Below are 72089 nucleotides of genomic sequence, written 5' to 3'. Positions count from 1 at the left end.
TTTATCACTTGTGCCGTGGGCTTGATTTTATTTATTGATTTTTTATTTTTCAGATGCCCTGCAGAGAGCCTTTATTTCAGGCCTCCCTGACATAATAGTTGTTGAACTGTAAATGTTCCAGTGTATCCCCTGTTTGCCTAGTCGGTAACAATACTTCTACTGAACGGGTAAGCTACAATGTTGCCCCTATTTTTATCATAAGGGACAATGTAGCCGTATTCCTGCATTCATTCAGTTCTTTGGCGTTCCTCTCCCTGCTATGCAGGATGTCTGCCACTAGAGGTTGTTTATCACACGTATCACTACCTCACTAGACCTCGCTATGTTTCCCTAACATCTCACTATCACTACACTAAATGTCCTCTCAATACAAACTGCCTAAAAACAGGATCGCATTCTCTACACCCCTCCCGACATGTTACGCCGCTGTTGCGGCTTCGTCAGGGGATGCGGGGTATATGCACGCGCGCGCTCATTTTGACCTCCCTTTATACATTCCATAGACCCGCCCATCTAGGTAAATCAGCCAATGGGATTCATGCACGTGACTTCTGGCCCGATGTCAGTTTGGTGACGTCTATTCCCAGCGCTTGTTCTTCACAGTCTTATGTTAATGACGTCTGTTGCAAACGCTTGTCCTTCACAGTCTCATGTTGATGACGTCCGGTTTCACCTCACTGACGTCAGGCAATGTTTACATGGTTCAGCTGGCCTAGTATGAATGAGGATTTAACCATTACCTCACTCAGCTATCAGGATGGTAGGCTTCTTTTATGCAAACAAGATCTATAATTTCCACTATATATACTAGTGTAGGTACAGACGTTAGTTGATTATTCTAGTTAGTGATTCCAAATTAAATGATTCTAGCCCACATAATCTATCTGATTATTTTAAAGTGAGACAAAATACCATTGATCATCTTTTGTTTATTATTTCACTATGTTCAATCTATCTTTTATGGGTATAATGTCATTCCCTCTTATACTAATTTCATTAGTTTTATTTATTTTTTAAATTATAATTGGTATTAATTATTTGTTTACACTCATATATGTGGGTTAGGTAGATATTTCATTAGAGCAATAATAAAAAAAAAAAAAATAAATAATAAAATTAAATGGGCCATGTAAACCATTGGTGGCTACTGGGGGTGGGTTCATATTCTGGAGTTCTCAGGGGGGGGGGGGGTCATTATTCTTTGTTTCTTCTTCTATTTAGTTATTATTTTATGTTTAATAGATATTATTTATTATTATTTCATGTGCTGATCGCATCAGATGAAGGCTGTGTACGAAAAACCTTCATTCAGGCCTCCTGGACTCAGGGTCTGTAATCTTTGAATCCACCTGGCTTCTTCTTGTAGAAGTTTAGTATCCAGGTTTCCCCACCTGGGTCCCAGGGTCTTTTTTGTCAGTCCCCAAAATTTAAGTACTTCAGTGTTTCCCCCATGGGCGTATGTAATGTGCCTATATAGGGACGTATCCTTTCCTGTATTTATTGCACTCATGTGTCCAGATATTCTTCGCCTTAGTTCCTGTGTGGTTTTACCAACATACAGTTTGGGGCAATTACACGATGCAATATAGATAATTCCACTACTACGGCAATTAAAATGTTCTCTAATTGTATATTCACGTCCATCTGAGGGGTTTCTGAATTTTTTTACTCTAGGTAAATATTTACAAAATGTACAATTCCCACATGGGAAGGAGCCGACAATACTGGATTTTAACCAGGTTTTGTTTGTTATTTCATTTGCAGGTAGGAAACTATGAACCAATTTGTCCTTTAGATTTGGCCCCCTTCTGTATGTAACACTGGGATATGATGATAAAACTGGTCTTAATTCATCATCGCTGGTAAGTATCCTCCAGTGTTTCTTCAAGATTTTCATTATTTGTTGATTATTACAGTCATATGTGCCAATACATCTTATCTTCTTTTCCTCATTTTTCTTCTTATGATCCTGGACTAGAAGATCTTCCCTCTTGATATTCTTTACACGATTAAAAGCTCTTTTCAGGCATTTCCCCGGATAGCCCCTATTTCTAAATCGGTTATAGAGTTCATTGGCCTCCTTATTGAAGGATTCCTCAGTTGTGCAATTTCTTTTAGCTCTTAAATATTGCCCTACTGGTATTCCTCTCTTTAAGGCTGGTGGATGCCAACTCGTCCAATGAAGAAGGCTATTAGTCGAAGTAGGTTTTCTAAAGATATCAGTGAGGATTTGGCCTTCCGGATTTTTTTGGATTTTTAAGTCCAGGAAACATATTTGACTCGGATGTATTTCAAAGGTAAAATGCATACCTATTTTATTATGGTTCAAAATTCCAACAAATGTGTGGAATAATTCTTCTTCTCCCTCCCAGAATAACAGAACATCATCGATGAATCTCCCCCAAAATAAAATGTGATCAGTGAATTTTTCCATTTTGTCTGTGAATACTATAGTGTCCTCCCACCACCCTAAAAACAAATTGGCGAAAGTCGGTGCACACGGCGTCCCCATAGCGGTACCCTTCATCTGCTGATAGAAGGTACCACTACAGAGAAAATAATTGTGACTTAAAATGAATTTAAGTAGGCTTAATATAAATTCATTGTGTTCATGAAAATTAATACTTTTTGTGTCTAAGAAATGTTTTATAGCCTCTAGGCCCAAGATGTGATCAATATTACTGTAGAGAGCTTCTACATCCAAGCTCGCCAGGTATGTGGACGAAGATAGAGAGATGCCCCTAATTTTGGCTAACACATCAGTCGTATCTTTTATGTATGACGGTAGAGATGATACAAATGGTCTCAATATTTCGTCCACATACTCGCTAGCAGGTTGACTGAGAGAGTCATTACCGGACACTATAGGGCGCCCTGGTATTGGATTTTTTCCTTTGTGCACCTTGGGTAGTGCATAAAAGGTCGGGATTGTGGGATTCTTGTTATATAGGAAATCAAATTCATCTTTTGATATGAGACCATTATCTTTAGCTGATTTTAAAATCTCTTTAAGATCTTCCAAGTATTTCCTAGTAGGGTTTTCATGTAGGACTTGATAAATGTCCTTATCCCCTAACAACCTATCAACCATTTCTTGATATTCCTTTCTATTCTGAATTACTATATTCCCTCCCTTGTCACTAGGTTTAATAACTAGGTCTTTATTAGTTCTCAGTTCATTCAATGCATTGATTTCCTCCTCTGATAAATTATCAGGGTTTGCATCTTTATTTATTTTTAACCTATTTATATCCTGTGATACTAGATGTACAAAAGTCTCAATTTTTTGGAATTGTGAGAAGGGAGGTGTCCATTTTGATCTTGGTTTAAGATCTGTTAATGGAAGAGTAATATCAACATTATAACCCTCACTTTCCAGGTGTAGACTCTCCAATATTTCTAAGGCTTGTTGTTCTTTTTGAATGAGTTTTCCAGTCTCGTTATTTTTACTAGAGAACTGCTTGTGTAGTGCCATTTTTCGTGCGAAAAGGTTTATATCTTTAATCCAATTGAATTTATTAAATTCAGGTACTGGTGTGAATGTTAGACCTTTTTTCAATAAAGTGACTTGTGCTATTGTCAAAGACTGTGTTGAGAGATTCACGATTTGAGTGGAATTATCATTTTCCTTCCAAATTATTTGTTGCTGTATCCCCACTTCTCCCTGTCCCTCGGTTGGGCACTGTTGTGTCCTAAAAAAAGAGGGGCTATAGGTGGAACAGCAAAAATATTGGGTTGTGTTGTCGCAATTTGGCCCTGATTTTGCTGTATTCCGGGATTTACACCACTTATAGTCATTTGTCCAGATGTTGTGGATGCTATATCCTGCGGGATCGAGGTGTCCAAAGATGTTTTGGGCCTTACTGAAGTTCCCATGGTCATCTTGTTCTGGCTTCCCATGTTTGTATTTGAGAAGGCAAAGCCACCCAAAAAGGATGATGCTCCATTTGATTGTAATTGTTGGCATTCTGATGTTTTTTCTTTGGGATTACCAGTTTTTTTCTGATCTCTAAACCTATTGTATCTCACCTTTCTTTTTGTGCCGCCCCTGCTTCTTGGGTCCAGATTATTTACACTTTCAGTACCAGATGCATCAGATTCAGAAAAATCTGTGTATCTCGTATTTCTTAGCGGGTAATTCTGTTTGGTTTTCCAGTTATATATACGATTATTATCGAAATCCAACTTATCACGGATATATTTTCTATGTTTTCTTTCTTTTATTTCCTCTTTCAGGATTTCAAGGCTCTTCTGTAATCTGGATTCCTGATTTTTAAAGTCTGGATGTTGTTCAAAGGTAAGTATCTCTCTCACTTCCTGATTAAGTTGTTCCACTGTCCGTTCAAAGCTGCGCTTCTCATATTCAACCATATATCTCATGAGTCTCAAAGAACTCTCAGTCTGTATCTCATCCCAACCTTTAACATATTCCAAATCTTCAGTATGGATGTTTGGTCTCAAGGTGTTTCTCAGACCCCTATATACAATTTTTTGGGATAAATATGTTTCAAGACTGGCTATTTCCCACCAGGATCGGTAATACTGTTTATAAGTTCTACTGAGGTTTTTGAAGCCCGTCAATATGTCCGTACTGTTTAGGGGAATCGCCTGCTGCGAAAAAACCTGATTAGCTTCCAGATTGAATGTATCTTTACTTATGCCCTGTGCCAGAAAGCCTGCCATAGCACATATAGTGTATATATGGAATATAATTTTCCACGTAGGGCTCACAAGTTGGGGGGTAACCCCTCTCGTATAAATAATTTTCCACAGTCCCTTTAGAGATCCTCGGGATATAAATTCAAAATACTTGCTTGGTCACTGAGACCAAGAAAAAAATCCCTTTAGGGGTCCCTATTAGCAGTTAAAATATAACTTTTATTGTCAATAGGTAAAGACTCACAACATAAATTGAAAAAAGAACAAAGAAATTTAAAACTCTCAGTTGTAAAGAGGTATAAGGTACAGTTGGATAGACTAGGTTGCCTACTTTTTGCAACCTTTTATTACTATGTCTATTTTATGTAGATAGATAGAATGATGTCTATTTAATCATAGCATAGAGGCTATTTATATACAGCAAACAGACCTTGATGATGCACTTGGAGTTTATTTTAATCACTTGTGCTGTGGGCTTGATTTTATTTATTGATTTTTATTATTTTTCAGGATGCCCTGCAGAGAGCCTTTATTTCAGGCCTCCCTGACATAATAGTTGTTGAGCTATAAATGTTCCAGTGTATCCCCTGTTTGCCTAGTCGGTAACAATACTTCTACTGAACGGATAAGCTACAATGTTGCCCCTATTTTTGTCATAAGGGTCAATGTAGCCATATTCCTGCATTCATTCAGTTCTTTGGCGTTCCTCTCCCTGCTATGCAGGATGTCTGCCACTAGAGGTTGCTTATCACACGTGTCACTACCTAACTAGACCTCGCTATGTTTCCCTAACATCTCAATATCACTACACTAAATGTCCTCTCAATACAAACTGCCTAAAAACAGGATCGCATTCTCTACACCCCTCCCGACATGTTTCGCCGCTGTTGCGGCTTCGTCAGGGGATGCGGGGTATATGTACGCGCGCGCTCATTATGACCTCCCTTTATACATTCCATAGACCCGCCCATCTAGGTAAATCAGCCAATGGGATTCATGCACGTGACTTCTGGCCCGATGTCAGTTTGGTGACGTCTAATCCCAGCGCTTGTTCTTCGCAGTCTCATGTTAATGACGTCTATTGCAAACGCTTGTCCTTCACAGTCTCATGTTGATGACGTCCAGTTTCACCTCACTGACGTCAGGCAATGTTTACATGGTTCAGCTGGCATAGTATGAATGAGGATTTAACAATTACCTCACTCAGCTATCAGGATGGTAGGTTTCTTTTATGCAAACAAGATCTATAATTTCCACTATATATACTAGTGTAGGTACAGACGTGAGTTGATTATTCTAGTTAGTGATTCCAAATTAAATGATTCTAGCCCACATAATCTATCTGATTATTTTAAAGTGAAACAAAATACCATAGATCATCTTTTGTTTATTATTTCACTATGTTCAATCTATCTTTTATGGGTATAATATCATTCCCTCTTATACTAATTTCATTAGTTTTATTTATTTTTTAAATTATAATTGGTATTAATTATTTGTTTACACTCATATATGTGGGTTAGGTAGATATTTCATTAGAGCAATAATAAAAAAAAAAAAAAAATAATAAAATTAAATGGGCCATGTAAACCATTGGTGGCTACTGGGGGTGGGTTCATATTCTGGAGTTCTCAGGGGGGGGGGGTCATTATTCTTAGTTTCTTCTTCTATTTAGTTATTATTTTATGTTTAATAGATATTATTTATTATTATTTCATGTGCTGATCGCATCAGATGAAGGCTGTGTACGAAAAACCTTCATTCAGGCCTCCTGGACTCAGGGTCTGTAATCTTTGAATCCACCTGGCTTCTTCTTGTAGAAGTTTAGTATCCAGGTTTCCCCACCTGGGTCCCAGGGTCTTTTTTGTCAGTCCCCAAAATTTAAGTACTTCAGTGTTTCCCCCATGGGCGTATGTAATGTGCCTATATAGGGACGTATCCTTTCCTGTATTTATTGCACTAATGTGTCCAGATATTCTTCGCCTTAATTCCTGTGTGGTTTTACCAACATACAGTTTGGGGCAATTACACGATGCAATATAGATAATTCCGCTACTACGGCAATTAAAATGTTCTCTAATTGTATATTCACGTCCATCTGAGGGGTTTCTGAATTTTTTTTACTCTAGGTAAATACTTACAAAATGTACAATTCCCACATGGGAAGGAGCCGACAATACTGGATTTTAACCAGGTTTTGTTTGTTATTTCATTTGCAGGTAGGAAACTATGAACCAATTTGTCCTTTAGATTTGGCCCCCTTCTGTATGTAACACTGGGATATGATGATAAAACTGGTCTTAATTCATCATCGCTGGCAAGTATCCTCCAGTGTTTCTTCAAGATTTTCATTATTTGTTGATTATTACAGTCATATGTGCCAATACATCTTATCTTCTTTTCCTCATTTTTCTTCTTATGATCCTGGACTAGAAGATCTTCCCTCTTGATATTCTTTACACGATTAAAAGCTCTTTTCAGGCATTTCCCCGGATAGCCCCTATTTCTAAATCGGTTATAGAGTTCATTGGCCTCCTTATTGAAGGATTCCTCAGTTGTGCAATTTCTTTTAGCTCTTAAATATTGCCCTACTGGTATTCCTCTCTTTAAGGCTGGTGGATGCCAACTCGTCCAATGAAGGAAGGCTATTAGTCGAAGTAGGTTTTCTAAAGATATCAGTGAGGATTTGGCCTTCCGGATTTTTTTGGATTTTTAAGTCCAGGAAACATATTTGACTCGGATGTATTTCAAAGGTAAAATGCATACCTATTTTATTATGGTTCAAAATTCCAACAAATGTGTGGAATAATTCTTCTTCTCCCTCCCAGAATAACAGAACATCATCGATGAATCTCCCCCAAAATAAAATGTGATCAGTGAATTTTTCCATTTTGTCTGTGAATACTATAGTGTCCTCCCACCACCCTAAAAACAAATTGGCGAAAGTCGGTGCACACGGCGTCCCCATAGCGGTACCCTTCATCTGCTGATAGAAGGTACCACTACAGAGAAAATAATTGTGACTTAAGATGAATTTAAGTAGGCTTAATATAAATTCATTGTGTTCATGAAAATTAATACTTTTTGTGTCTAAGAAATGTTTTATAGCCTCTAGGCCCAAGATGTGATCAATATTACTGTAGAGAGCTTCTACATCCAAGCTCGCCAAGGTATGTGGACGAAGATAGAGAGATGCCCCTAATTTTGGCTAACACATCAGTCGTATCTTTTATGTATGACGGTAGAGATGATACAAATGGTCTCAATATTTCGTCCACATACTCGCTAGCAGGTTGACTGAGAGAGTCATTACCGGACACTATAGGGCGCCCTGGTATTGGATTTTTTCCTTTGTGCACCTTGGGTAGTGCATAAAAGGTCGGGATTGTGGGATTCTTGTTATATAGGAAATCAAATTCATCTTTTGATATGAGACCATTATCTTTAGCTGATTTTAAAATCTCTTTAAAAACTCTTTAAGATCTTCCAAGTATTTCCTAGTAGGGTTTTCATGTAGGACTTGATAAATGTCCTTATCCCCTAACAACCTATCAACCATTTCTTGATATTCCTTTCTATTCTGAATTACTATATTCCCTCCCTTGTCACTAGGTTTAATAACTAGGTCTTTATTAGTTCTCAGTTCATTCAATGCATTGATTTCCTCCTCTGATAAATTATCAGGGTTTGCATCTTTATTTATTTTTAACCTATTTATATCCTGTGATACTAGATGTACAAAAGTCTCAATTTTTTGGAATTGTGAGAAGGGAGGTGTCCATTTTGATCTTGGTTTAAGATCTGTTAATGGAAGAGTAATATCAACATTATAACCCTCACTTTCCAGGTGTAGACTCTCCAATATTTCTAAGGCTTGTTGTTCTTTTTGAATGAGTTTTCCAGTCTCGTTATTTTTACTAGAGAACTGCTTGTGTAGTGCCATTTTTCGTGCGAAAAGGTTTATATCTTTAATCCAATTGAATTTATTAAATTCAGGTACTGGTGTGAATGTTAGACCTTTTTTCAATAAAGTGACTTGTGCTATTGTCAAAGACTGTGTTGAGAGATTCACGATTTGAGTGGAATTATCATTTTCCTTCCAAATTATTTGTTGCTGTATCCCCACTTCTCCCTGTCCCTCGGTTGGGCACTGTTGTGTCCTAAAAAAAGAAGAGGGGCTATAGGTGGAACAGCAAAAATATTGGGTTGTGTTGTCGCAATTTGGCCCTGATTTTGCTGTATTCCGGGATTTACACCACTTATAGTCATTTGTCCAGATGTTGTGGATGCTATATCCTGCGGGATCGAGGTGTCCAAAGATGTTTTGGGCCTTACTGAAGTTCCCATGGTCATCTTGTTCTGGCTTCCCATGTTTGTATTTGAGAAGGCAAAGCCACCCAAAAAGGATGATGCTCCATTTGATTGTAATTGTTGGCATTCTGATGTTTTTTCTTTGGGATTACCAGTTTTTTTCTGATCTCTAAACCTATTGTATCTCACCTTTCTTTTTGTGCCGCCCCTGCTTCTTGGGTCCAGATTATTTACACTTTCAGTACCAGATGCATCAGATTCAGAAAAATCTGTGTATCTCGTATTTCTTAGCGGGTAATTCTGTTTGGTTTTCCAGTTATATATACGATTATTATCGAAATCCAACTTATCACGGATATATTTTCTATGTTTTCTTTCTTTTATTTACTCTTTCAGGATTTCAAGGCTCTTCTGTAATCTGGATTCCTGATTTTTAAAGTCTGGATGTTGTTCAAAGGTAAGTATCTCTCTCACTTCCTGATTAAGTTGTTCCACTGTCCGTTCAAAGCTGCGCTTCTCATATTCAACCATATATCTCATGAGTCTCAAAGAACTCTCAGTCTGTATCTCATCCCAACCTTTAACATATTCCAAATCTTCAGTATGGATGTTTGGTCTCAAGGTGTTTCTCAGACCCCTATATACAATTTTTTGGGATAAATATGTTTCAAGACTGGCTATTTCCCACCAGGATCGGTAATACTGTTTATATGTTCTACTGAGGTTTTTGAAGCCCGTCAATATGTCCGTACTGTTTAGGGGAATTGCCTGCTGCGAAAAAACCTGATTAGCTTCCAGATTAAATATATCTTTACTTATGCCCTGTGCCAGAAAGCCTGCCATAGCACATATAGTGTATATATGGAATATAATTTTCCACGTAGGGCTCACAAGTTGGGGGGTAACCCCTCTCGTATAAATAATTTTCCACAGTCCCTTTAGGGATCCTCGGGATATAAATTCAAAATACTTACTTGGTCACTGAGACCAAAAAAATCCCTTTAGGGGTCCCTATTAGCAGTTAAAATATAACTTTTATTGTCAATAGTAAAGACTCACAACATAAATTGAAAAAAGAACAAAGAAATTTAAAACTCTCAGTTGTAAAGAGGTATAAGGTACAGTTGGATAGACTAGGTTGCCTACTTTTGGCAACCTTTTATTACTATGTCTGTTTTATGTAGATAGATAGAATGATGTCTATTTAATCATAGCATAGAGGCTGTTTATATGCAGCAAACAGACCTTGTGATGCACTTGGAGTTTATTTTATCACTTGTGCCGTGGGCTTGATTTTATTTATTGATTTTTTATTTTTCAGATGCCCTGCAGAGAGCCTTTATTTCAGGCCTCCCTGACATAATAGTTGTTGAACTGTAAATGTTCCAGTGTATCCCCTGTTTGCCTAGTCGGTAACAATACTTCTACTGAACGGGTAAGCTACAATGTTGCCCCTATTTTTATCATAAGGGACAATGTAGCCGTATTCCTGCATTCATTCAGTTCTTTGGCGTTCCTCTCCCTGCTATGCAGGATGTCTGCCACTAGAGGTTGTTTATCACACGTATCACTACCTCACTAGACCTCGCTATGTTTCCCTAACATCTCACTATCACTACACTAAATGTCCTCTCAATACAAACTGCCTAAAAACAGGATCGCATTCTCTACACCCCTCCCGACATGTTTCGCCGCTGTTGCGGCTTCGTCAGGGGATGCGGGGTATATGCACGCGCGCGCTCATTTTGACCTCCCTTTATACATTCCATAGACCCGCCCATCTAGGTAAATCAGCCAATGGGATTCATGCACGTGACTTCTGGCCCGATGTCAGTTTGGTGACGTCTATTCCCAGCGCTTGTTCTTCACAGTCTTATGTTAATGACGTCTGTTGCAAACGCTTGTCCTTCACAGTCTCATGTTGATGACGTCCGGTTTCACCTCACTGACGTCAGGCAATGTTTACATGGTTCAGCTGGCCTAGTATGAATGAGGATTAGACGTCACCAAACTGACATCGGGCCAGAAGTCACGTGCATGAATCCCATTGGCTGATTTACCTAGATGGGCGGGTCTATGGAATGTATAAAGGGAGGTCAAAATGAGCGCGCGCGTGCATATACCCCGCATCCCCTGACGAAGCCGCAACAGCGGCGAAACATGTCGGGAGGGGTGTAGAGAATGCGATCCTGTTTTTAGGCAGTTTGTATTGAGAGGACATTTAGTGTAGTGATAGTGAGATGTTAGGGAAACATAGCGAGGTCTAGTGAGGTAGTGATACGTGTGATAAACAACCTCTAGTGGCAGACATCCTGCATAGCAGGGAGAGGAACGCCAAAGAACTGAATGAATGCAGGAATACGGCTACATTGTCCCTTATGATAAAAATAGGGGCAACATTGTAGCTTACCCGTTCAGTAGAAGTATTGTTACCGACTAGGCAAACAGGGGATACACTGGAACATTTACAGTTCAACAACTATTATGTCAGGGAGGCCTGAAATAAAGGCTCTCTGCAGGGCATCTGAAAAATAAAAAATCAATAAATAAAATCAAGCCCACGGCACAAGTGATAAAATAAACTCCAAGTGCATCACAAGGTCTGTTTGCTGCATATAAACAGCCTCTATGCTATGATTAAATAGACATCATTCTATCTATCTACATAAAACAGACATAGTAATAAAGTAGGCAACCTAGTCTATCCAACTGTACCTTATACCTCTTTACAACTGAGAGTTTTAAATTTCTTTGTTCTTTTTTCAATTTATGTTGTGAGTCTTTACTATTGACAATAAAAGTTATATTTTAACTGCTAATAGGGACCCCTAAAGGGATTTTTTTGGTCTCAGTGACCAAGTAAGTATTTTGAATTTATATCCCGAGGATCCCTAAAGGGACTGTGGAAAATTATTTATACGAGAGGGGTTACCCCCCAACTTGTGAGCCCTACGTGGAAAATTATATTCCATATATACACTATATGTGCTATGGCAGGCTTTCTGGCACAGGGCATAAGTAAAGATATATTTAATCTGGAAGCTAATCAGGTTTTTTCGCAGCAGGCAATTCCCCTAAACAGTACGGACATATTGACGGGCTTCAAAAACCTCAGTAGAACATATAAACAGTATTACCGATCCTGGTGGGAAATAGCCAGTCTTGAAACATATTTATCCCAAAAAATTGTATATAGGGGTCTGAGAAACACCTTGAGACCAAACATCCATACTGAAGATTTGGAATATGTTAAAGGTTGGGATGAGATACAGACTGAGAGTTCTTTGAGACTCATGAGATATATGGTTGAATATGAGAAGCGCAGCTTTGAACGGACAGTGGAACAACTTAATCAGGAAGTGAGAGAGATACTTACCTTTGAACAACATCCAGACTTTAAAAATCAGGAATCCAGATTACAGAAGAGCCTTGAAATCCTGAAAGAGGAAATAAAAGAAAGAAAACATAGAAAATATATCCGTGATAAGTTGGATTTCGATAATAATCGTATATATAACTGGAAAACCAAACAGAATTACCCGCTAAGAAATACGAGATACACAGATTTTTCTGAATCTGATGCATCTGGTACTGAAAGTGTAAATAATCTGGACCCAAGAAGCAGGGGCGGCACAAAAAGAAAGGTGAGATACAATAGGTTTAGAGATCAGAAAAAAACTGGTAATCCCAAAGAAAAAACATCAGAATGCCAACAATTACAATCAAATGGAGCATCATCCTTTTTGGGTGGCTTTGCCTTCTCAAATACAAACATGGGAAGCCAGAACAAGATGACCATGGGAACTTCAGTAAGGCCCAAAACATCTTTGGACACCTCGATCCCGCAGGATATAGCATCCACAACATCTGGACAAATGACTATAAGTGGTGTAAATCCCGGAATACAGCAAAATCAGGGCCAAATTGCGACAACACAACCCAATATTTTTGCTGTTCCACCTATAGCCCCTCTTTTTTTAGGACACAACAGTGCCCAACCGAGGGACAGGGAGAAGTGGGGATACAGCAACAAATAATTTGGAAGGAAAATGATAATTCCACTCAAATCGTGAATCTCTCAACACAGTCTTTGACAATAGCACAAGTCACTTTATTGAAAAAAGGTCTAACATTCACACCAGTACCTGAATTTAATAAATTCAATTGGATTAAAGATATAAACCTTTTCGCACGAAAAATGGCACTACACAAGCAGTTCTCTAGTAAAAATAACGAGACTGGAAAACTCATTCAAAAAGAACAACAAGCCTTAGAAATATTGGAGAGTCTACACCTGGAAAGTGAGGGTTATAATGTTGATATTACTCTTCCATTAACAGATCTTAAACCAAGATCAAAATGGACACCTCCCTTCTCACAATTCCAAAAAATTGAGACTTTTGTACATCTAGTATCACAGGATATAAATAGGTTAAAAATAAATAAAGATGCAAACCCTGATAATTTATCAGAGGAGGAAATCAATGCATTGAATGAACTGAGAACTAATAAAGACCTAGTTATTAAACCTAGTGACAAGGGAGGGAATATAGTAATTCAGAATAGAAAGGAATATCAAGAAATGGTTGATAGGTTGTTAGGGGATAAGGACATTTATCAAGTCCTACATGAAAACCCTACTAGGAAATACTTGGAAGATCTTAAAGAGATTTTAAAATCAGCTAAAGATAATGGTCTCATATCAAAAGATGAATTTGATTTCCTATATAACAAGAATCCCACAATCCCGACCTTTTATGCACTACCCAAGGTGCACAAAGGAAAAAATCCAATACCAGGGCGCCCTATAGTGTCCGGTAATGACTCTCTCAGTCAACCTGCTAGCGAGTATGTGGACGAAATATTGAGACCATTTGTATCATCTCTACCGTCATACATAAAAGATACGACTGATGTGTTAGCCAAAATTAGGGGCATCTCTCTATCTTCGTCCACATACCTGGCGAGCTTGGATGTAGAAGCTCTCTACAGTAATATTGATCACATCTTGGGCCTAGAGGCTATAAAACATTTCTTAGACACAAAAAGTATTAATTTTCATGAACACAATGAATTTATATTAAGCCTACTTAAATTCATTTTAAGTCACAATTATTTTCTCTGTAGTGGTACCTTCTATCAGCAGATGAAGGGTACCGCTATGGGGACGCCGTGTGCACCGACTTTCGCCAATTTGTTTTTAGGGTGGTGGGAGGACACTATAGTATTCACAGACAAAATGGAAAAATTCACTGATCACATTTTATTTTGGGGGAGATTCATCGATGATGTTCTGTTATTCTGGGAGGGAGAAGAAGAATTATTCCACACATTTGTTGGAATTTTGAACCATAATAAAATAGGTATGCATTTTACCTTTGAAATACATCCGAGTCAAATATGTTTCCTGGACTTAAAAATCCAAAAAAATCCGGAAGGCCAAATCCTCACTGATATCTTTAGAAAACCTACTTCGACTAATAGCCTTCTTCATTGGACGAGTTGGCATCCACCAGCCTTAAAGAGAGGAATACCAGTAGGGCAATATTTAAGAGCTAAAAGAAATTGCACAACTGAGGAATCCTTCAATAAGGAGGCCAATGAACTCTATAACCGATTTAGAAATAGGGGCTATCCGGGGAAATGCCTGAAAAGAGCTTTTAATCGTGTAAAGAATATCAAGAGGGAAGATCTTCTAGTCCAGGATCATAAGAAGAAAAATGAGGAAAAGAAGATAAGATGTATTGGCACATATGACTGTAATAATCAACAAATAATGAAAATCTTGAAGAAACACTGGAGGATACTTACCAGCGATGATGAATTAAGACCAGTTTTATCATCATATCCCAGTGTTACATACAGAAGGGGGCCAAATCTAAAGGACAAATTGGTTCATAGTTTCCTACCTGCAAATGAAATAACAAACAAAACCTGGTTAAAATCCAGTATTGTCGGCTCCTTCCCATGTGGGAATTGTACATTTTGTAAATATTTACCTAGAGTAAAAAAATTCAGAAACCCCTCAGATGGACGTGAATATACAATTAGAGAACATTTTAATTGCCGTAGTAGTGGAATTATCTATATTGCATCGTGTAATTGCCCCAAACTGTATGTTGGTAAAACCACACAGGAACTAAGGCGAAGAATATCTGGACACATGAGTGCAATAAATACAGGAAAGGATACGTCCCTATATAGGCACATTACATACGCCCATGGGGGAAACACTGAAGTACTTAAATTTTGGGGACTGACAAAAAAGACCCTGGGACCCAGGTGGGGAAACCTGGATACTAAACTTCTACAAGAAGAAGCCAGGTGGATTCAAAGATTACAGACCCTGAGTCCAGGAGGCCTGAATGAAGGTTTTTCGTACACAGCCTTCATCTGATGCGATCAGCACATGAAATAATAATAAATAATATCTATTAAACATAAAATAATAACTAAATAGAAGAAGAAACAAAGAATAATGACCCCCCCCCCCCCCTGAGAACTCCAGAATATGAACCCACCCCCAGTAGCCACCAATGGTTTACATGGCCCATTTAATTTTATTATTTTTTTTTTTTTTTTTTTTATTATTGCTCTAATGAAATATCTACCTAACCCACATATATGAGTGTAAACAAATAATTAATACCAATTATAATTTAAAAAATAAATAAAACTAATGAAATTAGTATAAGAGGGAATGACATTATACCCATAAAAGATAGATTGAACATAGTGAAATAATAAACAAAAGATGATCAATGGTATTTTGTCTCACTTTAAAATAATCAGATAGATTATGTGGGCTAGAATCATTTAATTTGGAATCACTAACTAGAATAATCAACTAACGTCTGTACCTACACTAGTATATATAGTGGAAATTATAGATCTTGTTTGCATAAAAGAAGCCTACCATCCTGATAGCTGAGTGAGGTAATGGTTAAATCCTCATTCATACTAGGCCAGCTGAACCATGTAAACATTGCCTGACGTCAGTGAGGTGAAACCGGACGTCATCAACATGAGACTGTGAAGGACAAGCGTTTGCAACAGACGTCATTAACATAAGACTGTGAAGAACAAGCGCTGGGAATAGACGTCACCAAACTGACATCGGGCCAGAAGTCACGTGCATGAATCCCATTGGCTGATTTACCTAGATGGGCGGGTCTATGGAATGTATAAAGGGAGGTCAAAATGAGCGCGCGCGTGCATATACCCCGCATCCCCTGACGAAGCCGCAACAGCGGCGAAACATGTCGGGAGGGGTGTAGAGAATGCGATCCTGTTTTTAGGCAGTTTGTATTGAGAGGACATTTAGTGTAGTGATAGTGAGATGTTAGGGAAACATAGCGAGGTCTAGTGAGGTAGTGATACGTGTGATAAACAACCTCTAGTGGCAGACATCCTGCATAGCAGGGAGAGGAACGCCAAAGAACTGAATGAATGCAGGAATACGGCTACATTGTCCCTTATGATAAAAATAGGGGCAACATTGTAGCTTACCCGTTCAGTAGAAGTATTGTTACCGACTAGGCAAACAGGGGATACACTGGAACATTTACAGTTCAACAACTATTATGTCAGGGAGGCCTGAAATAAAGGCTCTCTGCAGGGCATCTGAAAAATAAAAAATCAATAAATAAAATCAAGCCCACGGCACAAGTGATAAAATAAACTCCAAGTGCATCACAAGGTCTGTTTGCTGCATATAAACAGCCTCTATGCTATGATTAAATAGACATCATTCTATCTATCTACATAAAACAGACATAGTAATAAAGTAGGCAACCTAGTCTATCCAACTGTACCTTATACCTCTTTACAACTGAGAGTTTTAAATTTCTTTGTTCTTTTTTCAATTTATGTTGTGAGTCTTTACTATTGACAATAAAAGTTATATTTTAACTGCTAATAGGGACCCCTAAAGGGATTTTTTTGGTCTCAGTGACCAAGTAAGTATTTTGCCTTTTCACATATCCGCTCATTTATAAGACAATTTAAAAAAAAATAAAAAAAATACACATAATTGGTATCGCTGCCTCCGTAATTACCTGCTCTATAAAATGATTATGGTACTAATCCCGCATGGTAAATGCTGTAAAAATGTAAATAAAAAACTCTGGCGGAATTGCGTTTTTTTTTTTTGAATCACCTCCCCCCCAAAAATGACTAAAAAGTGAACAAAAAGGCATATGCATACAAAAAATGATATTAATAAAAACTACAGCCCATTCCACAAAAAATAAGCCCTCATATAACTATGTTGGTGGAAAAAAAAAAAGTTATGGGTCTTAGATTTTGGTAATGCAAAAAAAAAGTTTAATAAAAAGTGATTTAATTATATAAAAGTCGTAGAACATGAAAAAACCAATACAAATTTGGTGTTTCCATAACCGTATCAACCCACAGAGTAAAATTATCATATCAACTATACTACATGGAGAACCCCATAAAAAGTAAAAATAAAAACCACTGACAGAAACGCAATTTTTGCCTGCTTCACCTTCTAAAAATGGAATAAAAAGCGCTCAAAAAGTCATATTGACCCCAAAATTGTACCAATACAAATTACAGCCTGTCCTGCAAAAAAAATAAAAAATAAATAAAGCTCTCACACAGCTACATTGATGGAAAAATCTACAGTTTATGGGTCTTGGGTCTTATGGATTTGGTGATGCAAAAAAAAAAAAAAAGAAAAGTTTAATAAAATGATATTTTATGATATAAAATTTGTAGAACATAAATAAAACAATATAAATTTGGTATCGCCATAACCGTATCAACCCACAGAATAAAATTATCTTATCAAATATACCACATGGGAAAACTCCATAAAAAATAAAAACAAAAAAAGCACTGGCAGAATTACAATATTAGCCGACCACCTCAGAAAAAAAAAAAGTGATCAAAAAGTCATATGTACCCAAAAATGGTACCATTAAAAACTAAAACCCATCCCACAAGAAAGGAGGCCATACACAGCTCAATCACCCAAAAAATATAAAAGCTATGGCCTTAAAATCTATTTTAGCAAATTTCACATTAGTAAATGCAGATGCCACTCTTATCCTTTTAAAATTCTGCCGTCTGCTCATACAGCAGTTTACGACCACATATGGGGTGTTGCCATATTCAGGAGAAAATGGGTAACAAATTATGGTGTGCTTTTCTCCAGTTATCCCTTGGTAAACTAAAACATTTGAGCTTAAGCAACTTTTTCTTCAAAAAATATAATTTCCATATTCACAGCCAATTGTTTCTAAATATTATGAAACACCTCTGAGGTAAAAATGGTGAGTAAACCCCTTAATCAATTCTTTGAGGTATGTAATTTCCAAAAGGGAGACAGCTTTGTGGGGTTTCTTCTGTTGGGGTGCCTTAGTGTGCCTTCAAATATGATACAACACCCAAAATCCATTCCAGCAAAATCTGCCTTCCAAAAACCATAGTTGCTCCATTCCTTCTAAACCCTGATGTGTGCCCATACAGCTGTTTTACGAACATAAATGGGGTGTTTTTGTAAACTGCAGAATCGGGGTAATAAATATTGAGGTTTGTTTTGCTGTTAACCCTTGCTGTGTTATAGGAAAAATTGGATTAAAATTAAAAATCTGAACAAAAACTGAAAATTTTACATTTTACCTCCATTTTCCTCTAATGGAACACCTCAAGGATTAACATAGTTTGTGAAACCAGTTTTGATTAATTCGAAGGACATAGTTTCTAAAAAGGTAATTTATGGGTGGTTACTATTAGGTAAGGACTTCAAAGTGACTTCAGAACTGAACCAGTCCTTGAAAAAGTTGGTTTTGAAAATTTTATTGAAAATGTAAAAAAATGCTTCTTAAATTCTAAGCCTTCTAATGTCCTAAAAAAATAAAATTTAATTTTTAAAATGATGCCAACAAGTAAACATATAGGTAATCTTAAGTAAAAACTCTCTAATGAGGTATCACTAGCTGCCTTTAAATGCGTAGAAATTTAAATTTTGAAAATTGCATTTTTTTTCCTAATTTTCAGTAAATTTTGGATTTTTTTTATAATATAAAAGGTTAATGTTATCGTCCCAAATTTACCCCGAACATCAAGTACGAGATGTCACAAGAAAACATTCTCAGAATGGCTTGGATAAATAAAAGCATTGCAAAGTTATTAGCACATAAAGTGCACGTCAGATTAGCAAAATTAAGCCTGGTCACAAATGTGAAAAATAGCTTTGTCTTGAAAGGGTTAATGTCAGAAGGCTTAATGCTCCAACTAAACAGAGCCAGATTTGCCATTTTTTACACAAGAAAAAGGTGTATGTTGTTTTTATACAAGAATCTCAATTCCGCGTCAACCATATACCAAAGATGTCTTACCAGCTATACAATCAATAGTTTCACAGCCCCTCTCCTCGCTCTGCATCAAAAGGGGTCAGCATAGCCTTCCATAGAAGGACTCCCTTTGTCCATCATGCGATAATGGTTGACTGGGAAGGCAGATATATCTTTATTAAAGGTACTAGAGGCCCTCAGCTGTTTACATTTGGGAATATATGTGTGCCTTATACTGCTCAAGCGCAATGGCTCAGTGATGCTATTGCTAGATTTGGCGATTTTGCTGAAGGCACAACTATGCTAGGAGGTGAGTTAAATGTGGCTTTGGTCCCTGGTCTAGATTGTTCGACCAGGTCTTCAGCTATGTCTTTGTCACCCCTGCACAAGGTCGAAAATGCTCTCTCATCCCAAGGACGGGTGGATGAGTGGCGAACAATGCATTAAAGTGAGAAAGACTATACCTATTTCTCAGCTGCTCATCACTCATACCAAAGACTGGATTATATTTTTCTACCAGCCCAATACCTTCAACACTGCATCACCTCACAAATTGGAAATATATTTTTATCTGATCATGCACCGGTTTTCTTCACCATTGTAATACCAACTATGCAGAAGTCGGAGTTTAGATAGCGATTAAATGAAACCCTGATTAGTGGCTTTTATATCACTAAAATAGCTGATCCGACAGGTGTATGAAAAGTTTTTTTAAACAGATAATCAGTAATGTAAATGAGGCAGGCAGGTGACCAATCAGTGTGCGTCTCAGTGCATATAAGGTGATGCGAGTATAGAGCCCGCCTCTTTCTTGATGACGACCAGAGAAGAAGTGGAACCGGCTTGGAGTAATCGGAATATGGTAGCAATGGAATAAACGTAGAACTGGGCGATAAAAGACTGGAATAACAGGAACTTCTGAGGATGGATGAAATTATGAGGTATACTAGTATGCTGTGGAAACAAATATATATAGTCAGGGTTGGGTTAATAGGGAGGGAAAATGTTTGCCTCCTGTCTTTAATAAAATCTATATTTTCCGTTACAATAGCTAGGAAAATCTTCAATTTTATTGCAACAGGAGGCTCTCATTGTGCAAGTTTAAAGCTAAACAGTACGAAAAAAACAACATGGTAATAATGATTTACAAAATGGACATAGAGCTATGAGAGTCAGGTTTGAAATAAAATGTTTTGAAAGTGGACTCTGAGGACCAATCTGCGGCCTCCAGAAATATCCAAGAGACAGCTTAATTTTTGGAAGGCTTTGGATATTGTTCCTAGGACTGAATGGGCACCAAATATTGATTTGTTAATCCCGACCAGTCGCATGGTAAGTTTACCCCATCTGGATGGTGTAGGGGAAGATACTGCAAGATGTAGTTTATGGAAGGCAATAAGAAGTTGAGAAGATTGAGGGTTGCGTAGGGGTTGGGTCATAAGTTCATATGTCTTTAGACAACACATAGTTTATCATGAAAAGGGAAAGCTGGATAGAAGACCGTGTGTAGGTTGGTTTTGGTTCATCTAATAATACGGAAGCTTACTCCGTTAGGAATAAATGATCTGCGAGTGATGTATAAAGCTCTGACGTCTGACACTCTCTTAATGGAGATGAGACATAAAAGAGCTGTGAGTTTAAAGGAAAGTAGTTTTAGGGGTAGAAATTTGTTGTCCTCCCAAGACGAGAAGAGGTTTAGGAGGAGGGTAACATCCCAAGTGGAGTGGTACCTAGGTTCAGGAGGTTTCCTAAAACGTATGCCCGTCATAAGTCTGCAGATCATTGGGTGTTTACCAACAGGGATGGAGTTAACGGGGGCATGTTCTGCTGATATTGCAGAACGGTAAAGGTTTATGGTTCTATAGGTCTTCCCAAATTCAAAGAATGCTGATAAGAAGTTTAAAATATGGATAATAGATGCATGAACGGGATCCAAATCCCGTTGAGAGCACCAATGAAGCCAGATTTTCCAGGCTGATCTATAAGCCTTTCTGGGGCCCATGCATCAGAGAGGATGTCAAGAGTAAATTATGAAAGGCCTTGATCGAATCCCGATTTCCTGAGATCAACCAGGCTACTAATGATAGGAATCCCGACGAGATCAGAGGGTGAGAATGTCCTGAAGGATTTCGGAGAAGATCCTGGGAAAGTGGTAGAACCCTTGGGATATCTATGGCCAGGCTGAATAGTGTGGGGAACCATGCTTGAGATGGCCACCAAGGAGTGATGATCACTAACGTTGATCTCTGGGAAATTGTCTGAAGGAGAACTCTGGGAATTAAGGCGAAGGGGGGGAAAAGCGTAAAGGCGTTTCTGTGGCCAGATTTGGTGAAGAGCATCCAGAGCCAGAGCATCCGGATCTGGACGCCAGCTGAAGAAAATGGATAATTGGCTGTTCAATCGTGATGCGAAAATGATCCATGTGGAGGGGGCCCCATAAGCTGTTGCTTTGTTGGAAGATGAGAGGATTCAATTGCTAGTCGCTGGAATCTGATAGGTATCGGGAATTCCAATCGGAAACTGAATTAATCAAACTCGGAAGGTATTCTGCTCTCAGGGTGATATCCCTGTCCAAGCAGAAATGCCAAAATTCCTTGGCAATATCGTTTAAAATTTTGTAAGTGGTACCCCCTAGATCGTTGATGTATTGTACTGCTGCGATATTGCTCATACATAGTAGTATGCAGCAGTGTGATATGTCTTTTGTAAAACTTTTCAGGGCGAAAGAACCTGATAGAAATTCCAAACAGTTGATGTGATTTCTGTTTCTGACCATTTTCCTCCTGTCGAATAAGGGCCGCAACGAGCGCCCCAGCCTGATTGACTGGCGTCTGATTCTAAGACCAGATCTGGTAAGGAATTGAATATCATTTTTCCATTCCAGACCTGGATGTGTTGGAGCCACCAAAGTTCTTCCTTGGCTTCTGGGGAGAGGAGGATTTTGTTTGAATATTGTAGGCCTTCCCATAAATGTTGTGCCTTTAGGCGTTGGAGCGCTCTGTAGTGTAATGGAGCGGGAAGATGGATTAAATGGAGGCCCATAACAACCCCACGATCCGCGCAATAGTGCATTGTGATACCAGATGTTTGTTTAAGACTGATCAGATTTCTTTCCGAATCGGGAAGAGTTTTCTGGTAGGAAGACTCAGGAGAGCTGAAACAGTATTGATATTGAAACCTAGGAATTCTATTTCCTTGGATGGGGAAAGAATAGATTTCTTGGAGTTAATTAGAAAACCAAGATTGGTTAGAAGGGACAAAGTCCATTGTAGATCAAGTTGGATTGGTGGAAGGGATTGTGCTATAATTAGGATGTCATCCAAATAGATGATTAGATGTACATTTCGGGATCTTAGGGATGAAACAACTGGTTTAATTAGTTTGGTGAAGCACCAAGGGGCAGATGATAGGCCAAATGCAAGTAAATTGCCATTTTTGGTTGTTCTAGAAGAATTGTAGGTAAGGTTGATGGTAAGGGTGGATAGGTACAGTAAGGTAGGCGTCCTTGAGGTCTATCTTTATGAGCCAATCTTCGGGAAGTAACAGGTCCCTGAGAAGATGGCTTCCATCCATCTTGAAGTGATGGTAAGTGACAAAATCGTGGAGTGTTCTTAAATTTATGACAGGTCTGTGACCCCCATCTTTCTTTATTACTAGAAAGATGTTGCTGATAAAACCTGGAGATGGGGGGGGGGGACTTGGATGATGGCTCCTTTGTACAAGAGGTATTTTATCTCTGACTCTTAGGTTCTGATCTAGAATAGAGAAGCGTATTGGTTGGGGGGGTGGATTTGTGAAGGAGGGGATAGGAAATCTGATAACCTATGATAGTATTTAGGACCCATAAGTCTGAAGTTAGTGACGCCCAAATCTGGAAAAAATGTTTGTCTTACGACTAGAGGTATGTGGGGATAGTTTAGGGTAGTAAAACTTACCTGACAATGGTCTAGATCTAGGGAAACCTCGAAGGCCTCGAGCTCTCCATGGACATCCTCTGGTAGGGAAGAGTGGTGTAGGTATAGCAGATGATGTAGAGGTAGTAGGTCTGTCTGTCTGGTAGAAGGCCTGCTGAAATTGTCTGAAGTGTGAAGCTCGGCTGGAAAAGCGGTCCCTGCCTTTCCCAGCCCTGCCCAAAAAAAATTGGTTGACCTACCCTTTTCAGATATGTTTTAGCTTTCTCAAGAGAGGTAAACACTCTGACAAACATTCCTATTTCTTTGAGGAGGGTGTCTCCAAAGAGAAGACCCTCAGCAGATGGACCAGGCTCTGAGTTGGCCAGATGCGTTAGTTGTGTGTCTAATTTCATTAATACATTACGTCTTCTTTCCGCACTGAGAGCAGAGTTGATATTTCCAAAGTAACATATGGCTGTTTGGGCCCAGCCACGGAGGACTGATATGTGTATGGGTTGATTTGTAGCGGCAGCTTGTTTGGATAAGTCCAATATTTTTGTGAGAGGCCCTAGAAGGTCTAGGAATTTTATCCTGGCACAATTTGAATGATCTATCCAGTCCTCTTTTTTGGGACTTTTTCCCTGTTTTTATTTAAGTATTTGGAGATAATGGGATCTAGTTCCGGCGTTTGGGATGCTTTCTGAGGTAGGGTAGGCCTTGGACATTCCGCTTTCAATTTGTATCTGGAGGATCTGTCTAAGGATTTATTGACGCATAAAGATAAAAATATTGAGATTTGAGGATGGGGAACCCACTCTCCAGATCTGGGATGTTTTATTTGGTCAGGGCTAAAAAAGGGGATACCTTGACTGTCTAGGACTAGGGAGTCAGAGAGTTGGATAGCTAAGGCTGAATTCTCATTATTATCTGAGGAGTCGTCATTAGAGTAAAATGGTAATTTGTCTTCTGACTCAGACTCAGTGGATGGAGATGTGGAAGATGTTTCTTTGTAAGAGATGTTCTTAGCCCTCTTACTGGCTATCATAGCCCGTATATTGGTAGTCTCTTGGGCGGAGGGTCTTTTGTGGGATTCTTCGCCACGTTTATTTTTACCGCCTAAATTATGCAGGCTTTTATTTGAGTCTGAACCTGTCCCCATAGTGTGGGATTTTGATATATTGGGGACAATAGGGTCATCACAAAATTTTATTTTCTTGACAGATTTGACTGATTTTTTTTTTTTAAGCCTTTGGCTAGGTCTGTAATAGAATCTTCCACTGAGAGGAAGTTATCTGATTGGGTAAAAGGGTAAACCTGAGGTGTTCCATGATTCACTGTTAAAGAAAAGGACTTAGTAATGGAGTCCTGAAGAGACACCATGGCTGATTGTATAGCCACATATACTGATCTAGATACGGATTGATCCACCATCTATTGGATGGAATCCGTACTTTATACCTCATAGCTAACAGACATGGGTTGACTGGTCGGGGGGGGGGTTAGGATGTTCCTCTGAGGGATTCATGTTGCTAAATGTGTGTGTATGGGTAAAAGGGAGAAAGTATAAGAGAAAGAAATGGAAATAGTGTAATTAAGAACAATAGTTGTATGTATGTATATACAGTTGCAAGAAAAAGTATGTGAACCCTTTGGAATGATATGGATTTCTGCAAAAATTGGTCAGAAAATGTGATCTGATCTTCATCTAAGTCACAACAATAGACAATCACAGTCTGCTTAAACTAATAACACACAAAGTATTACATGTTACCATGTTTTTATTGAACACACCGTGTAAACATTCACAGTTTAGGTAGAAAAAGTATGTGAACCCCTAGACTAATGACATCTCCAAGAGCTAATTGGAGTGAGGTGTCAGCCAACTGGAGTCCAATCAATGAGATGAGATTTGAGGTGTTGGTTACAGCTGCCCTGCCCTATGAAAAACACCAGTTCTGGGTTTGATTTTCACAAGCATTGCCTGATGTGAAAGATGCCTCGCACAAAAGAGCTCTCAGAAGACCTACGATTAAGATTTGTTGACTTGCATAAAGCTGGAAAGGGTTATAAAAGTATCTCCCAAAGCCTTGCTGTTCATCAGTCCACGGTAAGACAAATTGTCTATAAATGGAGAAAGTTTAGCACTGCGGCTACTCTCCCTAGGAGAGGCTGTCCTGTAAAGATGACTGCAAGAGCACAGTGCAGACTGCTCATTGAGGTGAAGAAGAATCCTAGAGTGTCAGCTAAAGGCTTACAAAAGTCTCTGGCATATGCTAACATCCCTGTTAGCGAATCTACGATACGTAAAACACTAAACAAGAATGGATTTCATGGGAGAATACCACAGAGGAAGCCACTGCTGTCCAAAAAACCCCACTGCTGCACGTTTACAGTTTGCACAAGAGCACCTGGATGTTCCACAGCAGTACTGGCAAAATATTCTGTGGACAGATGAAACCAAAGTTGAGTTGTTTGGAAGAAACACAGAACACTATGTATGGAAAAAGAGGCACAGCACACCAACATCAAAACCTCATCCAACTTTGACGTATGGTGGTGGTGGCATCATGGTTTGGGGCTGCTTTGCTGCGTCAGGGCCTGGACGGATTGCTATCATCGAAGGAAAAATGAATTCCCAAGTTTATCAAGACATTTTGCAGGAGAACTTAAGGCCATCTGTCCACCAGCTGAAGCTCAACAGAAGATGGGTGTTGCAACAGGACAACGACCCAAAGCATAGAAGTAAATCGACAACAGAATGGCTTAAATAGAAGAAAATACGCCTTCTGGAGTGGCCCAGAGTCCTGACCTCAACCCGATTGAGATGCTGTGGCATGACCTCAAGAAAGCGATTCACACCAGACATTCCAAGAATATTGCTGAACTGAAACAGTTCTGTAAAGAGGAATGGTGAAGAATTACTCCTGACCGTTGTGCACGTCTGATCTGCAATTACAGGAAACGTTTGGTTGAAGTTATTGCTGCCAAAGGAGGTTCAACCAGTTATTAAATCCAAGGGTTCACATACTTTTTCCACCTGCACTGTGAATGTTTACATGGTGTGTTAAATAAAAACATGGTAACATTTAATTCTTTATGTGTTATTAGTTTAAGCAGACCGTGAGTGTCTATTTGTTGTTGTATCTTAGATGAAGATCAGATCACATTTTATGACTATATTGTGCAGAAATCCATATCATTCCAAAGGGTTCACATACTTTTTCTTGCAACTGTAGTACCACCCCCCCCCCTTTGTTTTTCATGCCACTGTAGGTTCTACTGCCCACTTGCTTACTTAGTGGTGCATTTGCCTAAGGGCCATTATACACTTAGCGTCTGAACCTCAACTTTGCTTTACCCTACTAGACCCCGTCCCTGGACAGGGTTATTTAGGATGAGCTGCTCCTGACCTCCATCTACACTACAGCCAATATATTTCAGCATCTTTTCCTTGGATGGTACTTCTACCCACCAAAACCTAGGTGCACCAGTGGCTGAACATGCTAGGGTTAAAATCTGTCCCTGGACATATTGGTGCCCTCGGGGGGGGATACAAATCTGGCTGTCAGCAGAGGTAAATGCCTAGTAGCGCGCTTTAAAAGGCTGCGGTCCGTAAGCTGTATTCCCTGACCCGTCCACCTGATCATGTGACGCTCGTTGCATGGAACGCAGCACAAGGCAACGCCGCATGCGTGGCACACCTAGGGGGCGGGATAATTAAAAATAAAAGGGAGGTGGTCTGGATGCCTAGCAACCAGGACGCTCCGGGCAAAGCACAAGCTCCTTACCAGCTGCTGAGTCCCCTTTTGGGGCGAGTGCTCTGTGTAGGTAGGCAAGGCTTTGCTAGACCCCATCCCTGGACGGGGTTATTTAGGGTGAGCAGCTCCTGACCTCTATCTACACTACAGCCAATATATTTTGGCATCTTTTCATTGGATGGTACTTCTGCCCACCATATCCAGTGGATCTAGACAACCTGTGACCAATCCAGGCTGCCTGTGAAAATCTCCTGGAGCACCTATTCCATCTGCATCTACTGTTTGGTGAGAACATTCCTTTTCATGTGTTGCAAAGCAGGTACCATCCTATTGTTTTGGCCCCAGTCAGGTTGCTGTCTATCAGTCTTTGTTGCATGAGTTCTGGTTTACAGAGTGTGATTGCATTTGTGTTTTTGCGTTTGTATCTGTATTTCGCCATAGCAATGTGCACCTGCATAGGGTTGTGCGGGCTGAACCCCCCCATAATTTTTTCTTTGTAGTATATATTGGAGGCGTGGCAATCTCCAAGCAGTCATGCACACCTGGCCAGTTAGTATGCCCTGGAGGCTGGTTTTAAAGTCAGTATAAAACTGAGTCTGCTTATATAGCACCTACCAGTAGCCATTTGGCTCCAGGAGAAGTATATAGTGGGCTCAGCATGCATGTTGGTACTTGCATCCCTGGATCCGATGAAAGCTGTAATGGCACTGGATGGGGTTAAAAGCAGAGTGTGCTTGGCGTGCATTCTGTACCTGCGCTCCCTGGACTTTGTGTGGCTGTCATGGCCCATAACAGGTAGGAACTAGTGTTAGGGACCACTCATAAAGGCGACCTTGACGTGGCGAGTGGCTTATTACGCTTTGGCCAAAATGTACACCAATGCCTTATTCAACATCCAGCATAGAGGCAGGGCAGAGTACTGGTTTGCAGAGTGCGATTGCATTTGTGTTTTTGCGTTTGGATCTGTATTTCGCCATAGCAATGTGCACCTGCATAGGGTTGTGCGGGCTGAACCCCTCTTTGATGTATAATTCCTTGTTTGATATTTATTAAACGTTAAAGGGGTATTCCCATCTTGCTACTTCATTCTCAATTGCTGCCAGCTAGCTGTTCACTTCCTGGTTTTCTGCTGCTAAGGCTGGGCGGGGCTTAGGCAGTTTGAGTGAAGGACGGCCACACCTCCTTATGACATCACACTGAGAACTCAGTCCTTGCGTGCTAGTTCATGTGAAGAGTATGAGTCATCAGTCTGGCAGTGTCTGTGAGGCCCCTCACCCTGCTCGGGGAATCAGAGCGCCATGTGAAGTGAGCTCAGTGTACAGTAACACGTGGCTGTTCTGCAGTTTTACACACAAAATCTCAGTCTGATCTTTTACAAACCCATTCTGTGCATCAAAAACTATAATTCAATATTATACATTAGCTCAAAAGCTTGACCAACCCCCACCCACCGGCACTGATGCAGATTTGTTTCTATTACAGCTGTACTCCAGTTGTGTATAAACCTTACACTATGTATCTTTATAGATGCTTATACATCTCAGCTACATGTGTCTTCTCCAGTCCCCTAACATCACTTTGGCTGAATGGCTTCCTATACAGCTCTGCTACATCTTTATTCTACTCCCCCACTAGCACTGTGTCTAAAAAGCTTCATATACGGCTCTACTATATCCGTTTCTCTCTTCCACCAGCATTGATGCTGACCCGCCAAATATACAGCCTGCTACATCTGTCTATTCCCTCCCCCATTAGAAATGTGTCTGAACAGCAGCGTATTCAGCTCTGCTACATCAGTTTCTCTCTTCCACCAGCATTAATACTGACCTGCCACATATACAGCTGTGCTACATCTGTCTATTCTCTTCCCGATTAGAACTATGGCTAAACAGCAGCATATTCAGCTCTGCTACATCGATCAGCCCCCCCATATGCCTCAAACAACCCCCAATAGTTGGTGGAATTGGTGGTGCATGTAAAAATAATACTCACCCACCGCTTATGAAGTTGTCTCCTGGTCCTCCTCTCCGACGCTGTCTGGATTCGTCTTTTAGAAGCGGCTCAAAAGAATATGGATCCGCGCATTTTACAGTGTCAGTGAGAGGCCGGCCACAGCATCTAAAGAAAAACTACTGCGCAAGCGTGGCCCATGGATGCGGCCGGCGGGCGGTGGCCGTATCCATGGGCAGCAAAGATAAATAATGAATGATAATTTGATTTTTTTTTTTATTGCAGTTTTTTTTAGAAAAAATTCAATGGGGATAAATAATTTAGATTTATTAAGATGGGAATACCCCTTTAAGTTTTACCTCCGTCTGTTCCCTCCTGGGAATAGTTACGATTGGCTTCATATTTGGGAGTATCCTGTGAAGTGTAATACGTCATATGGTACATAATTTGCTATTTTGTTTCAAGCTGTATGGAGGTTCTCCCTGTACTACAGTCTGGCCACAGATGATGAACCTCCCTGCTAGTCAGTTCAGTAGTCACCAGCTGGAATAGAGGTGCTGTATGGAGGACCACTGTGTATGGCCACAGATGATGGACCTCCCTGCAGTAACTCCAGTCTAGTCAGGTCAGTAGTCACCAGCTGGAATAGAGGTGCTGTATGGAGGACCACCATGTATGGCCACAGATGATGGACTTCCCTGCAGTAACTCCAGTCTAGTCAGTTCAGTAGTCACCAGCTGGAATAGAGGTGCTGTATGGAGGACCACCATGTATGGCCACAGATGATGGACCTCCCTGCAGTAACTCCAGTCTAGTCAGTTCAGTAGTCACCAGCTGGAATAGAGGTGCTGTATGGAGGACCACCATGTATGGCCACAGATGATGGACCTCCCTGCAGTAACTCCAGTCTAGTCAGTTCAGTAGTCACCAGCTAGAATAGAGCTGCTGTGTGGAGGGCATCCATTCTAGGCACCAAAGCACAGACACACTCCGTTGCCCATCAATCCCGGCATCATCTCCACACCTCCCACTGCTAGAACTTTTCACTTCCTGTCCCGGATGACCTTGACAGCAGGGCCCTGTTCAGGACCCACTCTGGACGTCCTCTGTGATGCCTGACTGGACGTTGCTGCTTGAGCTTGTCCCAGCCCAGGCTCCAGGCTTGCTGCTGGTTCCCGGCGCCTCGCAGAACCCGCTTTCTCTCGTCGGCTGCCTTAATACAGCCGTGCTCTTTCGTGATAAGGAGGCTTTAGACTACAGGCGCCTGTGCCTTGCACAAGGCGGAGCCTGAAGGACGTCCCCTGTCTCCTGAACTTTGCGGTCACTCCCACGTGGTTCGGATACTTCTAGAAGTGCGCACTGTAACCGGTGTCTTACTGCACTGTCGCTGCGTCACCGTCACATCTGTACTGCAACATGCTGAGCGCAAGTAGAACCGTCAGCCGCCTCTTGTCCTGTGTGCCGCGGAGCGAAGCCCGCAAGGTACGTGCTCACATGTCATCGTACACATGTGACTGGCCTCTCAGCGTTCGTCCTAGGCTACATTCACTGGGCTTTCAGCGTGGGTCATAGGCTACATTCACACCATGCGTCCGTCACTATTAGAACTATTTCTGACATCTCCATGATAGCCGACTATACTGGTTAGGTAGACCTGATTATGTAAGACCCCCCCCCCTGTAGTGTAATGGACTGGCCTCGTCTCTTCACTGCAAGGTTACAGAGCACGTCATTGGATTGCACCATCCTGATGAGAGGGGGGATGGGTCTGATGGAGCTGGATTTTTCGGTCTTCTGAATCGGTTTACCCGGAGCTGTGTGTGGATGGAGCATGTTATTTCACAGCGCATGAATGATAAGCTAGTGTTAGCGGTATTGTCCTTATGTGAACTATCGACACAGGGCACAAATGACGCGTCCTTGACGGCTCCAATGTGAACACAAGTCAAATGGATTTCTCCTCGTCCGTGCAGTCCAGTCACTGGTCCCTGTGTGAGGGAAAGCCTAGCTATGTCATTGTCATCTGTGGGGATAGGGGTCAGTGTAGTTTTCTGGGTATATATTCTAGGAGTGGTATTCCATTTCCATGAAGTACAATCCTATCTGCTTCATGGTATTTTCCATTAATGTGGAGGTCTTTCCTGCAGTGGGGGCGGCCATCTTGTATTCCCATTCCTCAGCGTTATATCACCCAGTGACGTCATGGTAGAGGATACGGATTGCATGTACATTGCCTCAGCCAACCACCAGGCTGCCGTCTGTGGCGGTGTGGTCTACTACAGCTATACAATGTATTGGGGATCTGGAAAAATTGCTAATGAGGTGGAATCGGGACCTCAATTGCACCATTATGTTTTGGGATTTGTTTTTATTGTGCAATAAAAATGTTTTGTTTATTCTGTGGGTCTGTCCGACGATGACAATATCAAACTAGTATAGATTTATTTATTAATTAAAAAAACTGCAATTTTATTTATTTTTTTCTTCATCTTTGCACTGCTATATTCTGACACTCAACTTTTGTAACAGCCATCTTTGAAGCTGCACGAGGGCTTTTATATTTTATTTTCCTCTGGGCAGTCTGTAGTTTACCGCTCATGCACACGACCATATGTAAAAAAAGGATTTGCAAAAAATACACATTCCGTATTTTGCGGAACGGAACAGCTGGCCCCTAATAGAACAGTACTATCCTTGTCCTTAATGCGGGCAATAATAGAACATGTTCTATTTATTTGCAGAACGGAAATGGGGACATACAAAAAACGGAATGCACATGAGTAACTTTTTTTTTTATTTTTTTTTGCGGACCTATTGAAATGAATGGTTCCATATACGGTCCGCAAAAAAAAAAAAAAACATAACTGACACGGAAAGAAAATACTTTTGTGTGCATGAGCCCTTAAAGGGGTTTTCTGAGATTTCCTCAGGATAGGTCATCAGTATCTGATTGGTGGGGGTCTGACACCCGGGACCCCCACAGATCTGCTGTTTGAGAAGTCATCAGTGCTCCTGTGAGCTCCGCAGCTTACCAAGTACAGCGCTGTACATTGTATAGCGGCTGTGTCTGGTATCGCGCTGTGTGATACCAAGCACTACTGTTATACAATGTACAGCGCTGTACTTGGTAAGCTGCGGAGCTCACAGGAGCACTGATGACTTCTCAAACAGCAGATCTGTGGGGGTGTTGGATCCCAACGATCAGATACTGAGGAAACCTGCAGCATGGTGCATGGGTGACACACCCCTGTTGCTGGCAATCGGTTGCTGCAGTGGCCACATGTCAAACCAAGTGATGACGCAGGGAGACCCTGGACCGGCAGAGCCAGAAGCAGTAGCACCGCGGGTCCAGTCGTGCTGCGGGGTCTGCAGAGAAGGTCCCGGGGGGGGGGGGGGGGGGGTGAACAACCTTTTTGTGTATATAGGGGGTAATTTATCAAACTGGTGTAAAGTAGAACTGGCTTAGTTGCCCATAGCAACCAATCAGATTCCATATTTTATTCTTCACAACTTCTATGGAAGGTGGAATCTGGTTGCTATGGGCATCTAAGCCAGTTCTACTTTACACCAGTTTGATAAATGACCCCCATAGCGTCCTGGAATTAATGGGAATAATACTATAGGCAGAGAGGTATAGGAAAGTTCTAGATGCCAAGTAGCAATGATCTGCTCTGCTGTCCCCACACATCAGGTTATCAGTGGGGGCCAAGTCTGGCTCCCTTGCTCCAGGTGCAGGTGTGCTAGTCTGGAGTCTTTCAAAACTTATGTAAGGACAGCAGGTGAAGGAGGAGAACAGGACTTAAAGGGGTTCTGCAGTTTGTTTAAACTGATGATCTATCCTCTGGATAGATCATCAGCAGCTGATCGGCGGGGGTCTGACACCCGTGACCCCCGCCGATCAGCTGTTTGAGAAGGCCCAGTGACGTCATGACTAGTATAAACTTGCCTGGGTGCGGCTAAGCTCTGTTCACTTGAATGGAGCTTGGCTGCGCCCAGGCTATGGATACTAGTCGTGACGTCACTGGGCCTACGGTAAACAGTGAGAAGGCCGCGCCGCTGCCTTCTCAAACAGCTGATGGGCGGGGGTCCCAGGTGTCTGATAGATCATCAGTTTAAACAAACTCACATTGCTGACCTCCCGATGTACAGATTCCTTGCATCGTAGCAATGGGGCCGCAATGAGCGGGCAGAAGCGCATTTCGCTGTGCCCCCTGGGCTTGGCTAAAGGCTGGCATAGCACAGGGATAATAATGTGCTATGCCAGGATTAGCTGAGTGAAGCGGGCACAGGCTACCCATGTGCTATGCCAGCCTTCAGCCAAGCTGAGGGGGCACAGGCAGGAGCAGCGATGTCTGCCTCTGCCCGTACACCGTCACTGTGGCCCCACTGCTATGATGCAAGGAATGCATACTCCGCTAAGGAATCAGTCATGTGAATTTAAAGCGCAGCAGAAGACAGGACTTTGGATGTCCATTTCTTTATTAGAAGGCAAAATCCATTAATAAGGTATAGGATTTTCTTCAAGAAACATCATCACACCCATCTACAGCTCAACCCCCTTCACATCAGTGTCTGATATGCAATTCCAGACACAACCTGTGTGCAGGGCCAGGGTGGCACTATTTTTGGGAGAAACAGCCATGTTTTTCTAATCCTGAATAGCCCCTTTAATTAATGCTCATGAATAATGTGTGGCTTCTCCTCCTAGGGTTGCTTCAATGGCCTCAGTGAAGAGTTCCTCAGAGCAGCATCTAAGAGGAACTATGCGTAAGTATTATACCATAACTTTACATACTTGTGCTGTTTTTGCAGTAGAGGAAGCCGCTTTTGATAACACATCTTTGCCACCACCCCCAATACTGTTTCCGGTGGATTTTCCTGTTTGTTACCCTTACAGTATAAAGTATTATAGCAAGATGAGTGGGTGTATAATACACAGACCCACCAGGGCTTCCACTGAGCGCCAGTATCGCTGGGGTATGTGGAAACTGCTAGTGTAACATTTTAAAAGGGCATCAGAACATGCAACATTTGTTTGAATAAAGCCGATGTCCTCAGCCTCATCGGATCCCTCCAGAAAAAAAATCATCACTGTTTTGAGGGTAGTGCCCCTCATACCAATCGTTGCGTTTTTCTGGAGTGCTCCCTTAAAGGGAGTCTGTCACCAACCTGATCTGTTTTAAACTGATCACATAGTTCAGTGGGACACAGATGGTACCTTTTTTGTTTCATTTTTTAGATCATCCAAATCGCCCAAAAAGTAGTTTTTATGATATGCTAATGAGCCGTCGCAAGTGCCCAGGGGCGGAGAGTTGGCTGAAAGTGCCAAAGTTCCCCTGCCTCACTTGCGCTTAACTCCGCCCCTCAGTAAAGTCCGGCCAGCCCTGTAGCTCTGTGACATCATATCGCCCCCTAGGCCGTTCGCGCATCACTGCCGAGCTTGGGGATGCGCAGTGTTCTGTCCATTGTGGGCAGAGGCACGAAGATGTGCGGTGCGCACGCGCCAGTTACTGGCGTTAAATCTGCACATGCGCACTGCATATCTCTGTGCCTCTGCCCACAGTGGGCAGAACACTACGCATGCCTGGGCCCGGCAGCGATGGCCTATAGAGAAATATGATATGACAGAGCTACAGGGCTGGCCGGACTTTACTGAGGGGCGGAGTGAGGCGGGGGAACTTGGGCACTTTCAGCAAACTCTCCGCCCCTGGGCACTTGCAAAGGCTCATTAGCATATCATAAAAACTACTTTTTGGGCAATTTTGGATGATCTGAAAAACTAAACAAAGGTACCATCTGTAGAAAGAGTGAAGTGCTTATGCTGCTGTACAGAACACTGGTGAGACCTCACTTGGAGTATTGTGCGCAGTACTGGAGGCCATATCTCCAGAAGGATATAGATACTCTAGAGAGAGTTCAGAGAAGAGCTACTAAACTGGTACATGGATTGCAGGATAAAACTTACCAGGAAAGGTTAAAAGACCTTAATATGTATAGCTTGGAAGAAAGAAGAGACAGAGGGGATATGATAGAAACTTTTAAATACATAAAGGGAATCAACTCTGTAAAGGAGGAGAGCATATTTAAAAGAAGAAAAACTACCACAAGAGGACACAGTTTTAAATTAGAGGGGCAAAGGTTTAAAAGTAATATAAGAAAGTATTACTTTACTGAGAGGGTAGTGGATGCATGGAATAGCCTTCCTGCAGAAGTGGTAGCTGCAAATACAGTGAAGGAGTTTAAGCATGCATGGGATAGGCATAAGGCCATTCTTCATATAAGATAGGGCCGGGGCTATTCATAGGATTCAGATATATTGGGCAGACTAGATGGGCCAAATGGTTCTTATCTGCCGACACATTCTATGTTTCTATCTGTGTCATGTCTTTGTGTCCCATTGAACTATGATCTGTTTAAAGCTGGTCAGGTTGGTGATGGACTATCTTTTAAAGGGCTGTTCTGCTTAGAAAAAGTTATCCCCTGTCCATTACGGGAGATAATTATTAGATCAGTCTGATCATGAGAACAAGGGGTCTGTGTCCCTGTCTGAATGGTGCGATGGTCGAACGTGCGCCTCGCATCTGTAGGAGATGGCAGACATTATGAGACTGCCAGAGGTAGAACAGCTCAGTCTCAGAGTGATAACGGCAATGCACTGCTCTCCCATTCTAATTATGTTGGGGCAGGGGATTCCCAGTGTTTGGACCTCCATCCAATGGATAGGGGATGACCTGTAACTGAAATACCCCCCCCCCCCCCCTAATTCTCATTCTATGGAGTATGTACTGTCTTCATCCATGTAAGAGCTCTAATGGTTATATTTGGATGTACAGCTCTGAGGCAATTAAAGGATCCGTTATTGGAATAGATCTGGGAACGACAAATTCCTGTGTCGCTGTGATGGAAGGCAAGCAAGCAAAGGTTTGTCCATTTTATTTTTATTTTTCTTCTAATGATTAAATTGGCATGATGAATTTAAGGCATGGCTCCATTTTTGGAAACCCTTAACTGAATCTGAGATGACGTTAGTACATGAGTATGTGCAGGATTTGCCCAGATCTGTAACTTCATGATAGCCCTCCTTGTCTTGTGACATCTACTCGCACAATAAAGCACCTTTTGGCGGGCTCTGCCCTCGTGTATACAATGTGGAATATTAAGGGTATGTCAGTTATTTCTAATAGGGTCCTATCTCGCACCGCTGTGAGTGAAGAGATGGCTTCACTTACACAGCTCTCTCCATTCAGTGCTGCAGGACATCTAAAATTGCAGTGTGCGGTTACTCGGCTGTTTTTGGAAGCCCCATAGAAATGAATGGAGGTCTGGCCACCTCTCCATTCCTATGGGTGCTTGATATGGCTCCATTCTTTAGCACTTGCACCTATCGGGCATTTATGGGATATCCTGCTCAAATACCATAAATGCCCAGATGTGGCTAACCCTTTAACCACTTCAACCCCGCTAGCTAAAACCTCCTTAATGACCAGGCCACTTTTTACAATTCTGCACTACACTACTTTCACTGTTTATTGCTCGGTCATGCAACTTACCACCCAAATGAATTTTACCTCCTTTTCTTCTCACTAATAGAGCTTTCATTTGGTGGTATTTCATTGCTGCTGACATTTTTACTTTTTTTTTTTGTTAATCAAAATTTAACGTTTTATTTGCAAAAAATGAAATTTTTCACTAAGTTGTAAAATTTTGCAAAAAAAAGACATCCATATATACATTTTTCGCTAAATTTATTGTTCTACATGTCTTTGATTAAAAAAAAAAAATGTTTCGGTAAAAAAAAAAAAAAAATGGTTTGGGTAAAAGTTATAGCGTTTACAAACTATGGTACAAAAATGTGAATTTCCGCTTTTTGAAACGGCTCTGCCTTTCTGAGCACCTGTCATGTTTCCTGAGGTTCTACAATGCCCAGACAGTACAAACACCCCACAAATGACCCCATTTCGGAAAGTAGACACCCTAAGGTATTCACTGATGGGCATAGTGAGTTCATAGAACTTTTCATTTTTTGTCACAAGTTAGCGGAAAATGATTATTTATTTTTTATTTTATTTTTTTCTTACAAAGTCTCATACCACTAACTTGTGACAAAAAATAAAAAATTCTAGGAACTCGCCATGCCCCTCACGGAATACCCTGAGGTGTCTTCTTTCCAAAATGGGGTCACTTGTGGGGTAGTTACACTGCCCTGGCAATTTAGGGGCCCTAATGTGTGCGAAGTAGTTTGAAATCAAAATGTGTAAAAAAATGACCTGTGAAATCCTAAAGGTGCTCTTTGGAATGTGTGCCCCTTTGCCCACCTAGGCGGCAAAAAAGTGTCACACATCTGGTATCGCCGTACTCAGGAGAAGTTGGGGAATGTGTTTTGGGGTGTCATTTTACATATACCCATGCTGGGTGAGAGAAATATCTTGTCAAAACACAACTTTTCCCTTTGTATATAAAAAAAAAAAAAAGTGGGCATTTGACCAAGATATTTCTCACCCAGCATGGGTATATGTAAAATGACACCCCAAAACACATTGCCCAACTTCTCCTGAGTACGGCGATACCAGATGTGACACTTTTTTTTGCAGCCTAGATGCGCAAAGCGGCCAAAATTCCTTTTAGGAGGGCATTTTTAGACATTTGGATCCCAGACTTCTTCTCACGCTTTCGGGCCCTAAAAAGCCAGGGCAGTATAAATACCCCACATGTGACCCCATTTTGGAAAGAAGACACCCCAAGGTATTCAATGAGGGGCCTGGCAAGTTCATCGAAAATTATTATTTTTTTTGGCACAAGTTAGTGGAAATTGATTTTTATTTTATTTTTTCTCACAAAGTCTCCCTTTCCGCTAACTTGGGACAAAAATTTCAATCTTTCATGGACTCAATATGCCCCTCACGGAATACCTTGGGGTGTCTTCTTACCGAAATGGGGGTCACATGTGGGGTATTTATACTGCCCTGGCATTTTAGGGGCCCAAAAGCGTGAGAAGAAGTCTGGAAAATAAATGTCTAAAAAATTTTATGCATTTGGATTCCGTGAGTTCCGGTGAGTTCCGTGGATTCCGGTGAGTTCATGTGAGATTTTATTTTTTGACACAAGTTAGTGGAATATGAGACTTTGTAAGAAAAATAAAATAAAAATTTAAAATATCTATTTCCGCTAACTTGTGCAAAAAAAAATGTCTAAATGGAGCCTTACAGGGGGTGATCAATGACAGGGGGGTGATCAGGGAGTGTATATGAGGTGATCACCCCCCTGTAAGGCTCCATTCAGACGTCCGTATGTGTTTTATGGATCCTGACAGGGGGGTGATCAGGGAGTCTATATGGGGTGATCAGGGGTTAATAAGTGACAGGGGGGGGGGTGTAGTGTAGTGTTTTGTGGTACTTTACACAGCTACCTGTGTCCTCTGGTGGTCGATCCAAACAAAAGGGACCACCAGAGGACCAGGTAGCAGGTATATTAGACGCTGTTATCAAAACAGCGTCTAATATACCTGTTAGGGGTTAAAAAAATATCACATCTCCAGCCTGCCAGCGAACGATCGCCGCTGGCAGGCTGGAGATCCTGTCTCTTACCTTCCGTTCCTGTGAACGCGCGCGCCTGTGTGCGCGCGCGTTCACAGGAAGTCACGGCTCTCGCGAGATGACGCGTATATGCGTCACTCTGCGCAGAGCTGCCGCCTCCGGACCGCAGATCTGCGTTAGGCGGTCCGGAGGTGGTTAATTATAATGGCAGCAGCTGAGTGAGACCTTGTACTGAATAGAATAGCAGCCTGAAGAAAATACAGAATACAGGCTGCTATAAATGATATTCTAATTGTCTAATTCCATAACTCGCAGGATTGTTTCTGCTTCAGTGATTTGTTATACTTTATGCATGTTCCAGAGTTATATTATAGAGGTTTATTCTGTTGTTAAGGTGACATCTTTTGGAACAATGTCCTTTCCCCTTGTGCAGTGCAGCTGATAAATGCAGCTGATAAATGTATGAGCAGAGTGGGAGATAAATCATGTTACATAATCTATTCTGTATGGGTTACTCCGAATTTCTTGGATATAGATGACCTGTCCTCAGGCACACCTGGAACCCCAAAGAAAGAAATGGGGGGGGGGGGGGGGGGGGGGGGCGGTTAGTCAGCACAGCCCAGTGCACATCTCCATAGCTGAAAGCGCAGATGCAAACATAATGTAACAGCACTCTGCAAACACAAATGAAGTCAGTAGTGCCATACTCATTATAGAGAATGTACTAATTCTACGTTTATAAATGTGAGCTTCTTGGCAAATACATTCTCATACAAAATGATTTGTGCCTGTCCACCAACGACAAGGCGGCGATCTCTTTAGGACAGGAACCTACACTAAATACTACCTCCGCTGGTGCCATACTGGCCTCCATAAGATTCAGGGAATGCAGGTTCCACATGCATGCTGAGCCCACACTATATTATGCCTCTTTTAGTGCAACAATGCCCTCCATTAAATTCAGTGTACATGAGAAATTGTCCATTTTCGTTCACTTTACTGGTATTGTATTATGCTGTGATTTCTCTATATAAAAATAAAAATAAAACAACTGCATGAAAAAAAGTGTGTAATCCACAATGTGCGCAGTTAGCCTTTTATAAAGGCCTCAAGGCCGGTGTTCTGTAAATGCCTATTAGGCTTTTATAGTTTTCTGCTGACAGTATAATAAGTGTACTACGTAAGTAGTGCCATGAACTATGGAAGCAATCAGGTAATCTCTTGTCAAAGTCCCCTTTTGGGACGAAATAAGTGCTAAAAAAAAAAAGATGATTTGGCGTAGCTGCATCTTTAACGACCTGCAGCATGGGTGGCTAGCACTAACACTTTGCTGTGCTGGGGACCTAGGTTCGACTCCAACTAAGGTCAACATCTGCATGGAGTTTGTATCTGCTGTTACTGATGGGGAACTTGGATTGTGAGCTCCATTGGGCACAGTAAGCAATGAGAATGTATGTAAAGCGCTGCAGAATGCTGTATTTTTGGCCCCTAAGGCCTCATGCACACGACCGTTGTGTGCACCCGTGGCCGTTGTGCCGTTTTCCGTTTTTTTCTGCGGCTCCATTGACTTTCAATGGGGCCGTAGAAAACTCGGCTTGTGCACCGTTTTTACACCGCGCCCGTGACCCGTGTTTCGAGGCCGTGAAAAAAATATAACCTGTCCTATTTTTTTCACGGCCAACGGTTCACGGGCCCATTCAAGTCAATGGGTCCGTGAAAATCACGGATGCACACAAGATTGTCATCCGTGTCCGTGATCCGTGTCCGTTTTTTCCTATCATTTCAATGGCAAACTTGACTTAGATTTTTTTTTCATCTTTCATGTCCGTGGATCCTCCAAAAATCACGGCAGACCCACGGAAGAAAAAACGGGCACGGATCACGGTACAACGGAACCACGTTTTGCGGGACGTTAAAAAATATGTTCGTGTGCATGAGGCCTAAGATGCATTTAGGTTTTAGAGGAGGAAAATAAGGAAGAAAAAAAAATTTCATTAGACACTCAATGTTAAAGGGGTTATCCAATTTCTCATCCCTCCTCCCCCCTTCCCACATGTGCTGAGCCCCTTACTGGTAATATACTTACCCTGCTCCTGGTCCCCGCACTGCTGCTGCTGCTTCTTCCAATGGCAGGCAGGGACGGGGATGAGCCTCCCTAGCGTCACCCACCAGGGCTGCTTCTCCCTTCCAGACACCTGATGTTTTCATCTGTGTGCAGGGACCGGGAGCGGGGTAAGTATGTATTACCAGTAAGGGGCCCGGCACATGTGGGGAGGGTTTTAAAAAAAAAAATATATATTGGATAGCCCCTTTTAATAAGACAACCCCCCCAAATAGACCTCATATCGGACTCCCAATGTTAATCAGACCTCCAATGTTAACACTTTTAACTACCAGCGGGAGCGTGCCGGGAGTGTTATCGGTGTCCCCTGCGGTCAATGGGTATCTCGGTAATTGATTTGAATGAGCTCGGCTTCGCTGAAGAGGCTAAGAACATTAACAGTGCAATTCTTATTTTGGCCACCAAATAGCAGGCCAACATAAGAAATTAGCAATTCTCAATACACGATTGTCCAAAATCAAATAGATTTTGTAGGCTAAGAGCTTCAAAATAATGACAAAAATTGTTAAAGATATATAAAAAAATATAGAAGTTTAAATCACCCTCCCGTTTCTGTATAATATAAATCGCTAAATAAGAGTATAAACATCGTAGGTATCACTTTGACTGAAAACGTCCATACTATTAAAATACAGTCCTGATCAAAAGTTTAAGACCACTTGAAAAATGGCTAAAAAAATCATATTTTACATTGTTGGATCTTAACAAGGTTCCAAGTCAAGTAGAGCTTCAACATGCAACAAGAAGAGATGAGTGAGACAAAACGTTTTTTGAGCATTCAATTGAAAAAAACGATTAAACTGAAACAGGCTGTTTTTCAGCTGATCCGAATTTTAGGAACACGTGCCTTTTTTTTAAAAGGCAAAATCTGTGCAAAGATGTGGATTCGTTGTCATTTTCTGTCAGGTAGTCACGCGTTGTGATGGCAAAGGCAAAAAAAACTCCCTTTTTGAACGTGATCGGGTTGTTGAACTGCATAAGCAGGGTGTCTCACAGCGCGCCATCGCTGCTGAGGTGGGATGCAGTAAGACAGTCATTTAGAATTTCTTAAATGATCCTGAGGGTTATGGAACAAAAAAGTTAAGTGGAAGACCCCAATTTTTTTTTTTTTTATCAGCGCTGCATCAGAGGATCCAATTGGCTGTCCGTGAAGACGCTGGACAATCCTCGACCCAAATTAAGTCCCTTACTGGTGCTGACTGCAGCCCCATAACCATCAGATGGCATCTGAGACTTGGGCTAGGTCTACACGACAAATAGGGCACAACTACACTGCAACGTTTGTAGCGCAACATTTTGTTGCACCAGTGTCGCACAACAATTTTTATAATGGCAGTCTATGGTGGTGTCGCACTGCAACATACTGCGACGCAACAGTCGCAGAAAAATCCATCTGGATTTTCTGCAACTGTTGCGTCGCAGTCGCAACATGTTGCAGTTAGACACTATAGACTGCCATTATAAAAAATGTTGTTGTGTAGACCTAGCCTTAAGGGCTTCAAAAACAAAAAACGTCTTCAAAGACCTCGACTCCTTGAACACCACAGAACTGCTCGTTTGGGCTTTGCAAGAGAGCACCAAACATGGGACATTCAAAGGTGGAAGAAAGTTTTATTCTCTGATGAGAAAAAATGTAACCTTGATGGTTTCTAACATTACTGGCATGACAAGTAGATCCCTCCTGAGATGTTTTCTACGCACCACAGTAGAGGGGGCGCCATAATGGTCTGGGGTGCTTTTTCCTTTAGTGGAACAATGGAGCTTCAGGAAGTGCAGGGGCTTCAAACGGCCGCTGACTATGTCCAGATGTTGCAGAGAGCATTCCTCATGACTGAGGGCCCTCGTCTGTGTGGTAACGACTGGGTTTTTCAACAGGAAAACGCTACAGTACACAATGCCCGCAGGACAAAGGACTTCTTCCAGGAGAATAACATCACTCTTTTGGCCCATCCTGCATGTTCCCCTGATCTAAATCCAATTGAGAACCTTTGGGGATGGATGGCAAGGGAAGTTCACAGGATGGCAAGGGAAGTTTACAAAAAATGGACAACATTTCCAGACAGTAGATGGCCTTCATGCGGCCGTCTTCACCACTTGGAGAAATGTTCCCACTCACCTCATTGAAACGCTTGCATCAAGCATGCCGAAACAAATTTTTTAAGTGATAAACAATAACGGCAGAGCTACTCATTACTGAGTTCATGTTTGGAAGTTTAATTTCTGTTTTGGTTCTTAAATTGAATGCTCAAAAAACGTTTTGTCTCACTCTCATTTCTTCTTGTTGCATGTTGAAGCTCTACTTGGAACCTTGTTAAGATCCAGCCATGCTAAATATGTTTTTTTTTTGCCATTTTTCAAGTGGTCTTAAACTTTTGATCAGGATTGTATAAAAATATTTTTCCCCTCACCCATGACGGCACCCTGTGCGACTCGGGACCTCCCATCAGGACAGGAAACCTGAGAAGATAAAAAGGACACACCTCCACCCAACACCAGTTCAGGTTTCCTGTCCTCCGGATGGAAGATCCTGAGAAGCGGCTGATGCTGAAGACGTACCTCCAAGACACCGGTGAAGCTGGGGAAGGTCTGTGGCTGTATGCCGTGGGAAGGCCTATCCCTGGGGAGCGGTAGTTCTGTGGCCGTGCCGGAAGCCGCTCCCCCTAAGTCTGCCTGCGCCTGCCCTCTCTCCGACCCTGCGGGGAGCCACTGTGGCTGTGTTCAGGCGGCTCCCCATGCTGTTCCTCGCTCTCCCTGGTCCCAAGATGGCGTTCGTGCGCTTATGCGCATGGCCGTCTCCTGAGGATGACGTCGGCGGGGAGGCGGAGCTTCAGCCCTGCAGGACCTGGAAGTAGAGGCTGGAGCGTGTTTTTTTAAATAAAAGTCATGGCGGCAGGTTCAGGCAGCCAGCTGGGGCACAAAAGTGGATGTGCCGCATAGCTATCCCGGTTTGCAGCATGTCGGAGCCTACAGAAGGACGCGCTGAACCCCAGGAACCCTTGAGGCCTCCAAGTCCGGTATTGGTCTGAGGATGGGGAAAAAAGGAAAAAGCTTCAATGGATGAGAGCGTTCCTTTTTATTTCTAATGTGGTGTTTCATATGATTGTCTCCCTTTAGATCCCTAAGCCACCTAAAAAATCGTCTTCCAAGACAAAGCACAGGGAATGTGCGGAATGTAAAACGTCCCTATCTGCATCTTATCAGAAGGCGTTATGCTCAACATGTATAGATAAGCTGGTAGCAGAACAATCCCAGACCCTCACTAAGTCCATGAAGTCTATTATCAAAGCATCCTTTAAAGCATTCAGTAAAGGCCGTGCCAGGTCCCCAGATAGACCAGGGAGGGATACGGAGTATGACAGTATTAAATTTGAGTCATCCGACGATGGCGAAGAATCCGGACAACTATCGGACTCTTCGGATGAAGATTATTCAGGGAGATCCTTCTTTTCCCCTGAGGATACACAACCATTACTAAAAGTGGTCAGGGCAACTATGCAGTTGGAAGACGTTAAGCAGACGTTAAGTATTTTTCCAATACTGTGAATGGTGTAACGGAAAAAGGGTCAAAATGGCGAATTAACACAGCTCAGTAGATATAACTATAAAAAAGTCACAGGGGTCAGAATATGGTGATGAGAATTTTTATTTTTTAAAGTTTAAAATTTATTTTTACACCATTTGGACATAAAAACCTATACATATGAGGTATCATCGTAATCGTACTGACCCAGAGAATTAAGGACATGGGTCATTTTTTATCTCTGAACGGCATGCGAACAAAACCCATAAAACAGTGGAGGAATTGCGTTTATTTTCGAATTCCACACCATTTGGAATTTTTTACCCCTTCCCACTACATGGTATGCCATAATTAATGGTGGCATTAGAAAGTACAACTTGTTCCTCCAAAATAAGCCCTCATACAGCTATATGAACGGAAATATATAAAGTTATGGCTCAAGGAAGATGGGGAAGAAATCTTCCTGCCTGAGGCTGTGCTGTGACCCGACACACACAGCATGAGGTCACAGCGCGCGGACGTCCTCGCACTGTGCGCAGTCACAGCGAGCGGCTGAGTACAGAGCCTGGGGAGCTCTGTATTCACTGCGGGGGGGGGGGAATATGGTATTTCAGCACTTTGAGTGAATACATTTATTTTATTCGCTTATGTGCTGCACAGTAAATGGAATAAGAAATAAAAATGTTCCGGGTACCCCAAAATGGTAGCAATGAAAACGTCAAGTCGTAAAACAAAAATCAAGCCTGCACACTGCTCTGTTGAAATAAGTTATGCAACGATTTTCTTATTTTTCATTTGAAAATCTTTTATTTAAGGTTCATCGTAGAACAAAAAGTGTACAAAACCTCAAATATCATAAATAAGTTACTGAAAAGCCTTAAATTCCAGAGGCTGGGCTATGACATGAAAGCAATGGCACAGAGGCCTACTGCATATGGTAAAAAATAACAGGCGGGTCGAGGATGAGCCTGATATAAATGGGGGGGGGGGGGGGGGGTCCGAAACCGAAAATTCAGGATGCCCTTGACCGAAAACCGAAACTGCCTTTTTGCCCAAATACTTAAAATACTTTTTTTTTTAATGATATTTATAACAGTGCCATCCACAGACCCCCACCCACCCCATAATAGTGCCATCCACAGACCCCCCCCCACCCCATAACAGTGCCATCCACAGACCCCCCCCATAACAGTGCCATCCACAGACCCCCCCCCCCATAACAGTGCCATCCACAGACCCCCCCCACCCCATAACAGTGCCATCCACAGACCCCCCCCCACCCCATAACAGTGCCATCCACAGACCCCCCCCCACCCCATAACAGTGCCATCCACAGACCCCCCCCACCCCATAACAGTGCCATCCACAGACCCCCCCCCACCCCATAACAGTGCCATCCACAGCCCCCCCCCACCCCATAACAGTGCCATCCACAGCCCCCCCCCCACCCCATAACAGTGCCATCCACAGACCCCCCCCCCCACCCCATAACAGTGCCATCCACAGACCCCCCCCCCCACCTCATAACAGTGCCATCCACAGACCCCCCCCCCATAACAGTGCCATCCACAGACCCCCCCCCCACCCCATAACAGTGCCATCCACAGACCAGACCCCCCCCCCCATTGCCGCTCCAGTACAGACTAGTTATAAAATGTGTACAATTAATAAGGATTCTATTCATGAGACCCCCTCTGCAGTAGAACATTCAATATAGCCACATCCTACTCACAGGGCTGTTATCTTAATGCTGGCCGGCCGGGCAGACGAGCGGCAGCGCCACGACTGACGTCACATGCCTGCAACGCCTCCTTCATTCAGAAAGTAGGCCGGGCACATGACGTCAGTCGTGACGCTGCCGCTCGTCTGCCCGGCCGGCCAGCATTAAGATAACAGCCCTGTGAGTAGGATGTGGCTATATTGAATGTTCTACTGCAGAGGGGGCCTCATGAATAGAATCCTTATTAATTGTACACATTTTATAACTACTGGAGCTGGGGGCCGGAGCACAGTGAACGCACCGGCCCCCAGCTCCTCCTCCCAGTCCCTCCCCGCTATTTTCTGCCGATATGTACCAATATCGGCCGAAATGGATTAGGCCCATTTTCGGCCGATATTTTCGGCCGCCGGAATTTCGGTGCACCCCTAGTCTGTATACTGTTTGGGAGGGGGTGCCTGTATACTGTGTGTGGGGGAGGGGCCTGTATAGTGTGGGGGGCTGTACTGTATACTGTGGGGGTCTGTATAGTGTGGAGTGCTATACTGCTGTACTGTATAGTGTGGGGTTCTATACTGCATACTGTGTGGTGCTGTATACTATAGGGTGCTATACTGCATACTGTGGGGTGCTGGGGTGCACTGTTACACTAGGGTGAGCAGATTCCTGGTCTCCTTCCTGCAGAGCGGTGCCCACTTCCAGCCTGAGCCCAGCTGCCCAGAGCACTGATCCTCAGCCGCTGGGGACTTCAGAACTGGAAGTATTTACAGTCATTCACTGTACTCTACCAGATGTGTGGATTTTTTGTGTGTGTGTTGTGGTGGAGGGTGTGATTGCCTGCTAAGGTGTGGGAAAGCGGGATCCAGGGGGCCCAAGTAAATTTTTTCCCAGGGTCCAATCAATATTAAAGACGGCCTTGGCTACCATACACAAGGCATGAGAAATACGAATCCCTGAAGTAGAGAAAATCCAAGTTTCTTGACCTAAGGGAGCGCGTGTAACTGTCCCGAGAATGCAATTATGTCTAGCACTTAGGGAAGGGGTTATTGTCCCTATCCCTCGAGCCAAATTTTTTTTAAGGGGCCCAAAGGTTTTCCTGTATGCTTGGTCATGCTGAGTTAGCTGTCAATCACTGAATAGGACCACCTAAGTGACTCCTATGCATAAAAGGAGGTATAAATTACAAGGTTTCCTGAATCTTTTCCTGCAAAACTATATATCAGTCTGCTCAGCTTCTCCTGCTCTATAACATGCTACCTGTAGCTTGTACTGCATTTCGTGGTGACAGGTTCCCTTAAAAAAAAAAAAAGTGCCGCCCCCTGAAAAAAAGTTCTGAAAGTTGATTAGTGAGTTGTGTACTGCAGAATGCTGCCATTAAGGCCCCATGCACACGGCCGTGTTTCACAGCCGTGTGCGGGCCGTGGAACCGCGGCCTGGATCCCTCCTGAGAGCAGGAGCGCACAGTGTCACTGGTTGCTATGACGCCGTGCGCTCCCTGCTGCCGCCGCAATACAGTAATACACTGGTATGATCTATACCAGTGTATTACTGTACTGTGCCGGCAGCAGGGAGCGCACGGCGTCATAGCAACCAGTGACACTGTGCGCTCCTGCTCTCAGGAGGGATCCAGGCCGCGGTTCCACGGCCCGCACACGGCCGTGTGCATGGGGCCTAAAAACGACACTGTCCCACGGAAAACAATACCTCATACAGCTACTTCAATGGGGAAAGAAATGATAGCTCTTGGAAGGAGATGGTAAATAAAGTGCTTGGTCACTAAGGGGTGATCATTCTTCCTGATCTGTGCTTGATACCTAATGGACATTTTGTTTTGCAGGTTCTGGAAAATGCAGAGGGTGCCAGGACCACACCGTCTGTGGTTGCTTTTTCCGCAGATGGGGAGCGCTTGGTTGGAATGCCAGCAAAACGCCAGTCAGTCACAAATCCCAACAACACCTTATATGCCACAAAACGTCTCATCGGCCGTCGTTTTGATGATGCTGAAGTCCAAAAAGATATGTATGTACAAATGTAGAAATTGATCTGTTTTAGCATTACAGTGTGCTGTTCAAAATGCTCCTTAAAGGGTAAAAAATAAAAATCTATTTTAGCATATGTTACTGCTGCAGCGCATTCTTTCGAACAGGTCAGAGAATTACATTTTTAGTGAGTCCTACGTTGAGGTACATACCGCCATTTTGAAGGAGGTGTTGTAAAGTGTAAAATGTTATCGTGGGAAGATAAGTGACTTAATTAGCTTTTTCCTGCATTGATCTGGAGCTGTAATAGCTTGTATGGTCGGGGCTTTTGAAGGCTGCATAGCGTTACTAGAGGGGTGTTATTTAATGCAGGAACTGGTTTAATATCAACTGAGACCTTTCAACCCTATCATTTTTAAGATGATTTTTATTTATTTATTTATTTTTTTCCAGCAAAAATGTTCCATTCAAGATTGTCCGGGCATCAAATGGTGATGCCTGGGTTGAAGCACATGGAAAGCTCTACTCTCCCAGTCAGATTGGTGCATTCGTACTTGTGAAAATGAAAGAGACAGCAGGTGAGGTTTTTTATTACATAGTTGAAAAAAGGCACTGAATCGTAAAGTCCAATTTATAATCCTACTTGTTGATCCAAAGGAAGGCAAAAACCCTTATGAGGCGATCGCCTGTTACCCCATGTTGGGGAGGGGGGGGGGGGGGGTGGGAACGACTCTAATTATGGCTGCCTAATCTCCAGAAATCTGGTATACACTTGTGATGTTATTACTCCCAGGCTCCATTAAACATGTATGATGACTCTCAAACCTTACAACCTTCTGTGGCAGAGACTTCCATAGTATCACTGCTTTTACAGTAAAGATTTTGTCCATGATCATGGTGAAATCTTTTAGTCTCCAAAACGTTACTGGCCTAGGTATAAAAAATCATTAGAAAGATCTCTACTGTCCATATAGTTGTACAATGTAATTTGATCTCCCCTCAAGTGGTAACAACCTGTAATGGTGCTGCAGACCACTCCTTCCCTATAGAAGAATAAACCTGGAGGATGAAGCTCTGCCCTGAGCATTCTGCACCTTCAGCTTTCATTTCCTGTTCTCGGATGTCTGAATATATGTATTGATCCATGGTACTTTATTTGGGATCTGTACTCCACATGCTTAGACAGCCGAGCAAAGGTAATGCAAGTGAAAGGCTTCTTCCTAGACTGGTTTACGCCAGCTCTGCATGCTCTCCCGTGCACATAACACATGGAGGGTTTATTAACATGTATTGGAGAATATTACTGAGACCTGAATTTGTGTGCAGTTTTAGCAAAATAAAAAGATTTTTTTTTTTTTTTTTTGCGTGGATTCTATAAAAAAAACAAAAAACTCTAGCTTGGTAGAAGTGTGGAACTTTATGCTTTATCTGTGAAACATCAGAAATGGTGTAACATTTCTATTCTCTTTTCCTAGAAAGCTATCTGGGCCATACGGCAAAGAATGCAGTTATTACTGTTCCTGCATATTTTAATGACTCCCAGAGGCAGGTAAGCAATCGGTCATGGCCAGCGGTAGTAAATTATCCTCTACTCTTAACCTTCTCTGTGGTTTACACAAATAACAATGCTTTTGTGTTCTTATCAAAAAAACAAGTATACATGTTAAGAGCATCTAGAAATGAATGCGTTTCTTTGGGCTACAGATGCTGATCACCTATGTGATCGGTGGCGGTCTGACATTTGGCACCCCACCGGTCAGCTGGTTTTGGCTTTGCTCTGTACACCATGGCCCAGATTTACTCATGTTTTTGCACCAATAATCTTTCTAAAATAAATGGCGCAGTTTGGCACATCTAGTGTATACCCTTTTTTTATGACTTGCTCATAAAGGGACCGATCTAAAAATTTGGGAACTATTGTGGTATATAAATCTTTCAAAGTAAGCCAACCGATTGTGTCAGCAAAAAGTGTCTATCCCTGCACCAAATTTGTCTTCCAGCCTGAGCCACTGTGATAAATGTGGTGCAGGTCTGGGCATCCGGTCTAAGCTTACACCATCTTTACAATTAGTAAATCTGGGCCAATGTAGCTTTTGGCGCCTGTGTACTGAAACTCTGCTCTCATCTGATTGAATAGTAGCTGACCTCGGTACCACAGCACAGTTACCACACAGTACATGGAGCTATCTGCCTCCCTCTACTTACAGTACAAGGGTTCTGGCGCTGAGGCTGCTCGAAATGGTTATCAGTGGGGGTGCTGGGCCTTAGACCCCCATTAATGAGCATAGGTAATATCTGTAGCCAGGAGAACCCCCCCCCTTAAGTTTGTTATGGTGGTCAGTTAGTAAGAAATACTATATAAATTGTACTGTAGGTAATAATCTTACTGGTACCTTTTTTTGTGAGATGTACTGTTTTTTCCTCTCCTTTGTCCCATGAGATCAGCAGTCTCGTATGATGTGTGCGTCTCATACTAATTGATACTGGCTGGGAGTCACACAACCACTTGTAGGTGGACCAGTCTCTGGCTGAGGCGGGTCATCACTGCAGCCGGTGACTTCCTGAGTGGCATACCCAGCCATTATCTGCCTTGTTGAGGAGCAGGAAGAGTGCAGTGGGAACCCAGGCACCATTGGGTTAGGAGCTCCTTTTAATTTATTATTTTAACTATTATTTTAAATAGGCATCCATACTCGATGTTTGTTTTGTTTTTTTGCTAGAATACCCCTTTTAATTATTCCAGTTGAAAAATTGTGTGTGATCGAGCAGAGTAAATGAATATTTAATTGTGGGACAACCCCTTCCTTGACCACTATTTATAAGCCAATACCAGGAGTGGGTTCAAAACAGATCTTGGGGAAATGCCTATTTAAGGCTACTTTTCACATCACTGCACTTTGTATTCTGGTTTTGAGATCTGGCAAAGGGTCTTTAAAACCAGAGCAAAACGCTTCTGTTCGATTTAATAAATCAGGATACATCCATTCCGTTCGGATGTGGTTTTATTGAATCGAAACTGAACAAACGGGATCCGGTACTAAAAACAATGCAAGTCAATGGGTCACGGATCTGCTTTGTTTTCTTCAGATCCCCCCCCCCAAAAAAAACAGATCTGGCACTATTGACTTACTAACTGGATCCGGCACTAAAAACAATGTAAGTCAATGGTGCCAGATCTGTTTTTTTTGGGGGGGGATCTGAAGAAAACAAAGCAGATCCGTGACCCATTGACTTGCATTGTTTTTAGTACCGGATCCAGTTAGTTTCTTTTTTTTTTTCAGTTTGCAGATCGGACACAAAACCGCAGCTTCTTGTCGTTTTGTGTCTGGTCACAAAACGGACCAAACTGGAATGGAATGCGTCCTGTTCCCGTCCATCAGTTTTGTCCCCATTGATAATGCACGGGGACAAAAAAGAAGTGTTTTGCTCCAGTTTTGAGATTCTCGAAACCGGAATACAAAGCACAGATGTTGGAAGTGGCCTAAATGCTGGAGCAAAATAATGACCAATTATCGACTCTAAAAAGCGGTCTATTCCTAGCGAGATCATCCTGCCTGAGGGGTAGCATTTTGTCACACAGCAGTAAGCGGAGCATGGCAATGACTAATTACTGAAAGCTAAGAGACTCCATGGTTAGAAACATGGCTGCTCAGTGAAGAAACCAGTCGGGAACTGCATGGCGCCTGAACCACAGACGGCATGGAATCTCGACAGGGTGCCTGGTTACACACAACTGCTAAGCACAGTTCGAAATGGCATCTCCCCTCTGGCTTTGCCCTGCCCGCTTTCCCTATAACGACAGACCCATCAAGCTGAGCCAGGTGAGGAGAAGCTGACGGGGAGCCATCTCCCCGTTCCCCGCTCGTTTTGTTTTACTCTGAAACACTGTGGCATTTCGGAGAAAGCAATTTAGTTGTTTTTTTTTTTAACCAGGGGGCTTGTTGGGCTCCCCGAACCCCAGGCTGCTGATGGGGTCCTGTGAAGCCTCAATGTAATTACAAGCTGGGGATTGTATCTTGATGTATGCACACATTTACTGAGGTGACGTGTGGGTGTAGTTAAAGTGCTTGTTTAAATGTTTTTTCCCCTGTTACAAAAAGTGATGGCATATTGCTAGGATGTGCTGATGATGGTGTTTGTATAGAGCTGTGGCCCTTGCCCGTTTTTACCTCGGCTCCCTTTGTTAACCAGCAACAAATGCTGGGAGACATTAGCTGAGCGCTGAGGCCTGTAGAATTAAGAACTGGTCGTAAAAGCTAGAACGCCAGGTATTTATGCAGTTGCTCTAATTGCTTGTAAATTGTCAAATTTGCATCGAATAGTAGACTGTTACTTTGGCCACTGACTTAATGCTGCCAACGTTTCTTCTTAGGCTACAAAAGATGCTGGGCAGATCGCTGGCCTCAATGTTTTGAGGGTCATTAATGAACCAACCGCTGCTGCTCTTGCCTATGGCTTGGATAAGTCTGATGATAAAGTGTAAGTTAACTTCATTCTACTTTCTGAAGTTCTAGTTCTCCATAATTTGCCCGATTTTGTTATAGTACCCCTGTAGCGACATATCAACCTACACTATACTGTCCTGCTTTTACTAAATGTCCTCCAGCCAAATTGAATAAGTCCTTTCCACAATTGATATTTCTGAAGCTTTTAGGGACACCTTTTGAGAGGGTTAATTTTTTTTTGCCCGTTCATGGGGGTTTAAAGGTTAGAAGTTCTGTCCATTGGAAGGTAGGATAAAGGAGAGTGCTGGGGTTCTGACCACTGGGATATCTATTGAGACTAGAATGGGATCCTGTGCCCCCCTATGATTGGAGTGGCAGTTGAATATGTTTGCTGCCCCATTCATCTCTATGGGACCGCAAGAGATGGCAGAGTACAGCGCTCTCGTGCAGTCTAATAGAACCACCGCTCCATTCAAGTGGGGCACCCGATCTCGTGATCGTGAGGGTCGCCTACAGATTTAACAGATGCAGTAACTCGTTATTACTGGAATACCCCTTCAAGTCTGAAAAGGTAAACTACCACTTACTGTCCACCATTTCTGCAGGTTGTGTGTATGCAATACTCTTTTACATGATGTTTAATATCTAAATATTGTACTTGCAGTATTGCAGTCTATGATCTTGGAGGTGGTACCTTTGATATTTCTATCCTGGAGATTCAGAAAGGCGTGTTTGAAGTGAAATCCACCAATGGCGACACTTTTCTTGGAGGAGAAGATTTTGACCAAGCTTTATTGCAACATATTGTAAAGCAGTTCAAGAGAGAGGTTGGTAGTTTTAGGAAATGACACCCCCCTTATTGGCAGAATCATGTGGTTGCTGCTTTGTATGAAGTTTGAATGTTGAACGTGAATATTGTGTTTGCATTTTTTTTTTACTCTTTCTCTAGCACTTTATGGGCTGCTTATAAATGTATGCACCACAACCCCTTTCATCTGCTGGTTGATAGGAATCAGGGTTCAGACAGTGACTAAACTTGTAGCTACCTATAAGTGGCGCTAAAGAGTTATTTTCCTTCTGGAGAAGATCTATTCTTATATTTATTGAAGAGTAGCTGATGTGAAAGCTGATTACACCCCCACTTTCTATATAGTCCGCAGGAAGATATTTTCATTAGATGCAGCTAAGGGCTCTTTCACACTTGCGTTGTCCGGATCCGTTGTGTACTCCATTTGCCAGAAGCGCCCGCCAGATCCGTAACACCGCAAGTGAACTGAAAGCATTTGGAGACTGCTCCGTCTTCACAATGTGTTCAGTGTTACTATGGCAGCCAGGACGCTATTAAAGTCCTGGTTGCCATAGTAGTAGTGGGGAGCGGGGGAGCAGTATACTTGATCCATGCGATCACGGCATCCATGCGCGTGGGGCGCCCTGACATCACTCTGAAGCGCCCCGGGAGCCGCACTGACGGTAAGTATACTGCTTCCCACTACACTTTACAATGGCAAACAGGACTTTAGCGTCCTGGCAGCCATGGTAACCATTCAGAAAAAGCTAAACGTCGGATCCGGTAATGCTCCGAAACGACGTTTAGCTTAAGGCCGGATCAATGCCTTTTAATGGGCATTAATTCCGGATCCGGCCTTGCGGCAAGTGTTCAGGATTTTTGGCCGGAGCAAAAAGTGCAGCATGCTGCGGTATTTTCTCCGGCCAAAAAATGTTCCGGTCCTGAACTGAAGACATCCTGATGCATCCTGAACGGATTTCTCTCCTTTCAGAATGCATTGGGATAATCCTGATCAGGATTTTTCTGGCATAGAGCCCCGACGACGGAACTCTATTTAGTTGGTTAGTCCTTGTTTTATTTTAAAAGAAAAATAATTAAAACAAAAATTGACATCCCAGCAGCATATATTGTGATACTTAATTCAAATGTCAAGTTGGTTAGTCTTATTTACTGCTATTTTTGAGTGTGTGTGTGTGTTGTGTTTTTATTTATTTTTTATTTGCCTTTATATTTTTTATTTGCCTTTATAATTTTCTACCCTCTTTTGCTAGACTGGAGTAGATTTATTGAAAGACAACATGGCACTTCAGAGAGTCAGAGAAGCTGCTGAAAAAGCAAAATGTGAGCTGTCCTCCTCTGTGCAGGTGGGTACAGTCTACAATTACTGTGCTTCATTATCGGCTTGGTTAACCATTTGAAGTTTCCTAATGGAGGTTTCCTTCTTGGGGGCACCACTCTTACAAAATGTATTGCATCTTGTACTGTCCATTTGCCAGAATGCAAATGTAATCCAGCTATGGGCTGAAGCAGGTTTCCATTATAAGTCATGCTGGTTTTCTGTCATAAATGGTAAGTGTTGGGCTAAGGAGGCCACACGCACTTTTAGGCTACATGCACACAACTGTATGTGTTTTGCGGTCCACAAATTGCGTATCCGCAAAAAAATGAAAAAAAAGAAAAAGATGACCTCCATATGCCATCAGTTTTTTGCGGATCCATTGTAACAATGCCTAAACGGACAAGAATAGGATGTGTTCTATATATATATTTTTTTTTTTTTTTTGCGGGGCTACGGAACAGACATACTGATGCGGACAGCATTTTTTTTTTTTGCGGACCCATTGAAATGAATGGGTCTGCATCCTATCCGCCCCCCCCCCCCCCCCCCCAAGAAACAACAAAAAAACTGGAACGGACACTGAAACAGACACCATTCATGTGCATGTAGCCTTAAAACTTTTGTCTGATAAAAAGCAGGTTTGCAGACAGCTATAGTACATGTGCCATTGACATATTTTTCTGAACTTTATTTTTCAAAGCAAAAGTGCTGCTGTTTTTTTTTTGTTTTTTTGTTTTTTGTTTGTACAGCAAAAGAAAAGTCTTCCAGATGTTAGCTTTAAAGGCCACCATAGTGTATTGTCAGGGATAGTTTAATTTGTATGAGGAATTCCTGACTCTACCTCGACAGATTTTCAGGGAAAGAAAGATCAAGATAAATTTATATTTTTGTCCAATCCTTTTGTTCTCACAATAGTTAAGCTGCTGGCAGAAGTTTTTCGCAGTGGCTTTCTCCCCATAAAACATGATTGGCTGATAGGGGATCTTCTTTTTTTACTTGCATAAACCTCAACATTTTTCTCAAGCAAAAAAAAAAGGCAGCAAGAAAGCTGAAGGCCAGTTTCAGACGAGTCTGTTCCCTGCAGAAAATGCACTCTGCGTAGCAGCCGTTTTTTCCCCATTATGGACACGGCATTATGTGGCTAAAGTTCAGAAGACCTGGGGTCGGGATGGAATTTGCAGTATCATAAATCATTATGATCTGAATCCACTTCAGATGAGCGTGTTTTCTGAAGTGAGTTGGGTACGATGTCTGCTTGGGAGGAGAGCACCTTAATAAGCTTGAGGAGACTAGTAGGCCATACATGCTCCCCTGGAATTCTGGGAAAAAGGTATGCAAATTAGCTCTTAAATAGCTCTGCCTCTAATGCCACCAAGATGTACATTAACACCTGAACCCGCCTTATTGGACTTGAAACCCCTGTTGAGGGAAGTGTTGGATTTAAATATATATGTATATATGCATATATATTGGCCCTTTTGCATGGGCCGGTCAAGGTGGTATGGGTGTATACATGGAGATGTATGTATGCCCCCTTGTCAGCATACATCTCTATGCAGGTGGGCTTATTACTGCCCATTTATGTCCCAGAATGATATTGTGTGTGTGTGTGTGTGTGTATATATACATGCAGGTAGATGTGCCCCAAACATCAATATGGCTGTATGTACCTAAATGTGGGCCCAGTATATGGATCTGTCCAGGTTGTGTGTATGTATATACATGTATACCTAAGTGCCTCCAGGTTGGGTGGATATATATGTATATACTGATATGATCCCCAGGTTGTGTGTGTGTATATATATATATATATATATATATATATATATATATATATATATATATATATATATATATATATATATATATATATATATATATATATATATGTATGTGTGTATCTCTATCTCTTATCTCTATCTCTAATCTCTAATCTCTGTCCCTGATGCAAACTGGTGCAGCAGCCCAACACGTATCGAGGCCAATCCAAAATAGAAAAAATGGGCAGCACTCAAAGTAGTAAAAAATACAAAAGTCTTTATTTACCCCAGTGGAACATGCAACGTTTCGGCTCTAGACAGGAGCCTTCCTCAAGCAGTGTACAGAGACAAAATGCCAAGAATATATAGCAACATATTCATTAAAATTGGCAAAACATGTGCAATTAATACATAATAATTAGCAAAACAAGTGCAATTAATTCATAGTAATTATTAATAAATCTCACAAAATATAAATATGACAATATAATTCATGTTGAATAGAACCCCTATTGTATATATTTCCCTAATGATGTGTTCATAATTACATGTAGTGAAAGAAAATCTACCATACAATATTAAACACAATAAAGATCATGATCAATTTCATGTGAAAATAATAATCACTAAGTGCGAGGTGCTTACTAGGAGGCATTGCAAGCAGAGGATGGAGGAGGAGTAAGATTATATTATATTGTGAGAGTGACTGGAAAAGTAGTAGAGAATTGTTATATTTCCCCTAGGTTTCTTTCATATACCATGTACTATGCTACAGGAGGTGGAGATCTCAACTAGGAAACCTGGGTGAGATATCAGAAATCCAGGAAAAGATGGTCTGCCTTAGCAAAGCATAGTTTGCTGAGGACTTTGGTAAATGGTTGTCGGGCCTGGATTTTATTGGAATGAGGATGCAGGTTGGTAGCGGGGCTCCTCATTCCCTTCCTATCCAGAATGGGTTTCATATAGAGCTCTCAGCCAGGTGATGGAGCTCAGCTCATTTCTGGGCTATAAAGGTTTGCACTAGGAGCATGTCTGGGTGGGACTGGTTGAACTGACTGGCTTTCACCATTGCTACAGAAGTCTGCTAAAGCAACAAAAAGGATTTTGAATTGTGTCGTGTGGCTGGTAGTAGGCCGCCCGTATAGAAAGGGGTGATTTTATGTTTAGTGCTCAGCCGAGCAGGAATTTATTTTGTATCTTTGCCTGAATGTAAAGGCCTTAGATTTTGTTTGTGGACGAGAATAAAGAAAACGGGCAAATCCCTGTGTGAACTGTGCCATTTACAGCTTGGGCAGGAAGTCCTTTGATTTAGTTCAAGCATTCCGTCACACGCCCACGATTATGTCATCGCCCTCCTGTTGAAGGAGGGGGCTGCTTTTGGACTATATTAGCCCAAGCAGGACAAAGGCGCGGTCTCTTGGCACTGGACTACAAACGGAAACACATGGGAACAGCTCCCTGAAGGAAGAGAGGCCACATGCCCCTGGAGATGGCTGAGTAACCTTTTTCCTCCAGCACTGCATAACCCCTGCATCCTAACCCTGGCTGCTGACCTCCTACAGCATTAACCTCAGCCCTGTTCCCCTGCTCTGCCCTGACAACCCTGCAGTCTGCCTTGCAAGTCCCTACAGAGCATTAACCTCTGCATTGCCCTGTCCCTGCAGAGCCCGGACCATTCCCTGTGTTAACCCTTTCACTGCCTGATCTCTGCTGCCCTGATAACCCCTGCCATACCAGGTGTTAACCCTTTCCTGGGTTACCCCTTGACCTGCCTTTCCCACAACCCTGTGTTCCTTAGCCTGCATGTATTGTGTTTTTTTACCCCTTGCACCCCGTAGGGACAGTGAGTAGCCAGGCGGGTGGGTTACTGATATTTGTGTGTATGTAAGTGTATTATTGTAATTGTAGTTAGATCCTGGGGAGGACTTGGGACTGTTAGCGTAGTTAGGACTGTATTAGTGTGTTTACTTAACTCTATTTATTTATAGGCAAATATTAGACTGTAACGTATAGTGTGTTTAATAAATACATTTTATTTAAGCACAGTGTAGTCTTTTGTAGTATAAGGCACAGCAGCAATAGACGTAGGCAGTTCAGCGTAGAGTAAGGTAATCAGTAGTGTTTGTTGTTTATTTAGGCATAAATAGGACTAGACAACTCACGCCTATTTATGAATATTAGTTATTGAGATTTGCATAAATACCAATAATTAATATCCCCTTTAACAACCCCCTATAGAAAAGGATGACCAACTGTATGAAAAACATCTGGAGCTAGCATTTTACCACAAAAACTGCACCAAACACCACATGTCTGCAAAAAAGGCATTTAATCTGGGATTTAGTCCACAATACATTGCTTTGTCAATACTCTAAATCAAGAGTATTAAAGTACAGTTTTAAAGGTCCACATACCTGGCTCTGCAGTGAGGTGTAGGTGGGAGTAAATACAAAAAAATAAATAAAAATATTAGACGGGACAACAGTCCCTTCTAATTTTTACAATAAGCCATGCGTTTAATGCCTTCCAGTCCCTTTTGCATCTCCACAATATATTGTTGCCCTTTTAGTGTCTCCTGACAAAAGGTACTCCCTTAGTGCCCCAATATTGTAGTAATGTCTCATTCGTGTCACTTCACAATATTGCTTCCCCTTACTTTAGTGCCACACTCTTAGAGCAGGGTGATCACTTGGTTCCCTCACACAGTATAATGCTCCTCTAGTGTCCCTATGCTGTATGATGCCACTCGGTGCCTCCCTCATGATGCTTTTGATGCCCCTCTCACAGTGATGAAGTTTGAGTACTCACCTACCCCATGTTCCCGGCAGCAGAGCCGAACAGGCCACTGCTGTGACTCTCTAGAGCAGGCACAATGACCTCATTGCATCGCACTTGCCTACTCTGTACCACATATGGAATGGGAATGGTGAAGCAGGGATCTAAAGGCTCCCAGCACCACCATTAGATTCAGCTGTATCTGTGTCTTGCAGATACAGTTGAAATCCGGACAACTGGTATCTGCCGTCTGTCAGTTGAGCATCCCTTGCTCTGAATGTTTGACAGACTTGTTTGAATCAAAGAAATGGATTGGTGGGATGGAGAATGCCTCACTTAATCCTTTAAAAGTAATGAAACTGCATTAATTTCTTTATTTCATGATGACTGTTTAAACAGTTCTTTTAAAGTAAACAAAATCCCTTTTTTCCCTCTGCCTTTTAGACTGATATAAATCTGCCTTACCTTACCATGGATGCTTCTGGGCCCAAGCACTTGAATATAAAATTGACTCGTTCTCAGTTTGAGGGTATTGTTGCTGATCTCATTAAAAGAACTATTTCACCAAGCCAGAAAGCTATGCAAGATGCTGAAGTTAGCAAGAGTGACATTGGAGAAGTGCTCTTAGTTGGTGGAATGACCAGGATGCCAAAGGTAAAAAACACATTTCTATGTTATGAGGTTCCTATAGCGGGCACCTACATTAATGTTCCTCGCTGGATGTGTTTCCTAATCAATATTTATTTTATTTTTGTGTGATCTGTGTAGGTTCAGCAGACTGTACAAGACCTGTTTGGCCGTGCTCCAAGCAAGGCGGTTAATCCCGATGAAGCCGTTGCCATTGGTGCTGCTATTCAGGGTGGAGTGTTGGCTGGAGATGTTACAGATGTTCTTTTGTTGGATGTCACTCCTCTGTCTCTTGGAATTGAAACCTTAGGTGGAGTCTTCACAAAGTTAATCGGCAGAAACACTACTATACCTACCAAGAAGAGCCAGGTAATATATGTTCCATAACGGCAAGGATTCTAACATCTGTAAATGATTGCTTTTACTATGTGCTCAGATAATACAATTTTGAATAAAATGGTTACATGATATTGTGGAAGTGTACATTTTCCTTTTTGGATTCAAAATTTGAATTTTATTTTAATACTTTAAGTGGGGAGTGCCGTTCCATAAATTCTGCATTTTATCTGTTGGAAGCAACTAAGCATCCTCTTGGCCAATATAGCCACATACATTGGTCGTTTCTATGTTTTTGAGCACTAGTTGCATGCTCCAAGGTCATATTGGGGGATAATTCTGGTGGAGTAATTTTGTATTGAAATTTTGAGTATTATGCAGCACTCGTCCAAATACATGGACCAAGTAAGGAGGCACGATTATGCTCAGTGTGTATTTTGTCTTCTCTAGGTTTTCTCCACTGCTGCTGATGGCCAGACTCAGGTGGAAATTAAAGTCTGCCAAGGGGAAAGAGAAATGGCTGCTGACAACAAAATACTTGGACAGTTCACACTAGTAAGTGGCTATGGCTAAATTAGGAAAAATGGGGGACCTTGGTACATAAACTCTGAAGCCTTAAATGTGATATAAATTGTGAGGATTCCCTCCTAACAAAGCACTTTTTTGTATGTCTCTCTTTAGGTAGGAATTCCTCCAGCCCCTCGTGGTGTTCCTCAAATAGAAGTTACTTTTGACATAGATGCCAATGGAATTGTGCACGTATCCGCAAAAGACAAAGGAACTGGCCGCGAGCAGCAGAGTAGGTTTCCTTCCTTCTCTCCCATAAAGACAAATCAATTAGTTTAATGTTCAGATATCTGTGTCTCCACCTCTTTTTCTCACTTTACAAAATTTTTATAATATCCGATAGTAACATTGTTCTGCATAGTGTATGTAGATGTCTTTAAAACCAGGTAAGATAAAGCGGGATACTGCTGTCTAATGCATTACTTCTGACTGAACATCAATGACGGACGATATGAGAGATTGTATCAGTGGGATTGGATAATTTTATTTTTATTTATTTTTTCATTGTAGTTATCATCCAGTCTTCTGGTGGACTTAGCAAGGATGATATTGAAAATATGGTGAAAAATGCCGAAAAGTACGCAGAGGAGGATAGAAGACGAAAGGCAAGTTTTTAAATTCTGTTTGTGTGGTTATTAACTGTCTGGCAGTGAAGAGTTAAGTTAATGAAAACTTTTGTGCTAGCACTTGTCACCAATTCCCTCATTTTTACTTCAGTTATTGCAATATTGATATTAATTTCTTGCACAGTATTGTGGATAAAGGGATTCTTTTTAACCTATAGAGATGAGACCAGGTGACCCAATTTTTTTTAAATATAATAATATTATTATTATTTTTTTCTGCAGTCACCTCACTTAATAGTTTTGACTTTCCAGACGTGGCGATATGTAGTTTATTTATTATATGTGTAGTGTGTGTATAGATAAAGTAAAATTGGCAAAGGGGGTGATCTTTACTCAATAATATTATTATAATAATATATATTTTTTTTTTTTACTTTTTATTCAATAACTATTTCCCCCCTTACGGGCTAGAACATGGGTTCTTTTATTCCTTTGCCCTATTCACCCTAATAGAGCTCTATTAGGGTGAATAGAATCGTCCACTCTCCCTACTGCCCTGGGCTTTGTGCACACAGCAGCAGGGAGCTGACCATGGACGGCTTCAGTAGCGTCCTGGCTGCCATGGTAACTGATGGGAGCCCCAGGATTACACTGCTGGGGCTCCGATAACTGCCACTGCACCACCAAAGAGCCTCTGGCCACTGCCACCAATGATTATTAACGTTTAATACAGGAGGTGTGTGCCGGCTATATGATTCTGCCACCAGCACCCACCTCCTGTATCTGTATTAAATGTTAATGCACAGTGGCCACAGTCCTGCCCCTCTCTCTCCTCATTGGCAGCAGCAACAGCACAGGGGGAGGGAGAGACTGCTTCCTTCTCCACTGTGCTGCTGAGGGAACATGGAGCTTGTGGACACCAGCTCACTCCATGTTCTCTGACACTATGGTGCGCAGTAGTGCAGCCTAGTATCGGTAAAAGGCAAATCCTGGTATCTAATCTGTACTGGTACAAAAGTATCAATTGGGTATCGATAATTCTATACCCGGTGCAACCCTAGATGGGGAGGATTTCAGCCCTGAAAATGTTTATTCCTTTATCTGTTCCGCAATTTACCAATCTCTCTCTCCCTATATCATACCTAAAAGGGATCCAAAGATTACTCCAACAATACATACAGGGAGTGCAGAATTATTAGGCAAGTTGTATTTTTGAGGATTAATTTTATTATTGAACAACAACCATGTTCTCAATGAACCCAAAAAACTCATTAATATCAAAGCTGAATATTTTTGGAAGTAGTTTTTAGTTTGTTTTTAGTTTTAGCTATTTTAGGGGGATATCTGTGTGTGCAGGTGACTATTACTGTACATAATTATTAGGCAACTTAACAAAAAACAAATATATACCCATTTCAATCATTTATTCAATTATTTACAGTGAAACCAATATAACATCTCAACATTCACAAATATAAATTTCTGACATTCAAAAACAAATCAGTGACCAATATAGCCACCTTTCTTTGCAAGGACACTCAAAAGCCTGCCATCCATGGATTCTGTCAGTGTTTTGATCTGTTCACCATCAACATTGCGTGCAGCAGCAACCACAGCCTCCCAGACACTGTTCAGAGAGGTGTACTGTTTTCCCTCCTTGTAGATCTCACATTTGATGATGGACCACAGGTTCTCAATGGGGTTCAGATCAGGTGAACAAGGAGGCCATGTCATTAGATTTTCTTCTTTATTCTTTTATCAATTTCACCCTCTCCAATATCCCTTTGGTGGTCATGGGGGAAATGTATTTCAGACCTGTACATTCCTAATTGGATTGATCTGGGAATCAAAACATTGGGAGACCTTTTCACCAATAATACTCTGAACTCATTTATGGAGCTAAGCTTGAAATTCAGTATCCCTCAAAGAGATTTATTTTTTTATTTACAAATTAGACATATCCTGTCTTGAAATTCCCCATGACCGCTAATGCCTCCCAAATGATGAGGTTGCTAAATAACCCGTCTGCTAATCTTAAAGCCTGTTTTTATTTTATGATGGGGAGATTGGACTCGCCATTGTCGCCATTACTTCAGAAATGGGAAACCTCATTAAACAATAGTATATCCCCAGATATGTCAATGGTAGTCTGCATTTTCCATGTGTGCCTCTTCTAAATGTGTCCACCATCTGGAAAACTCCAGGAAAATTCTCGACACCTGGTATTATACTCCGTATATAGATTATCTAAAATGTACCCTTCATACCCTCCATGTCTGCTGGAGATGTTCATCAGCAGAAGTGGATATGGAGTACATATGTTAGGAATGTAGGGAAATAAAACTTGTGTCTAGTTCAATCAACGTAACTCGACTATGTAAACCTCCCATTTCCTTATCAATGGCGCAAAGCCTTCTTTTTTATTAATTTTGGATTCCTTTCCAGATTCTTTCCGAGCAGTCATAATTCATGTAATCATGGCAACCAGAACAAAAGTTGCCCACTATTGGAAAAATTCAAACCGACACATTTATAGAACTTGTGAACTCTGTTAACAACAATTGTTTCTATGAGATGATCAATGCCTCAGTCTCCAATAAACTAGTCAAATTCAAGGCTAAGTGGCATAACTGGCCTAACTCTCAATTCAACAAAATTTCAGTACTTTTGTGATGTGATATTGAGCATACTACTGCTTGTCACCTTTTTATTTATTTTCACCTTTTATTTGTTATAATTCAACTTGGTGAAGTTCACTATATTGTACCATTATTTATTTCGATTTTCTACAAATGTCATGCAAGATTTGATGTTTGAAACAAGTGTCACAATGTAGATTTCTTGTATGTAATATTTTATTATTGAAAACCATAAAACATATGTTTGAATATACTGAAATGCGGTGTCTCCTCTTGGTCTTCTGTCTTCATGCTTCTAAATGGTGTTTAGTTGTCTTAAGTTGACCTAGGTTTCTTTGCTTTCTATTCTAGGAACGTGTTGAAGCAGTGAACAATGCAGAAGGCATTATCCATGATACAGAGTCTAAGATGGAGGAATTCAAAAGCCAGCTCCCAGAAGATGAGGTTTGTGCCTGTTACGGTTTTATGGGTTGCATTTTTATACTTCTTTATCTTACACCATACTGTCATTTGTCCTTAGTGCAACAAGCTTAGGGAGGAGATAAGCAAAGTGAAAGAACTATTGGCAAAAAAAGATACAGAAACTGGTGAAAACATCAAACAAGCAGCATCCTCACTTCAACAAGCCTCTCTAAAGTTATTTGAACTTGCGTACAAAAAGGTAATGATCCTGCCGTGAGATCAGTGATTGTTTCCTGATGTATCAGAAATGTTATTTTTACGCTGGCAAGCACAAGTTTTTACAAGTAGATGTGGTTTTAATTTTCCTCTGCATTTAATCTACTCCCACTAGTGTTTACCAAAAATACTTTGCGCTTCTGTCTTAGTATGTATGAATTATTAGAATATTTTTATTTATTTTTTTTAATCGATGTATGGCTTGGTATACGTGTACAGTTTTCATACCATTATACATCTGCCAGAAGTCAGGCAATGCTTACATCTAGAAATATAATGGATGTGTAGCACCTTTGGACCATAGTGCGTTTCCTCAAACTGTAAACACAGTCTGAGAGTTCATTGGTATACCAGAGCCAAACCGTTGTGAACCCAGGATGGTTGGTTGGAAAATGTATTTTTAACTGTCACATTCTGAATATTTCTTTTTGCAGATGGCATCAGAGAGGGAGAGTTCTGGAACTAGTGAGCAAAAAGAGGAGCAGAAAGAAGACAAGCAGTAAAGGAATAGTACAAGTTGAATAGTAGCTTGGGAGCCAATTTCCACAGGGATGTCCTGAGCAGATATGTTCAAATGATAAATGTTCTACTGTGTTTTGGCAGTACTCTTTATATAATTTCTTTACCGTCTTGATTTGTATGTCCAGTTTTTTTTTTTTCTTAGTTTTTTCTTTTTCTTCCCCCAGTCCCCATCCATTCCCTGTTTTTGCTTTTTCCATGCATATTTGGCCTATGTAGACCTTTTTTTATTATATTTCCTTCCTGTATACTGGCTCAACAATCCTGTTTTATACTGTATAAAAGTTTGGAAGTCTGTTGTACGTTTTCACATTAATGCCTCATATTTGAGGCAGTATTGTGCAAGTCAAACTTTAAGTTATGCTTAATCATAATACAAATAAACTACTGGCTTAACCGTGTCTGTGGTTAATAACCTTTACTTATCCACATACATGTAGGAAAAAAAAACTGCTTCAGTGCCATATTCTGTTGCAATGTTGAATTGTACAGTTTGTAATATGTGCCCTTTCTTTAGTAAAGATGACCTATGTAACACCATGCAGCCAAATATATACTGATATATCTCTAAATTACAATCCTCATTTAATCTATTTCACATTGCAGTTAAGACAATAAAAATCATTCTTCCATGTATGTGTAAGAAGATCAGCTATTTTCATTTACGTCCATGACCACACCAATAAGGGGCTACCTTCAAGACTGATATGAAAGGTGGAACACACATTCCTTTCCTCCTCCCTTCCCCCCCCCCCCCCCCCTCCCAGTCAGTGGGATGCATTGGGAAACAAAGAGGTGCACAAACAACCCTTTTTGACCTGAGGGCTTCACTGCCACATTGTTCCATTTCAATGGGCCACAAATAAAAAATGTTTCAGTGCTCAAGTGCATAGGCCTGTTACACAGGCCGAAGCAAAGTGAGTGTCGTATGGAGACGTGTGCATATTGAATAACATTGGTATATCTATTTGTTTTAACGGTTCTATTAAGTTATGTTTGAGTAATTATTTCTTTAATTTTAGATGTGGGTTTTGAAAAGCTGATCCAGGTCTGCTAAGACCTTGGTGCTCTGCTGCTGAGATGCCCATCGATTACTGGGTGCCACTTTCTCTATTCACTGCATAGTGTTCATAGAGTGCAACTCGCCAATCTGAGGACAAGCCAAAAGCAATAATAAACCAGTTATGCATTCTCCTTGGCTTCCCAATCTGATCTGCTACTGCAAGATTGGAAGGGCTTTAATCCCTTCAGGACTGCCCTCATACATGCATTGTAGAAGTGCTTTCTTTACATAAGTACTTTGCTTTTCCTTAAAGGGGTTACGTTAAGTGGATAGGTGACAACTACTAGATGGGTGGGGGTCCTACAGCTGGTAGTGGTACAAGAATGGGCCCTGCAGCACCCTGAAATGAACGGAGCTGCTGATTTGGGCATGTGTGCGGCCTCTCCATTCATTTTGATGGAAGTTCGGAGATGGCAACCTATAGTGCTTGGCTATCGCCACTTCTGTGGCAGGGATTTGATGTGTCAGAAGGCAGCCCGATGCCGTGAAGAGGCTGGGTCTCCTAAGGCAACCTGTTAGTGTATGACTCAGTGTCACACACTAACAGGCAATGCATTACAATACAGATGTATTGTAATGCATTGCATAGGGGATCAGACCCCCCAAAGTTGAAGTCCCAGAGTGGGACAGAAATGAAGTTTAAAAAAAAAAGTATTTTGAATAAAAATAAAGTTTCAAGTTAAAAAGAAAAAAGCCCCTTTCCCCTGATTTTATAATATATAAAAAAAAAAAAAGGTAAAAAATTCACATATTAGGTATTGCCGTGTCCGTAACGACCGGCTCTATAAACATATCGCATGATCCACCCTCTCTGATGGACACAATAAAAAATAACAACTGTCAAAAAAAAAACTTTTTTTTTTTTCCACCTTACATCACTAAAAGTGCAACACCAAGTGATCAAAAAAGTGTATGCCCCCAAAAATAGTACCAATCTAAGCGTCACCTCATCCCGCAGAAAATGAGCCCCTACATAGGACAATTGCCCCAAAAATAAAATAACTGGCTCTGACTATGGAGACACTAAAACATTATTTTATTCAATTTTTTTTCAAAAATGCTTTTATGGTGTTAAATGTAAATCAAAAAAGTATACATATTGGGTATCGCCGCATTCCTAATAACCTCTGAAAAAATACCACATGATTTAACCCCTCAGGTGAACACGATAAAAAAAAAAAAAAACTGTGTCAAAAAGCCATTTTGTCACCTTACATCGCAAAAATGTAATAGCAAGCGATCAAAAAGTCATATGCACCCCAAATTTGTACCAATAAAACGGTCATCTCATACTGAAAAAAAATGAGCCCCTACCGAAGACAGTCACCCAAAAAATAAAAATAAACTATGGCTTTCAGAATATGGAGACACTAAAAAATTATTTCTTTCAAAAATGCTTTATTATATAAAACTGAAACAAGCAACTAAAGTCATATTTGGTATTGTCGCATCCGTAACAACCTGCTCTATAAAAATAGCTCATGATCTAACCTGTCAGATGAACATTGTAAATAAGGCTACTTTCACACCTGCGTTCGATTGGATCCGTTCTGAACGCATCCGCTCATATTAATGCAGACGGTGGCTCCGTTCAGAACGGATCCGTCTTCATTAGAACTTAGAAAAATTTTCTAAGTGTGAAAGTAGCCTGAGCGGATCCGTTCCGACTTTACATTGAAAGTCAATGGGGGACGGATCCGCTTGAAGATTGAGCCATATGGTGTCATCTTCAAGCGGATCCGTCCCCATTGACTTACATTGTAAGTCAGAACAGATCCGCACGGCCAGGCGGACACCCGAACACTGCTTGCAGCGTTCAGGTGTCCGCTCACTGAGCGGAGCGAAAGCTGAGCGCTGGCAGGCGGATGCATTCTCAGTGGATCCGCCTCCACTGAGAATGCATTAGGGCCAGACGGCTGCGTTCAGGGCTGCTCGTGAGCCCCTTCAAACGGAGCTCACGAGCGGACACCTGAACGCAGGTGTGAAAGGAGCCTAAGAAAACAAAGTATCAAAACAGCATTTATTTTTTTTAACCTCCAAATTTTTCTAAATCTTTGGTAAATTTAGTTTAGCCATATTGTGTCAACTTCAAACGGATCCATCCCCATTGACTTACATTGTAAGTCTGGACGGATCCGTTTACCTCCGCACGGCCAGGCTGACATCCGAATGCTGCAGCGTTCGGGTGTCTGCCTGCTGAGCGGGGGACTAACTGTGCCAGACTGATGCATTTTGAGCGGATCCGCATCCACTCTGAATGCATTAGGGCAGTACGGATGCGTTCAGGGCCGCTTGTGAGAGCCTTCAAACGGAACTCACAAGCGGAGCTCCGAACGCTAGTGTGAAAGTAGCCTAAAAATTTTATATTTTGTTTCAAATTTACCACTGTCATGAAGTACAGTATGTGACAAAAAAACAATCTCAGAATGGCATGAATAAGTAAAAGCGTTTTAAAGTTGTCACCACATAAAGTGGCACATGTCAGATTTGCAAAAATCATTCTGGTCCTCAAGGTGAAAAATGGCCTGGTCCTTAAGGGGTTAAAGCCACAATGTACTTGTCAAGGAAACAAGATCCATGCAAGATCAGATGATTGAGGGTATGTTCACAGAAAAAACTACAGTAGAAAAATCCTCTGAAAACGGGTTGTTTTTGGTGGAGATTTCTAATTTAGTGGCCGTTTTAGAATACTATTTACAATAATTTTTTGGGGTTGAGAATTTGGAAGGTTTTAGATGCGCTTTTGCCACTGCTTTTCTAATCCAGCCCTTGGTTTGGAAAATTTGAAAGCGTTCTTGTTGGCAGAAATGCTACTGCCGCAGACGGGAAACCTGCAGAATAAATGGGGGGGGGGGGGGGAGAGGAACTCCTCCTCCTAATTCAGTGTGATTTCCTGTCTCTGGAGAACCCTGCAGTTTTTTCTTTCAGGTTCCTTCCCTCTGGTGGTGCTCCTATGTCGATCCAATGGTGCGCTGGATCTGATCCTCAGACATACCTGCTGTCCCTGGCAATGTAATGTGGCATCAGTTGGTGCGCTAGTAAGGAACAGGCAGAGGCACAGCAAAACTCCTGAGAGCGTGCTGATTCGCTAGAGGTGCTGTTGGCCGGATCCCAGGGCGAGAAGGAGCTTCTAGCAGAGAGTGAGGCCAGTGAAAGCATGAGGAGTCATGGTTCAGCGCACAGCATCGGGCGTGATGTCAGAGCGCCTATGGGTAGGGCGCGCTATGGGCTGCATGCTGGCGTCCTAAGCAGCACTCTTGGCCAGCAACAGCAAGCATGGAGGACGACAAACATGCTGAAGAGTCTGCAGTCCCTCCAACCTAGGTACCTATAAGGGGGTGAGTGTTCTAGGTGATGTTATGCTTCTCTCTGCTGATGCACTTATACTAATGTGTTGCAGATAAAACCTAAGAAGGTGGTGACTAAGAGGAAGAATAAGGAATGTGCTCTTTGTAAAGCTAGGTTATGTTCTGAATGGGAAAAGAAAATGTCCTGTATTGATAAAACTGTGGTTGAGGAATAGCCATCATTTTATAAATGTCTTTAGGCACTAGGCAGTACGTGTCAGGGGTGTGGAAAACAGGCAGGCAGACTTTCTCAACCTTCACCTTCTCTCTCTGGGCAAATGCACTCTAGACCAATCCATTTTCAAGGAAATAACGGCTCTCTGGGGACAGCCAGACAGACCTATTTGCTACCTACCAAAAGAAGAAAGTTCAGAAATTCTTCTCCCTAGATCAAACTGGATCCCCTTGTGGGATAGATGCCTTCCTATAGAATTGGAAATTTCCCCTGGCCCTATGCCTTTCCTCCTCTTCTCTTAATTCCTCGTGTACTACGGAAAATCGGGAAACATGGGGCGAAGGTTATCCTCAGTGCTCCGTTTTGGCCGAGAAAGTCTTGGTTCACGTGGCTCTGGATTATGTCTCTCTCGGATCCGTGGGTTCTTCCAGAGATCTGGAGTCTGTTGAGCCAGGGTCCAGTTTTTCATCCAGGCATAAAGAGTCTCCACCTAACTGCCTGGAACTTGGAAAGGATTCTCAGATGCCTTGATCTCTACTCTTCTTAAGAGTAGGAAAAGGGTAACAGTAGCCATCTATGCTAGGGTATGGCAGAGATTTGGGGATTTTGCTCATATCCAAATTAATGACATCCCCTCTTCTGCTCCCATTTATCTATTATTAGAGTTCCTTCAGAAGGGACTAGCGGGTAGTGCCTTTTAAAAGTACACGTGTCGGCCCTATTTAATCAAGACATTGCAGGGTGCCCGTGGGTATCAAGTTTTTTTAGTTTTTTTTTAGGAGCAGTAGCCAGATCTACTCCGACAATTTCAGCTAGACCTCCTCCTTGGGATTTAAACCTAGTTTTAAAGGCCCTAACCCAACCGCCATTTGAACCTCTGGAGATCATCTCTATTAAATGTCTCACCTTAGTTATGTCTTCTAATACCTTTAACATCTGCTCGCAGGATTGAGATTCAGGCCATTTCCATCAATCCTCCTTGTACCACGAATTTAGAAGATAAAGTTCTGATATGTCCAGACCTGGCTTTTCTTCCAAAAGTAGTTTCCAAATTTCATCGGTCCCAAGAAATTGTTCTTCCTACCCTATTTAAAAACCCTGTGTCAGAAGAAGAGAGATCCCTTCACTGCCTAGATGTCAGAAGGCTTTGATTAATTATCTCGCACTAAAGATTGGCGCAAATCTTCACTTTTTATTCTCTTTCAAGGAGTGAATAAGGGTAATGCGGCCTCCAAAAGTTCTATTGCTAGGTGGATTGTTTCGGCCTTAGCCTTGTCTTATTTTGCATCCGGGTTATCTCCCCCGGTGGGTCTTAAGGCTCATTCTACCAGGGTAGTTGCTACCTCCTGGGCGGAAAGATCCTCTGTTCCCATAGAGGATATTTGCAAAGCAGCTACCTGGTCTTCAACATTTTTCAAACACTATCGGCTTGATTTGAACACCTCCCCTTCGGGGTCTTCCTTTGGGGAGAAGATGCTTCTTTCTACTCTTCCACCCTGAAATTTTCTATGATAAATCTATTGTGGTGCTGTATAGACAAATAAATCACAGAAAAAAAACTAAGATAAAAACATCCTGCACGGTGTGATATACAAATGTGCGGATGTCCCTGGCCATATTATTGAAGAAAATCACAGAAATAACATGCTTAGTAAAGTAGATGCAAGCATTATCTATGGACAAAGTCCTCACTCTGATATAATAATATCTGAGACACTTAGCCAATATATTTTTATCAAAACACAACTGAGCCCGCCTACCAAGCGCCAAGGTGGTCTCAGGTCAGACGGGTTCTACGCTAAACCTACCTAAGCCATTGGGCTTCTATGTTCAGGAGCGCAGACGCCGCACATATGGTGTGCTGCTCCTAGTCACCTCCATGTGCATCAAGCTACCAATGGGAGGAGGAGCATATATGCTTGCATCTACTTTACTAAGTGCATTACTATCCTTTTTTATGTGATTTTCTTCAATAATATGGCCAGGGACATCCGCACATTTGTATACCATACCGTGCAGGATGTTTTTAGCTTAGTTTTTTCTGTGATTTTTTTTTTTTTTTTTTTTTTTTTTGTCTATGTAGTATTTGCTTGAGGGAGTGGCACCTTCAAGTGTGAATGCGCACCTATTTTATCTTGGGAGTAGCATTCCTCTGCACTTTTGCCCTTCCTATCCAATAGAGCGCCTTGATTAGATGGTACATATGGGTGTGCTTGCTTCTCCCATTGGTTGCTTGATGCACATGGAGGTGACTAGGAGCAGCACACCATGTGTGCGGTGTCTGCACTCCTGAACATAGAAGCCCAATGGCTTAGGTAGGTTTAGCGTAGGACCTGCCTGACCTGAGACCATCTTGGTGCTTGGTAGGCGGGCTCAGATATGTTTTGATCAAAATATATTGGCTAGGTATCTCAGTTATTATCATATCAGAGTGAGGACTTTGTCCATATGTAATGCTTGCATCTAGTTTACTAAGTGCATGATTATCTTATTTTTGTGATTTTCTTCTATTGTGGTGCTTTCATGCATGAAGGGAAAAATTACTACTTACCGGTAATTTGATTTTCCAGAGCCCATGACAGCACCCTTATATTCCCTACCTGCTGTTTTTTTTTTTTTCTGGTTCTCTTATATTCACACGGGTGTAGCAAAAAAAATTATAATAATGTTAAACGAAAATTATTATGGATTATCTAACGTTA

At 41.7% G+C, this 72089-nt stretch overlaps 1 protein-coding gene across 1 annotated transcript; it reads left to right on the top strand.

Moving 5' to 3' along the window:
* The first annotated feature begins 30209 nt into the window (after positions 1-30209).
* On the top strand, positions 30210-65203 carry HSPA9 (heat shock protein family A (Hsp70) member 9). Its single transcript, XM_044280942.1, has 17 exons — positions 30210-30375; positions 33602-33660; positions 35727-35814; positions 47623-47804; positions 48218-48342; positions 49240-49313; positions 52137-52243; positions 52874-53036; positions 54268-54360; positions 59315-59524; positions 59639-59866; positions 60284-60388; positions 60515-60632; positions 60911-61005; positions 63957-64049; positions 64126-64266; positions 64718-65203. The coding sequence occupies exons 1-17, from the start codon at positions 30310-30312 to the stop codon at positions 64784-64786; spliced, it is 2016 nt and encodes a 671-aa protein (XP_044136877.1). The 5' UTR covers positions 30210-30309; the 3' UTR covers positions 64787-65203.
* The last annotated feature ends 6886 nt before the right edge of the window (positions 65204-72089 follow it).

The sequence above is a fragment of the Bufo gargarizans genome, chromosome 2 (assembly GCF_014858855.1).
Source record: "Bufo gargarizans isolate SCDJY-AF-19 chromosome 2, ASM1485885v1, whole genome shotgun sequence".
NCBI classification, from domain to species: Eukaryota; Metazoa; Chordata; class Amphibia; order Anura; family Bufonidae; genus Bufo; species Bufo gargarizans.
This window is presented reverse-complemented; position numbering and strand designations above follow the sequence as displayed.

What these genes read in the sequence shown, in the direction of transcription:
- HSPA9 (XM_044280942.1), top strand. Translation starts at nt 30,310, where the DNA reads ATGCTGAGCGCAAGTAGAACCGTCAGCCGCCTCTTGTCCTGTGTGCCG. An exon ending in TTAATGACTCCCAGAGGCAG is followed by an intron (nt 49,314 to 52,136) that starts GTAAGCAATCGG and finishes GTTTCTTCTTAG; the next exon opens with GCTACAAAAGATGCTGGGCA. An exon ending in TACTTGGACAGTTCACACTA is followed by an intron (nt 60,389 to 60,514) that starts GTAAGTGGCTAT and finishes GTCTCTCTTTAG; the next exon opens with GTAGGAATTCCTCCAGCCCC.